The following is a 72,089-nucleotide window of genomic DNA, read 5'->3' on the forward strand; positions in this document are numbered from 1 at the left end:
GCACGAGTATTCTGGGAGAACTTTTCATCCCAAGTTGATGCTACTTCCAGACCTTCCTGTCCGACAACATCTCCTTCTCTTAGAACTTCATGACCGACACATGGCCTTGCTACCAACGCATGCGTTCTTCATCAACGTGTAATCTCCTCCTAATTAGCCTTCATACCCTATTCTTTATGTCCTTTGAAGAGAATTTGAGTTCTCATCTGAAGTCCTTGGCCCTATTTATAGGCGTCCAAGATTTATCTAAGGCTGACACCTCCTATTGGCTGTATGTCCAAGTGTCCTTTCCTTACACTATTAATGCAACCTTGCATCATCGTAATTCAAGGTGTCTTGCTCTCTTTTTACCAATGCATAGCCCTCAAATTTGCATGTCTTCTTGTGCATCCACCTCATTTGCTTAAGGCTTAAGATTTCTTCCTAACAAGTCACATGTCCAGATGACGACCTTGAATGCGTCCATCCAATCTCCTATACACCCATCCCTCATATGCGTCCTTCTAACTTCATATGCATTCATCTAACCTTACCTTGTGCATCCCATTGATGCAACTTGGTCACATATGCTTAGATGCTCGCAAGGCTCATCTTTGGCCGCATGCCTTCTACCGCATGGCTTACCTTTGCCCTATGCGCTTAACTAGGATTATAACCAACCATCTTCCACCGTATACTATTTGCTCAAGCCTTGTCCTATACGCCCATATGCCTCGAATGTCCTTGGCACATAGAACATCACCAATGCATAACAGCCTTTGGGTCAACCTAGTTCTCAACTCAACACCTTATGGTATAGCTCACCATCGTCTAGGCTCTTGCTAATGCATTCCTTATAACCAACGCAACCAACCTCATGAACCTTATTACCGCAAGCCTTAGCAACGCAAGGACAATTCACCATGTGTCCACCATAGCTTGTTTCATTGCCTAGCTCATCCTTTAGCAAGGCTGCTGCATAGCATCACTACATAGTATCGCCGCATAACACCAACGCATAGTATCGCCACATGAAACCAACGTATAGTATCGCCACATATCATCAATGCGTAGTGCTGCTGCATACCATCGACCGCATACCTTCGGCTGCATACAATCGACCGCATACCTTCGGCTGCATACCATCGACTGTATACCATCGATTGCATACCTTCAGCCGCATACCATCGACCTCTTTCAATACCCAAATAACCTCTCAAAGGTTCATGGCCAACGCATGGCACCACACCAACACTTAGCACAAGGCCAACACATTGTTTAGTACTTAGGCCATTTCTGTCTTGACTTNAACCTCTCAAAGGTTCATGGCCAACGCATGGCACCACACCAACACTTAGCTCAAGGCCAACGCATGGTCTAGTACTTAACCCATTTCTGCCTTGGCTTCCAACGCATAATTCCTTTTTGGCATTATACTTAAACAAATTTTTACTAGTTAAGGCTTATCTCAAAGCTACTAAACAATCTTTATTTAAACACTTAGAAATTTCCTTCACCTCAACATAGGATTTAACTTTCACTTGTTAATTCTCTTAATCACCTGCTTAAGTAGAAAAAATGGAAATCTGGGTTTCACATTTACTTCCCCCTTAAGAAAATTTCGTCCTCGAAATTTACTCGAACTAACTCCGATTTAAGGTTTCACAACAACCACTGTTGTAACTTCTTATAACCTTGTCTATTACCACGCTTCCATTGCGCTACTCTGATACTAACTCCTTAGTTTATCCAATGATACCTCACCTAGCAATATCTAAGCTAGATGTTGAACAAAACTATCTACAATATAATCATTTTTATCTCAAATACTACATGAGAATAACATAAATTCATACTTACCTTCTTCAGTAGATCTTCAAGTAGAGTTGTGAGTTTCAGCTCCGGTTGCCTGGTAGGTCATGCCTCTTCCGCTATTCCTCTTACTCTCACTTTGACTAATTTCTTAGGTTTCTCTTTAAACCTTTTCTCTACCACACTTCCCTCTAGTTTTACTGCACTCATACCTCAGGTTTTTCTAACTTAACCCTCTGGTTTCTAGGAACATATACTTTGATACCAAACTAGTATCAACTAACCCTTCAACTTTCCCAGAAACTTATGCTCTGATACCAAGTTGTCATATCCCGCCCCGAGCCCGCACTTCTGGGCTCGAGGAGAGGCGTGATGGACCACAGATACCACTCTTTTGTGATACCTACTGTCCAACTGAACCTCTTTACTTCACTCAGTAAACTTAAAGTCAAGGAGATAACCTCAAATGATTAAGTAGGCCCATTTTATTACAACAATGAAACATTTATACAACTTCAAGACTTAACTACTAAGTTTACAACAACAACTGTAAAACCCTCAAGAAGTGTAACTGTGGCATGTGGCAGACCTTGACCTTAGCAGCACCCTGGAAGTCCTCATCTTTCGCTACCTGGGAAGAAAATAGAAAAGAAAAGAATGAGCTTCACAGAGCTCAGTGAGTGATAAGCAACTTTTAGAGTCTATTTCAACTCATACATGACAAGCATATCATAGGTATACGAGGTTAGTACTCAAACCTCCACTTTGAATGAGTCTGGTCTCAACTTCATCTACACGCACGGTAGATAGCTAAACTGATGACTATTTAGAATGAGTCTATTCTCTACCTACACATACGGTAGATAGTTAACTGTTACTAAACTTACAACGCTTACTCTTTTCGTTTCCTTTGTCTCCTATGTGCACATAGCTCCCCACTCATGAGCTCAGAAGCTAGGCCCCTCGGCCCTCTGACCATCTCATACGAGGATCCTCCCATAGGCTCAGGAACTAGATCTCTCGTTCCCCTGACCATCCCGTAAGGTTTTGCTCTCGGGCTCAAGAATTAGGTCTATTGACCCCCTGACCATCCCGATCACATAGTCTTATTCTCATGCTAGATACTCATTCATAACATAAGCATATACAATTTACTCTAAAAGATATGCTTTAAGACTTAAAGGATAGTACCACCACCTTGGTAAGGTAGGAATATTTCTCTTAAAAGTTCCTTGATCTTCTCGGGCTTCTCTTTTGAACCCTAAGATCCAGATTCAACTTAAAGCTCAGATTACTCATAGTTCTAGGCTTTATCTCGAGTTACTTCCTTCTACAAATATGCTCTAACTTTCTCAAGAAGCTTACCTCAAAATATTAGCTTAGAACTCCTCGTGGTTTGGCCGTAATCTTCAAAACATCAAGACTGGCCCAAGTTTACCCGACAGCTTGACCTTTCTATCTTTTCTCATTCTCTAGCTTGATTCCTTGGAGCTTCTTCTCCAGAAGCCCTACCCTGAAAACTGGACTCTCATAGCTTTCAGATGGCTTTGAAATCACTCCGAACGCACGAGTATTCTGGGAGAACTCTTCGTCCCAATTTGATGCTACCTCCAGACCTTCCTGTCCGACAGCATCTCCTTCTCTTGGAACTTCATGACCGACGCATGGTCTTGCTACCAATGCATGCATTCTTCATAAACGCGTAATCTCCTCCCATTAGCCTTCATACCCTATTCTTTATGTCCTTTGAAGAGAATTTGAGTTCTCATCTGAAGTCCTTGGCCCTATTTATAGGCGTCCAAGATTTCTCTAATGCCGACACCTCCTACTTGGCTGCATGTCCAAGTGTCCTTTCCTTACACTATTAACGCAACCTTGCATCATTGCAATCCAAGGTGTCTTGCTCCCCTTTTACCAACGCATAGCCCTCAAATTTGCATGTTTTCTTATGCATCCACCTCATTTGCTTAAGGCTTAAGATTTCATCCTAACAAGCTATATGTCCGGATGACGACCTTGAATGCATCCATCCAATCTCCTATGCGCCATCCCTCATATGCGTCCTTCTAACTTCATATGCGTTCATCCAACCTTACCTTGTGCATCCCATTGACGTAACTCGGTCGCATATTCTTAGATGCTCGCAACGCTCATCTTTGGCCGCATGCCTTCTACCGCATGGCTTACCTTTGCCCTATGCGCTCAACTAGGATTATAACCTGCCTTCTTCCACCGCATACTATTTGCTCAAGCCTTGTCCTATGCGCCCACATGCCTCGGATGTCCTTGGCACATAGCACATCACCAACGCATAACAACCTTTGGGTCAACTTAGTTCTCAACTCAACATCTCATGGTATAGCTTACCATCGCCTAGGCTCTTGCTAATGCATTCCTTATAACCAACGCAACCAACCTCATGAACCTTATTACCGCAAGCCTTAGCAACGCAAGGAAAATTCACCATGCGTCCACCATAGCTTGTTTCATCGCCTAGCTCATCCTTTAGCAAGGCCGCCACATAGCATCACCACATAGTATCGCCGCATAACACCAACGCATAGTATCACCTAATGACACCAACGCATAGTATCACCGCATACCATCAACGCGTAGTGTTGCCGCATACCATCGACCGCATACCTTCGGCCGCATACCATCTACCGCATACCATCGACCGCATACCTTCGGCCGCATACCATCTACCGCATACCATNCGCATACCATCTACCGCATACCATCGACCGCATACCTTCGGCCGCATACCATCTACCGCATACCATCGACCGCATACCTTCGGCCGCATACCATCGACCGTATAACTTCGGCCACATACCATTGACCGCATACCTTCGGCCGCATACCATCGGCCGCATACTATCGGTCGCATACCATCGACTTCTTTCAATACCCAAATAACCTCTCAAAGGTTCATGGCCAACACATGGCACCACACCAACACTTAGCTCAAGGCCAACACATTGTCTAGTACTTAAGCCATTTCTGCCTTGGCTTCCAATGCATAGTTCCTTTTTGGCATTATACTTAACCAAATTTTTACTAGTTAAGGCTTATCTCAAAGCTACTAAACAATCTTTATTTAAACACTTAGAAATTTCCTTCACCTCAACCTAGAATTTAACTTTCACTTAGTTAATTCCCTTAATCACCTGCTTAAGTAGGAAAAATTGAAATCCGGGTTTCACACCAGCACGACCTTCCGGCATCTTCTCTCTTCTCTCGCTTCTGCCTTCTAAGTATAAGGAAACTATGAACAAAGGCTAACTATCTTCTATATGGCTCAGCTGGAATGAAAAACCGAACTTGTTGAACTCCTTTAACGAAGGTGGCCTTCGGTATTTATAGAGCTTCAGGGTGAAAAGCTTTTCTCTCAAATGATTGCACTGATAGGATGTCATTAATTCTCTGTCTGATGCGCCGATTAATTGTCATCGAAAAGTTTAGTGTACTTGCTACAGTGTGTCGTTAATGGCTTGTCAACTTAATTCGGAATCGACCGTCATCAGTTTTCTGTCCCATCCCATCGTGATTTATTAAGCTTTCATCTTGATGCGCCGGCTCTATGCAGTCACCTTCTTGAGCAGATTTTCGCGAACGCAAACGATCGCATAGCCTTGCAGTTGCAATCTCTTAATGCGCTCGGACGTTAATTTCTTAGGATCATAATTCCACTTGCACCAACGCATTTTCTGCACAAAATAGATAAGTTAGCTGTTTTTAATGCGATGGACGCATGCGATCGCAATGTTATAAACTTAATGCTTTTGGATGCAATTTTATATATTTTTACCATTGCAATCCTTCGTTGTTTTTTATCTTTGCGTTGTAATAACGTGCATTTCTGCCCGTTATCAATGGGTGCGAGTGGCCAGGTCGCCGACTAAAACCTACTACTGTAGAGATTTGTCTGATTTGGGAGCTGGAAACTCAGCTGCACAAGATGGAATTCACTTCTTCTCCGAAGCAGGGGCAAGTAGATAGATAACTCCCTTAAGGGCTGATTCTAGGGTTTGAACGATGTGGCACTACACACCTTCTCTTGGCCCGAGAGGTGTTCACATATAGTTGGACTATGTTGTATTGTTCATTAGAGGGATCAGTGGTACTTAAGGAGTGAGATGTAACTATAGAGGCAAAACGGTAAATTGGCTTAGCTGTACTTACGAGCATCCGTGAAGGGTCATTGTACTCATGATTGGTTATATCCAATGGACACAGAAATATATCTGTGGCAAGAAGAGTTCAGTTGTAGTGGAATGCCTGGAGTTAACGAATGGTGGATCTCTTGGCTAAAGAGTTTATTAAGCTATTCACATACCATTGGAGCTTTGAGCCACGGGTCTATAAGGTCCCCTTGGTAGCTTGGATAAAGTTGAAAATCCATTTTTGGGTCAGTTTGAAATGTTCAAATTGACAAGAGGGAGTTCGATTATATATGATATAATTGACTAAATGTATGAGATACATTATTTTGGAGAAAATTAGATATAAATATGATTTATATCAAGTAGACGAGAAATTACTATAGTATATATATGATATCAAACTATAGGTTAAGAATATAATATGATTATATTCATTATTTAATTAAATAAGCGGTTATGAGATTGCGAAAATGGGAAGATTGATTTCAGTTCTTGTAACTGAAGAATAAAATGATATATTTTTTTTCATTTTGTGAGATACGAAGAAAATCTCTCACGATGTGAAAACTTTATGATCTCTTAGCATTGAGAGCCTATACGATAGCACCCATCGTCCTAAACGATCGCACACCCGTACACTAGACGACCGCACGCGATTTTTAAAGGATCACTTAGCGTGCCGAGCACACCTAAACGATCACTTAACATTTACTAGACGATTGCTTAGTAAAACCTACATGATCGTGTATATTTCTCTAAACGACAAGCACCCAACCACACGATATTCATCTAGTATCTCCCAAATATAATATGATTATATTTATTATTTATTTTTGGACAATTATAGGATAATTGTGTCGGCATTTTCTCCGTAACTGTGTTATAGTAGGAGGTTACATTCAGTGTTCGTAACTGAAGAATAAAATGAAAATCGTTTTCATTTTGCAAAGAGATCAGACATTCGTTCACATTTGGTGTATATTGCCTATCGCATAGCAAACCGAGAGCCTACACAATAGCTCAACGTTTCTAAACGATCGTATACACGTGTGCAGTTTACTAAACAATCACATAGGATTTGCTAAATGATCGTCTAGCTTTTTCCTAAATGATCGTGCGTTCGAGCGTTTACTAAACGATCGTTTATATGATCGTGACTCTTTTACTAAACAATCGTGTACCTCTTCCTAAACGATCAAGCATCATCTATACGATAGATATTCTCCCACTTGTTTTGTCGTGGTATACGATCTTCTCTTTCTCCTTCCCTCTGCCAAATCCAACAGAGCCCACACCTCCTGGATTCTTACACCGAGAATACCAAAGGTTCTAAGTGGTGGTGTCCTCCCTACTGCTGTGTTCGTGTGGAGTCCGTTCATGGATAGACGATCGTGATTTGGTGGAAGATTTGCTTGGACGTTCTCAATGAGAGCGAGAGAAGCAGCCCGTTGGACGAGAGCGAGATTTTGGTGAAGAAGAGTTCTTCAACTAGTACGTTTCTTGTTCTCTTGTTATTTAAGTTTCAAAGCATGCCTGTAATTAGTTATTAAATGCATATCTATTCTCTTTGAATGTGAATGTGGTAATTCTGTCACAATGAGTTTGAAACGATCTCGCTGCCACTCAGAGGTACTCTTTGAAAGTTCCTTCAGTGAGAAGTTTGAGTTTATTTTCTCGATTGACAATCCCTACATATAATTTTAATTGATATAGGCAAAAAAGGGAGACCAGTTACAACATTCTTGCTAAAAGCGTTTTGTATAGTTTTCATGTTGCCATGCCCAAGGCGTTCATGTCATAGGCTAGCTTCATCTTGCCTAGAGAGATGGCAAACTTACGAAGTATTATCAGAACTCCACAGATAACAATTATCAGACGAGCATATACCTGTAATGATAAAAGCTTTAACATCGTCTGTAACAACATATTTGTCTTTGGTAAGACTCACGTTCAGACCTTGGTCACCTTGTTGACTAATGCTAATGATTTGGCAGTAAGCCCCTCAACCAACATTACACCATTCAATTTTGGAAAACCTAGATAATTTAGAGTTCCTTTTCCAATGATCTTACCACTTACACCATCACCAAAAGTAACTTTTCCTGAGCTGACAGATTTGAGATTAGATAAATAGCTCTTTTTAGCAGTTATATGATGCGAGTGTTGGGTTGTATGTCTTAAAACTCGTAATTTGTAATTTTTAAACTTATTCTCTTTACAATAAAGTTGTTATTAAAGTTTATCCAATAAAGTTGTCATTGAACATGTAAATTACACTAGTAATAGCCTAAAACCAATCAACTAATGAACCCCTGGCTATAGCATGAATATTTGAACTTTTTGTAGAGATATAAAAGTGGATCAAGTTTGAGTATATAACTAAAATAGTCTATAAGTATAGGGAGGGTTGTTCAACAGCCTGAACGTTACATGTTTTCGACAGAAACTCAGGTCTTCATACCCAATGATGGCTTGAAGGATTCATTAACCTTTAAATAGGCAATGAAAGATGTGGATCGAGACCAATGGATAAAAGCAATGGACCTCGAAATGGAGTCTATGTACTTCAATTCAGTCTAGGAACTTGTAGATCAACCAGATGGGGTAAAACCTATTGGTTGCAAATGGATCTACAAGAGAAAATAAGACCAAACTGGTACCGTACAGACCTATAAAGCTAGACTTGTGGCAAAAGGGTTTACCTAAAAAGAGAGGGTAGACTATGAAGAAACCTTCTCTCTAGTTGTCATGATCTACAAGAATACTCTTATCCATTTATGCCCTTTATGATTATGAGATATGGCAAATGGATATCAAGAAAGCCTTTCTGGATGGCTATTTTGAAGAGAGTATCTATATGTCTCAATCAGAGGGGTTCATTGAACAGGGTCAAGAGCAAAAGGTTTGCAAGCTTAAAAGATCCATTTATGGGTTGAAACAAGCATCTTGATCCTGGAATATAAAATTTGATCTTAAATCTTATGGCTTTGAATAGAACATTGACGAACCTTGTATATATAAGAAAATAGTCAACAAGACTATAACTTTTTTGATATTATATGTTGATGATATCCTACTCATTGGGAATGAGGTAGGAATTCTTGCTGACATTAAAGGATGGCTAGCATCACAATTTCAAATGAAAGATTTGGAAGATGCACTGTATGTTCTTGGAATTCAAATAGTTTGGAATCGCAAGAACAGAACGCTAACATTATCTTAAACATCTTATATTGACAAGATGTTGTCTAGATATAAGATGCAAAATTCCAAAAGGAGTCTGTTACCTTTCAGACATGGAATTTATCTGTCTAAGGAATAATGTCCTAAGACACCTCAAGATGTTGAGGCTATAAAACAAATTCCTTATGCATCAGAAGTTGGGAGTTTGATGTATGTCATGCTATGTACACACCCAGACATATGCTATGCAATTGAAATAGTCAACAGATTTCAGTGTAATTCTGGATATGATCATTGAACTACCCTTAAAAACATCATCAATTATCTTCAGAGAACGAGGGATTATAGGGTTGTGTATAGTGCTAAGGATCTGATCTGTACAAGATATATTAATTCTGATTTTCAGGCTGATGTGGATTCTAGGAAATCTACTTTGGGATTAGTATTCACTCTAAACAGAAGAGCTACAGTATGGAGGAGTATAAAGAAAAGTTGTATTGCTGACTCCACCATGGAAGCGGAGTATGTAGTTGCATGTGAAGCAGCGAAAGAAGCAGTACGGCTAAGGAAGTTCTTGATCGATTTGGAAGTGGTTCCAAATATGCATTTGCTTATCACCCTCTATTGTAATAATATTGGAGAAGTTGCAAATTCAAAAGAACCGATGATCCATAAGCGCGGAAAGCACATCGAGCACAAGTACTATCTCATCAGGGAGATAGTATTCCGAGGAGACGTGAACGTCACGTAAATAGCCTCCGAAGACAATCTAGCTAATCCATTTACAAAGGCCCTCACGGCTAAAGTGTTTGAGGGTCACCTAGTTGGACTAGGACTACAAGATTCATAAATCTAAGACAAGTGGGAGAATTCATGGGTATCTGATACCCTAATTTATTGTATTTATAATTACTCTCTCATACTCAACATTGTATATATTGGTATATGTGTAAATCCACTAGAGTTTTAGTCAAAGTGGGAGTTGGGTTGTACGTCCTAAAACTCGCAGTTTGTAATCTTTAAACTTATTTTCTTCACAATAAAGCTGTTATGGAGGTTTATTCAATAAAGTTGTTATTAAACATGTAATTTGCACTTGTAATAGCCTAAATTCAGTAAACTAACGAATGCCTAGCTATAGCATGAATACTTGAACTTTGTGTAGAGACATAAAAGTTGATCAAGTTTGAGTATATAGTCAAAATGGTCTATAAGTATAAGGATAGGGTTGGGTACCTTATCCTGGGGACACTATGGATGTGGCCCGCTTTATATTTGATACAAACAATGTGATCCTGAAATCGTTCATGTGGAGACATACGAGTGGGGGCATCCAATGCAAAAGATGTTTGTATAAGACTGGACCACAAAATAGTCACTTTTCTTTATAACGTTGTTTACTGTTAAAACTGACTATTTCATTTTGATGACCCAAGGTAACACGATCTTAATCCTGAACTAACTACGAACTCCTATTTATTTGAGATTATCCTTTAATCTATGTCGGTGAGAGCGGCTCAACATAACCGCTTAATAAGCCTCCCATTTTAGGTGTAAGACCGGGTAGATAGTTGGGGACATAGTTCTGCAAGATGGAATTCACTCTTACCCAATTTCAGGGTTAGCCGGTAGCTTGTTCCCTTAAGTACCGACTCCGTCGTTCGGAAGAGATTCTTTCTCGATCAGAATAGTAGAAAGCATTACAAGAGATATGTCCTAGCTACTGATACTGACTGACGAAACTTGAATCAGAATCTCGTTCATTCCCGGCAGACGAAAGAGAACTTATTTAGACGAAAAGTATTAGTACAAAAATGGATCTATGCCCGAGTGCATTACCAAGCCAAGAGTTGGGTCTTGAATAAAGAGCTCCACGCTCTCTATGACTGAGAGGGACTCGGTTTATTGGTAGGACCATAAACCAATTGTTCATTAGTGAATCAATAAAGACTTAAGAAACAAGATGTATTACAGGGATAAAACGGTAATTTTGACCTAGCTGTAAATACGAACGACTTGTGAATGATCGACTTACGGATCATGGTTAAATTAAGTGGACAGAAATATATCTACAGTGAAGAGAGTGCAGCTATTGAGCTTTAATGAGTGACCCGGTAGTTAACGAATGTTGGTTAATTCAGTTAAAAGAGTTTAGCTAATTAATCTCGGATCGTTGGAGCTCATGATTTGTAGGTTCATTAGGTCCCTCTACTATAACTGGACTAAACCTTAAAACAGTGTGATGAGAAGATTTGAAACGTTCAAATTCGATTTAAGAGAATTGTTAATTATATGCGATATAATTAAACATTTAATTATCGAATTAAACGAAATTGGAGAGTTAGAAAATATCGAAATATTAAATATATGAATAGGGATTCATGATTATGAAACTGGTGGTTTAATAATTTAATATTTGATATTAAATTATTTCAGTTAATTATTTAAAATGAATTATTTGAATTAATTTATTTAAAATTATTTTAAAAGTATTTGATTTTGTTTAAAATTAATTAAGTGAATTAATTTTTTAAATGATTTTTTTGATTTTATGAAAATCAATTTTTTAAATTGGAAAATTTGAGATAGTGGATAATCCCACTTCTTCCACCTTGTTCCCGCTTAATACATGAAAGTTTGGTGTCAAATCCTTATGTAATTTTGATTTCATGTAGAAGAGAATTAAAAACAAACTTAATCTACTGAGAATGGGTGAATGGAATTTCTGAAAACTTGATGAGAAATGGTTATCTTTAAGTCTAGACACCAAAAACTGAAGTTCTCTCCAAATTCCATCAAATTGATGCTTATTTTGGATTCCACCATCCAATCTAAGGCCAGATAGTAGGGAAGACACTTGTGGTAGTTTACAAGCCATTGGAGGAGATTTCAGCTGGAGATTGAGTAATTTAAAGAGTTCTTCAAATGTAAATTTCTGAAACCCTATGTTTTTACTTTGAAAGCATGCTAGATCTCTAAAATTAATGTATTTAGAGTGCTTAGAATCCTAATTGCTTCTGCATGTTGAATATCAACATCAGTGAGCTACCACTATCAAAGTACCAATCACTTTGGTAGACGACCTGAGGGAGGTCAAGACAACATTGCATCTGTTCCAAGTGTTCTTCTCTCTACATACCTGTATTATCATACTTTGTCTTGGTCTGTAATTCTGACAAAGTGAGCAACCTTTTTGAAAAAAGAGAGCCTGTGAAGATCTTTCAATAACTGATAGCAAAAATGATATTTATGACTCAGTTTGCCAAAATAGTGACAAATCCATCTCCGCCTAAATACATAATTACCTTTCTCAACTGGATTGAGGGAGAGAGGTTCTGTAACACTATAGGACTCTGGATCTTGAGCTCTAACAAATTCAGTCTTTTGCTTCCCTTTAAACTGTTTATTATGTTGACTACTGCTTGCTGAAAAACCAAGCCCAGAGTTATTGCTTGTTGCCTTTCCTTTTATTAGGATGTTCTCAAGAGTCTTGGTACGATTGTTCAACATTTTTACATTCTTGCTGTTGGGAATATCCTAGAACTCGCAGTTCGTGTTAAACATTCTATTTTATCAATAATAATGACTTGTTGATTTTGCATCTTATTATGAAAATCCAATAAACGCATCATTAGTTATAGTCTGAATGTTGTAACTTTATGTAATAACATAAACAGGATCAAGTTGACAGTATATAGCCTAAATGGTCTAATAAGTATATGGATGAAATTGGGTATCTCATCTTGGTAACACTATTGGATGCAACCTACTCTGTAGTTGTTACAAGAGGTTGTAAAGTCCTACAAATGATGTGATCCAAAAATCGTACATGTTGAGACATGTGAGTAAGAGCATCCTATGCAATGAGTTTGCATATAGATTGGACCACGAAAATAGTCACTTTTCTTTATAACAATCATTTACTGTTAAAACTGACTACTTCATTAAGCATATAACCTAAGTTAACTCGATCTTAATCCTGAGCTAGCTTTGAACTCCTGTATGTTTGGGATTATCCTTTGATCTGCAAACGGTGAGAGTAGTCCAACAACACTACTCAATAAGCTTACCATTTTGGGGATAAGACCGAATGAATAGTTGAGGACATAGCCTTGCAAGATGGAATTCACTCCTACCCTATTTAGGGTTAGCAGATAGGTCGTTCTCTTAAGTACTGATTTCAGGTCTTGAATAATCGGGGCCCTGCCTTCTCATGATAGAGAAAGGATTTGATTCATAAAGATTATGAATCAAAATTGTTCATTAGAGGATCAGTAGGAACTTAAGGAACAAGATGTATTCACATGGGTAAAACGATATTTTTGACCTAGTTGTGATTACGAACAACCTGTGAAGGATTGACTTACTGATTATGGTTATTAAGTGGACATAATATATCTACAGTGAGGAGAGTTCAACTATGGGCTATAGTGGAGTGTCCCATTAGTTAACGAATGGGGGTTAGATCGAACTAATGAGTTTAGCCGATTAATCTCGAATCGTTGGAGCCCATGATCTGTAGGTCCGCGAGGTCCCCTACTAGCTCATAAATGGATAAGCTTTAGAGTAGCTTGAGAAATTAATTTGAAACATTCAAATTAAATGGAACAGGAAAATATATATTTAAATATGATTTAAATATATGAAGATGATTATTGTGCAACAATTAATTTAATATTTGATATTAAATTAATTATTATTTTAAATTAATTTATGAAATTAATTTTAGAAAATAATTTTTCAGTTTTATTAATCAAAATAGTTTTGAAATCATTTTTTGATTTTAAAAGAAAAATGAAAATTGGTTTTTGCATGCCATATAAAAATGAAAAATGTTGTATTTCTATTATCATCTTCATTATGCTCACACAAACACCATCTCCTTCTCTCCATTACTCCAAGCATAAGCTGCAAGCCATGCAATTCACTTCTTTGCATGTTCATCTACAATAAATAAAGAAGTTTGGAGTGATTTGAAAAGAGCTAATGCAGAAATTTTGAGAGAAAATCTCTATGAGAAGAAAGAGTTCTTACATTTGGACTACTGTGTGTTTTTCATTGTTCTTCATCGATTCACACTGTTCTTGAGTCCCACAACTCTGTCTAAAGCTCCAAGAGGATAGTGGGGAAGACATTGAGGTGGTTCACGGTGATCTCTAGTGAAAACTGCTGCTGTATAATCAAGATCTTGGAGAGTTCTTCAAAGGTATGATCTTAAAACCCTCTTTTTAGAAAAAAAAAAAAAAAAAACATGCTTTATTTTCTGCCAAAATTAGTGAATTTGAATGCTTATGGATCCTTAATACTTTCGCTGCATGTTATTTAACTCTTTCAATTACTCAAAGTATCTTTTTCAAATTTAACCTGTGAAAATTCCTGCTTCAATTCTGCAATAGTAGACATCAGCCTGTGATTATCAACAATTAAAGTCTCGATTATTTCTTTTTATATAACAAGGGCTTTCTGATCTTCTCGCCATTTAAGAAACATAGCATGATACGAAGGATTTAATGCTTTAGGGCTCGTAGCATCAAAGACTTTGCATAAACGTCATATTCAGAAACCTCATAGGATGAGGTGTTTGACGAAATGTTACTAGCAAGAGCTTTAACATCTTTCTCTGAGTCATACTATCTTCCGTTTCAGTGTCAAATAGAGTTAAGACACATCCTTTACTCTATTTCTTAAGGAAGTTAGGGCATTCAACCTAAATGTGACCAATCGGACTTTTCAACTTCCTTCTTGCTATTTTGATGTCTGGTCTGATTGGAGGGGAAAGAGCCACCAGGCTTGTAGGTGTTGTACGCAACAGACATCTTGCCAAACCGTTTAAGAACACAGTTATTTTTCAGACTCTCTATCATGATCAACAAGTTCTTACTTAACAAAGAATTTAAGAGCAATACCCTTATTTTTCTTCTCGATCTTTCCATCCAGGGACATCTCAAAAGTAAGTAAAGAACCAAACAATTCATCTACGCTCAACCTGGTTATGTCATAAGCTTCCTCAATTGCAAGAACTTTCATATCAAATATCTTAAGCAGAGACCTAGGCATCTTTTGGACAAGTTTTTCTTCTAGGATTTTCTCTTCAAGAGCAAAGGACTCATTTGTAATATCTAGTAGTCTAACAATAAATCAGTAATGGACTCATCATCATGCATTCTAAGGTTCTCAAATTTTGATGTCAACAACTACAACCTTGACATCTTGACTTTGGAAGTTCCCTCATATGCAACGGACAAAATGTCCATGCTTCTTTAGCAGAGACACAAGTGTTAATTAGTATGAATATGTTGCGATCTACACCATTAAATATGGCGTTAAAGGCACGAGAATTCCCCAACGAAGCTTCATCCTCTTCTCCATATCATTGTGACTCTGGCTTCAAGATTTCTTTCTCATGATCAATTTTGATGGTAGGATGAGTCCACCCAGAAACCACTGCTTTCCATGTCTTTCTATCGATTGACTTAAAGAAGGCAGTCATTCATGCTTTCCAATATGAATAGTTAGTTCCATCTAGAATTGGTGGACGAGTGGTAGAGCCATCTTCTTTGATTCCATCCATGATCGAAACACCTGAGATAAAGATAACCCACTCTGATACCAATTGAATAAGCATTAGGATGACTTGCCACTCGAAATCCGGATGTTAAACAGAAAGCATTAACAAAAATTGTAACAATAAACAAAAACAAGTAAATGAACACTAGGGTTGGTAACCTAGTTCAATGATAAACCACCTACGTCTTGGAGGCAGTGTGTCCAGAAAAGATAATCCACTAATATTGATGAGTTAAGTAATTTACGACGTAGTACTTATCTGTAATACACCAACTACTGCAGTGGCTCACGTAGAGCTCAACTTCCAAGTCACCTAGGCTCCCCCTAGATGTGAGACTCCATCTCAAATGTACTTAGGCTCCCTCTAAGCTTTATGATATTAGTAATGAGACTCCTCTCATATTGATATCTTCCTTCAAATTAATGAACTCCCTTCATTAATGAATCTTAGGATCCCCCTAATATGGAAAACTCCCTCTTTGAAGCTGAGTCTTAGGCTCCCCCTAAGATTGAGAATCCCTTCTCTGGCAGCTAAGGCTTAGGCTTCCCCTAAGCCATGATAATCTTTGATGTGTTGTAATCAACGGATGAATAATTTTTACAATGGAATAATGAATAATAAGAAAGTACACAATGTAGAATAGTTCGGTCGAGGTACAAAAATCGTTTTGCTCTAAAAAATACAATTCGGCTTCTTCGAAATAGCTCTCAATAAATCACACCTTTTATAAACGAATTCAGAAAAGGAAATAACTCTCAAATAGGAGAAGATAATCCACGGCTCATTAAATAAAAATATCAGACAAAACCAATCTACCAGATTTTTCCAGATAAGGATATTATATAGGAAAATATTATGATGTCAACAGTCAATGTTAAGGTACTTTATGAGACAGAAATCAAGGCCTTAGAAAAATATAAAGCCAATCAAATGAAATCTCCGACGCTTCTTTAAAAATATAACATATTTTCACCACACAATTTGAACAATCAATTGTATGACAATTTTATTTACATCTCCAAAGACATGTCATATTTCAATAAAATAAACATTTTTCTCTACTCCCTAACGTTCAATTTTTAACCGTCAAATAATTTTAACTCAACCATTAATGTTAATTAAAAAAAAAAACCCAATTCTTATCTTGTTTTTTGGAGGAAATATGCAATTAATTTGGGTCTTACAAGAAATATAACAAACTATCGTTAGATTAGAATGAAACTAAATGCAAATAAAACTAAAATTAAACATACTACAACATACCTTCCAAGGTTCGGAATAAATTAGATCAAAACACCAAGACTTAAAGGAGGCAAAGTCGATATGTGATCTAAAAGAAGATGTATGAAACCACATCAATGCAACATCGAATTTATTATAAAAGAAAGAAAAGACAAGTACCTTTTTTTAGCATAGTCTTTCTTTAGTAACCACTCTTAAATGAATTTAAAAAAATGAAAGTCAGAAGTGGAAAAATGATTGCCACTGGAGTTGATCATCCAAGGTTGTCTTCGTTGGAGTTGTCGTTGGAGGCGGCTCTCGGAGTCTAGAGTTGGTCATTGGAGTTTGCCACACGAAGGGGGTAGTCGGAGTTGCTTGTGTAAAGGTAGTCGTTGAAATTATCGTCGGAGGTGGTTAATGGAGCACGTTATTTGTCTCGGAGTTGATCGTGCAAATGTGGAAGTCAGAGTATGTCGATGGAGTTGCTCTGTATGAAAATAGTTGTCAGAGTTGGTCGTCGAAGGTGGTTGTCGAAACTAGGAGTTGATCGTTGGAGTTGGCTACCCAAAGATGGTCATCAGAGAATGTCACCAAAGTGTGGTAGTAGTAGTCATTAATAGTGGTTGAAGAATGAAACCATTAAAAACATTAGAGGGATAGAAAATTGAGGAGATTTGGGGTAGGTATGGGTGAATTGGTAAAATAAGCAACTCAAGCCTACCAACATTTAAAGTTGATGGACCAAATATTGAGCTGGTAAAAAATAGCAACTCAACTTGGGTTGCCAAACACCCCATTAGGGGTGGAAGTTGATCAAAACTCTCTTATTGCAATTAATGCTCTCAAAGGTTACAACTTTTATTGAAAAGAAATCAATAATTAGATCTACGATGTGCAACTCTCTGTGCCTCGTTTGATTCCTATCTCTTTTCTCATATCTCTAATAGCTTGTAGTTTATCAGCCCACTGTTTCAATTCTCTTGCCTTTGATTCTGGCTCCTCTTTGTTTTGGGGAGATTCCTTTTTGTTTTTGCATCTGTCTCTTGCCCAAAACGATTTATGTACTCCTAATTTTGTTGCTCATCATTAATGAAGTTTCTCTTTCTTAAAAAAAAATCATTCGAACTCTCGAGGAGAATGACATCCTTGCCAAAAATCTGTGTAATTCTCTCTTCTTTTCATTGCATTCTTAAATGGAATAGAGTTCTAGAGATTTGAAACTGGAAGAAGAAAATGCAATTACTGTATCTACATCCTTCGAAGGGCTTGTCATATTTCTTATTTTTTTTCAAATATAGTGTATCAAAATGATTGGGTTCAGTCTCAGTTGTAATCTGATTTCTTCTTCTTTTTTTTTTTTTTTTCCTTTTTTTGCACGTTTCTACAAGGCTTATAGGTTAATTAGAGGTATATTGTATTTCTATTTACTAAATTTAATTTTAAGTTTTTTAATGCTTTTAAATTAAAATAACGAAGATTTTTACTTTACTGAATTATTCTTAATTTTTTTTTATATCTAATTTTAAAAAATACAAGTAAATCTTGCTTTGTTATGATTTAGTGTCTTTTTTTCTTTTTCAATTTATTTATAATTTTTGCCTGATAAGAAATTTTGGTCATTTTTTACAATTATTTTGGTCATTTAATATATTTAAATAATAACCTTGAAAATCAACTTACCGTTTTGTAATTTCAAAACTTTTTTTTTTTTTTTTGTCATTTTTTGAAATGAGACCTATTTTGCTATTTCTTTTGTTAGCCTATTATATTCAGAGTTTCAAACATGAATTAGGTTACAATAGTCCAACCCCACCAACTTCAAGTTGGGGCCTAACAACCCTAAAATGTTTTTTTTTTTTTTTAATCTTCTTATCTTTAATCTACACTATATATAAAAAGGGCTATAAGGGAAGATACTTTTCATCCCTATTTTGCCCTTACAATTTTTCTTAATTCCTATTTGCCCTATGTCACAAGTATTCAAATTAATGTGATTTCATTTAAAATAGCATATCCTTTTACGTACAAGTGTGATCTAGACAATGAACATGAACATCAAGATCAATAGTAGACATATTTGAACAAACAATCATGTCTTTACTCTATTACAACTATTTGAATTGAAGTGGTATATTTTTTCATATATAAGTATGATGTAGATCATAGATAGAAAAAATCACGACCTAACGACAAATATTTTTGAATGGACAATCACGTCCTTCATCATATTACAACTATTCAAGCTAAAATAACATATCTCATATCTGGATATGATTTAGACCATAGATATGAAATATCAATATCAAACAAGAATGTGAGTTTGAACGACAATTACCTTTTTTGCCTTTGAAAAATTCATATTTTGTCTTCTTTTTTTTTTCTCAAGTAGTTGAAACTATACTGGTAAAACAATGTAATAAACTATTCGATATATTAATTACAATTTTTTTTTTCAATTTTTTTTTTTACTTACTAAAATAAAATTTAAATTTCCTAGTACTAATGGTCTAGTTATCTAAAAAAAGAAAGAAAAAAGTAATAATGGTTTCTCTCTCAACATCCTTTCCTCTCTAAACCTTCTCATAGAATAAATTCATTCCTACCAAATACATAATATAATTTTAAAGAAATTAATGAGGATAAAATCAAGTTTTTTTTAGTACGAATAAAGTCATGGATAAGGGCATTTCTACTTTTTCTAAAAGGTCCAAAGTTTCCCAACCAACCTGAACACAAGTAGACTAGTTTAGACATTTGTCATCGACCGAAAGGTCAAAATTCCACAACCTATGTTGGAGTTGTAAAAAAAAAGATCACTTCATGTTGTGTAAGATTAAACATATAGATATTTAACATTAAAACCATATAACTTTATTTTGTTTAATATTCTCTATCATGCCGTGCTAAATCAACCGACTTGTTTGGATATATTATGCCATCATTAACAATGTCAATGGCAAGAACTAAATAAAATCGAAGTTCAACAAGGTAACTAACACTATTTAAAGTTTTAAAATTGTTTTTCTACATGCAACCAACCTACTTTTTAAAGAAATGCTATTTGTGACTGTACTTCAGGTACATATAATTATCATCATAATTCTTTCAAGAATCCCCCAAGCACAAAATAGAACTTCATGGAATAATTTGCATAAAAAAATACTGCCATCAAATGAAGAGTTACGAAATTTAGGGAATTATGAACTCGTGGGACCCACAATAAGGAGATGATAAGATATAAAATTGATGATTTTTAGTAGTAGGACCCACCAACTTTTTGGGCCAAACATGGCGTGGATTTCATCAACTCCTTGGGTCAAAACACACTCTACGGATATGTTTGGCCCAAAGAGTTGAGGAGCAAGAGTTAGAGAGTAGAACTTGTAAACTCCGCTCCTTGTTTGATACAAGGAGTTTGTGGGTTTTACTACTAAAAAAACATCAATTTTATACCTTATCAACTTCTTACACTCCTTGACCAAATATGGAGTGGAGTACACAACTCGTACTTCCCAACTCCTACTGCACAACTCCTGGGGCAAAACACACCCTAAAGCTCCAAAGTATCCTGTTTTAATAGAGTTGCCAATCTTTCTGTTAATGGCCTAGATACCTAGCTTCCTTCTAAGTTCTCTATAACAAAGTGAGATTAATTTTAAAGTGAAGCATCTGTATACCTAGAATAGAATTTCAAAGAAGTTATGGAGTAAACACAAAACATCAAACAGTTGCTACAACTTTCTGTGGAAAGAGGCATCCCATTACAGAACATCACAACTCAAAAAAAAAAAAAAAAAAAACCAAGCACAGATATAATAAACTCATCTTTTCACTGCTTGACATAATCTGAGACAATGCTATTATATAGGAAACATAATCAATAAATCGAATACTGACCTACTACTGAAGGAAAAAGGTTTGATACTGCCAGTCAAACCCTTTTCTATACAAGAGGATGAGCAAAAAAGAATTCATCCCATCCCACGACCACAATGCCAACGTTCTTCGTTATTACTGCACTCCATGCATCCAGACAAGGCCAGAATCCAGCCTAACTGATAATCCGATCTCAAGGTGTTCCGTAGGCTTCAATTGATTTCTCCAAGCTACCCAGTATTCTCAATCTGCATCCAGTTGCAAAGATACAATCCTTTAAATGATATTTCATAGACAATACAAAATTACAGAAGGGAGCCGGAATTACAAAAATCATTTCCATTGGCTATAGGAGATGCAAGACTAAACCTTGAAAGTATAGAGAGAATTTACACAAAGAAAGAGCAAGATAAGATAAGACAAGTGTTCAAAGAAACAGATAAGTTCTGCGGCTTGTCGAAGGTGCGTCGGTTCCTTCCCATCCATATGGACCAGAAAAAAAAGGCTCGGATGAAATTTTCCCATAAGACCTCTTTCTCTTTGAAATAGAGCTCAACTAAAATCTTTAGTTCAAAATTAGGAGCTCAGTTTAAATAAGGATCAAGTATCAGTCACGAACTTCTTGCCCAACTGGCCACTCTACCATCAACCATGACAGAAAAGGGGGCCAACCGTGGACTATACTGTCAGAAATGTCCACACTGCCGGGGAAAAGAAAACCATGCTTAAAAAGATAAATCCGATGCTAATCATATGAAGACTCCAATTAATCCTAGACAGAAAAGGGGGCCAACCGTGGACTATACTGTCAGATATGTCCACACTGCCGGGGAAAAGAAAACCATGCTCCTATGCTAATCATATGAAGACTCCAATTAATCCAATTGTTAAATTAATTGATGATTGTAGTAATATTGTTTGTGGTAAAAGGGAGTGCAAATAAGGGGAAGAAACTTTCATGAAGTTAGAAAGAAGGAAATGCTTAGAAAATGTTCTAACTGAAAACAAGCAAGAATTCCATTATCTTATGTCAAAGTAATATGAGAAATGATCGTCTGATAAACTTTTTTCAGACTAAAACAAATGAATACATGCTTAGAAATTAACAAAAAGAAAAGGAAAAAAGAAAAAAACCAATGAAATAAGTTCTAGAAATATGTTTCTCGTTCTAGGCAGAAAAGTCAACTGAGAATCGACTCTCTTTCTCATTAGGGCATAATTCCTGTGTCAAATGTAGCCAAGGAAATAATAAAAGGGAAGATAAATCCTCCTTATGAAAAGCTTAAACTACAACATTCTTAATAGATGAACCAGACAGATACTATGGTCATGACATACAGATCACTGAAACATTTGCAAAAGATCTGACTTCTTTATAGGTAAAATTATTAGGATTTCAAATGGAATACTTTCACCAAGACACTCACAATGACTCACTGGACAGTAATGATTTTTTGCATTTGTATTTGCGTTCATGATTCATGTTAGTGGTTGAACTGCTGAATCACAAAGTTAGAGGATAGTAAGCATATAATAGGTGATCTTAGAAGAGGAGCCCCATCAGAACCATTATATTTTAATGAAACTTCTGTAAACCTATCCTGTCATGAATTAATTAACCATGATATATGAAAGTGGCCCAATAATTGAACAAGGAATATTCATGTACATACCTTATTTGAGTTAATCTATTGGGTGTTTGTCAGCTTGCTTTGATGTATAATGTGCAGAAAGCAAAAGTAGAGAAAGAAAGGCACTGGCCACAAAGATCGCATCGAACCATCGGTGATAAAAGTCAAACTGAATATCTCCTCCTAATACATCTGTTATGATCAACCTGAGGGAATACGGACATTAATAATGAAGAAGGCCTATCAATGATAGATCAATATATTGCCTGCTATTCATTAAAACTATGCAGCAAGAAAGATTTACAGATGGCGATATTGTTTTGTGTATTGAATAAGAAACATGCTTACAAAAAATGGGGGGAAATTAAAATTTTGTTCACTACCAAGGCAAATAGGTTACACAAAAAATTCTCCGATTAGTATTAATAAATAAACCAAGGTGATTAATTACAATTTTTAGATGTCAAGAGGTGCTATGAAGCCTACAAATTCCAGAAAAGTCGTAAATATTTCTAGCTCAACTTCGGGAGTTCAAAAAATCTTCCACTTTTATCTGTGAATGCCAAATGCACTGAGAATTAGAATTGGATTCCATGTCCCATTTTCTTTGTAATGCCGTTTCTAGTACAAGCATACTTTATCCACATAAACACTCCACACAGGAAGCCAAAACCAACTCGAATGTAAAATATATTTTCATACCTGTACTCTGTTGCCAGGCTTTTTCTTATCAAAAGGATAGAGGAGACAAAGTACATTCCCATGATTTCAGAGAGAACTAGAACACAAGAAGTACCAACTCACTGAAGAATAAACAAATTTGGATAATCGAACTCCAAAAACAGAATGAAAAAAAAAAAAAAAAAAAAAGGAAAGTAAAATGAATATTGAAGTAAAATGAATATTGTATATATTTAGACTTCAAGGTATTGGTACAAACTATTATTCAAACAATAAGAGGAAAAGATAGTAGAAAATATAATTGCCAAGTAATTGCATTACTTTCAGCCCAATAAAAAAGAAAAAAAAGCTAATTGTTGCACTTAGTCACACTCACACAGACGCACCTCGCAAGGAATAAGAATGTACACTAGGATCAAACTTAAATGTATCATGAATGCCGCAATCATACAGGAAAACTTACAAGAAAAAATGGAAGCTTCAAAACTAATCTTAATTACTTTTACAATATATGTTCCTTTTGCAAAATGGTGATACTTGGTCACTTAGAACATCCCTTCAATTAGTTTGCATTGGCGGCATAAGATAAAAAAATAAAAAGAATAAAAAAGGAAAGCGGGCATCCTAAATATCACTAAAAACAAGCAATTAAAATGAAAACCCAAAGATTATACCTTCATTAGATTGGTCAAGAAACCTCGTACAGATATTACAATCAACATGCCAATGAATAGTAGGGATATATACTACAGAAGAAATAGAAAGAAATGTCAGAAAAAGCAAGGTTAATAGAAACCACCAAAAAAAGAAAAAAAGGAGAGAGAGAAAAACCCCCGCACAAACAAAAAGCTAAATGGAAAGTTCCTTTTCTTTCCCCTCCATAATTTATATGCCTAAAAACTTCCATCTGGTCTGTCCCCCTGATGTCACTATAAACTCCAAGAAATGCAGGGTGGTCCGAAAAGGAAGCCACAAACAAAACGTTTATGAATATGAAACAAAGTTGATCATATATTTATAGCAAATTCCATCTTCACATAATAAGTCTATTTGATCAATTATTAAATCTCATTCATTTTTCAAAAGAGTGAAAATTTCAATCACGATGAAATAAAAGGAGGAAGTTAGTAGACTCCCACCACCAAAAGGTGTATTACAAAAATGATCTCCAATTTGAAATCGGTGGATGAATAAAGGAACTGGATAGCCTAGGATTTCTTCATTGAGATTGTCAGTGGTAGATAGCTTGGGTTCTGGCAATGATAATATTTGAAACTGTGACAAACATTTTGAACGACTGAATGTTGACATCTTGATAAAAGGTTTATCATTTCCAACATGGCTAGAACCGTACATTAAGTAAATCAGGTGAGTGAAGCTAACAGTCAATCCACAATGGTGAAGTAAAATTAGCACCATAAAAGACTACCTGAGATAATAATGCAGCGTTGATCCCGATGTCAAAGAATTGGAAGAATATGCTAATTGTCATTGTCACAGGATCAACTGAACCAGCCTACATATTTGAATATTGATGAAAAGTGGAAGACATCAAGTAGGTAGAATACGAATTGAAAAACATGGTTCCAAGAACGTAAGAATCCCTTAGTTACATCTACCATATGAATTGAAATAATAAAATAAACAGTAGAGAATTATAAAAATACCTCCTTGAAAACAACACTTTGCAAAGACTGCAAAAACAGGGGAAAAATCAAATGAATCAGATACCAAGACGTAAATACATTATTTATACTAGAATTTGAAAATGAAACAACTTGGAGTCATTAAAGATTACTTCTAAGCAAAAAACAGACTCCAAAGATTACTTCTAATCTAAGCAACAACAGAGAAGGTAAGGAGTGGGGGAATTCGAACCGCAAATCTCTTGGTCGCTAACACATATGGTATTATGGTTGCTTTGGCAATAACCGATAGGGTTTGACATAATTAAAAGATCAAGAATAGAATGATAAAAATTTAAATGATAAGGAACTTTATAGTATAATTTAAATAGTGCATGTAAAGTTATTCCTATTTCTTAAAACGAGTATTAGAGTACTGGGATTCAGGGAATGAACGGTACTTCTTATTCTTTTTTTATTACTGTTGGCTTGAAGAATAATTAGTAAGAGCTGTAATCTCCTGGTTAATAGTTTTCTGTTGCGAGCTAGAAGCACTATTTTGCAGGAAATCTAAAATTATAAGATAAATCATAGAAACTGCAAAAGAAAGAAAAACAGAAATAACTAACCAGAAGTCATTAACTAATAACAGGTAATTATTTATTTGGAACATAGCCACTCTTGCATTAGTACATATGACAAGCTCCATAAGAGGTCCCGTGGCTATCCATCTCTCCCAATAGCTACCACTTTTGCATGAAGTACCAAGAGAAACATATCCATTTATTCAGCAATTGTCACTTTGCCCCATCATTCTTGTTAGGAATTGTGGAGTACAAAACTCCAAGCCCATTTTTTTCTTAACCTATATGCAATAATTTTATTGGCTAAATGTGGAGGTGGTTTTATGAAACAAAATTAAGGCCCATTTCGTTTTTTCCAATTAACTCAATAAGCAACATCTCTTATTGGCTAATTTGGAGGTGAAGAATGATTAAAGAAGCAATTGAGGGCGGTGGAAATCTCTTTAAAAGAAACTGTATTAGAAGAATGTTATGAAATGTGCTGAGAAAAAAGTGAGAGCTTCACTGGTGGTTTTCTTTCAACATTTTTTTAGAGTGACGGTAAGCATATTGAAAAAAATACCGTGGGTATTTTTCTTGGAATTGAGGGTCTCTCTTCTTATTTATTCCAAGTTACCGGGTTGTGGTACTAGAAATTAGTTCGTGTTGGGCTATTTAGGAGAGATTTGTAGCACGAGTTTGAGGATTTCTTTGTAATCTCCATCACAGTAGAACCTGCAGTTGCAAAAGACTAGACCGTAGTCTCAAGTTTGAGGCAAACCAGTATATTCTTGGTGTCATTCTCTTTTTCCCTTATCCACTTTATTTACAATTTTATGATCGATTACTTATTTGGCTCTAACTTATGAAGTAGGAGTTTGAAATATAATTTAGTTTATTTCGCATTTATTTATATCTCGTAAAAATTCCCGACAATTCCGCACTTTTATACAAGATTCTTTTGGATGGTGCATAACAAGACTAGGGGATATCATCACTCATCTCTCCCTCTCCCTACGGGTCACCCATCTAAGGAGGAGAAGAAGATTCTCTGGCAAAACAAACAAATGAATATACATATATTTTTTTGTTGGGAACTTATGGTTGGAATGAAACACACAAATATTCTCGGATAAACACCAACCCATCTATAAGTTTATTGAATTTTGTTAAATTGACCCAAAAGTTTAAGCTGATGAGTGAAGACAAATTTAATATCGTATCATCTAACACTCCCCATCACTTGTGGGCTTGAAATATGAAGAAGACCCAATAAGTGGAAATGAATATTAATTGGGGAGAAAATAACATTGCAGGGATTTGAACACAGGAACTTCCTAAACCACCTGCTCTGCTACCATGTTAAGTCACCAATTGACTTAAGAGCTGATGGGTGAAGGAAAATTTCATATCATATCAACTAGCAAGTCTACTTCATTATGAGCTTTTTCATTAAGTAAATTATCTTTTCCATTTTGTAATTACAGTTTAAATACCCTCATGTTTCATTGGATGTTTCTCTTGTAATTATCTACAATAGGACTTTCTTTTATATTCATTTCATGATATCAAATGAAATGGTTTCTACCCTAACAACTAATTAGCAATTTTAAGGAAAGAATTAACAAAAAATGTTGTCACATTTACTTCTTCATCACAACAATTTAATATAAAACCCACTGGCTTTAAATATCTATTGTTGAACATTAGCATACCAAAGTTCACAATGAATTATTGAACGCAAGGACCAATTATTTTTACTGACAAAAGACATAGAAAAAGGAGCAGATTAACAAACCTTAATCATTTTATACACACAATAGATAGAACATGCATAGCCGAGTAGATTTTGCATGTGACCTCTCCAGGTACGTGAATAAGTTGCAGCCTCCTGCCAAGTCAGAAGAACTGTGAAGTAGTTTCCCATGTAGGAAATGCTGTATTGAGAATATATGAACCAGTAAATGGCTAGAACAACAATTGCTAATGCTTCATACTAGACTGACCAACAATGCACTACTAATTTACTAATCAACCTGGCAAATACAGCATTAATTGGTATGGCTGCGTGTATAGACAATTAGGAGATGGCCTATTACACGCATGACTAGAGCTTATCAAAGACAAAGACTTAGTTTTTTAAAAGAAAACTTATCTGACTATTTTAATGTGTTTTTTTTTTTTTCCAGATTCGCAGATCATCCATTCAATCTTGATTGAGTGATTTAGCAATTAGCTACCTTTCTTTTGTAGTTGAGGGATGCCCATGTCTATCAGGTGAAGAGGAATTTTCAATTTTCGACCTCTAGCCCTTCCCAAGGTTTTTCCTACGGCACTCTTTACTATCTTTTTTGTGCTCCCTCTATTCCCGCCAATGTCCCTATGTCTTTTCTTCACTCAAGAGGTTAAAATCTAAGATCAAGTTCTTGTTTGACAGATCTTCACAAGAAAGTGAATACCTTAGACCATGTGCAGAGGTATTCTTCTCTCTGTTTGGGGCCTCAGTGGTGTACCCTCTGAAGAGGCACGTTGGAGGACTCTGACCATTTTCTCTGGAGCTCTCAATTTCTTCAGTTGATTTGGGTTTATTGTCTGGAGTTCTGTCCTGCAATGTTTCCATGGCATGGCAGAGATCTTAGGGTTACTTAGAGGAAGTTCTGGTACACCCTCCCTGCAGAGGCAGGTTTCTTTAAGTTTTGCTTCTTTACTCATTTCTGGGATATTCGGTTAGAGAGCCATAATAGAATTTCAAGGGGTCAGAGAAGTCTTGGGATGAGGTTTGGGATTAGTAGAATTCATACCTCACCCTAGGCTTTTTTTAAAAAAAGAAAATAGCCACTTTCATTGAGAAAAAACGAAAGACCTCATCCTAGGCTTATGTTTCGCATATGTTTTATAATTATCAGCTAGACTTGATCCATTTGGATCGGAGTTCCTACTTGTAGCTTGAGGCATTTCTTTTGTTGGGTTTCTATTTTCTTTATTCCTTATTTATTTCTTTTACGCCTTGTATATTCTTTTATTTTCCTCTATGGATGCTCTATTTTTTATTAGAAAATTTAAAAAAAAAAAAAAAAAAAAAAAAAAAAAAAAAAAAAAAGAGAGAGAGAGAGAGAAAGAGAAAGAAAGAAAGAAGCGAGATTAGAAATAAATAAATTTGGGAATCGTCACTCCTAGACCTAATGCTTCCCCTTCGTGGAATTCAGTTTCCAAAGGTTTCTATTTTCTACTTGTTCTCCAACACTGATATCTTCCAAATGAAATGGCATTCTGTAATTTCCTAGGATGTTTTGTAAATTTGATAATGTCCGATAAAAGTATCAGACTCTTATCTATATACAGTACATACATACCACACACACATTATTATTATTATTATTTTGGGATAAGAAACATAACTAAATTCATCCTCTGGGAAATTAGTCACAATGCCATCAATACAAATGACAAAAGGACAGAGACGTTTCCACAATGCTGCCACCATACTTCGCTTATGAGACCCCGAGCCACCTTTTCATTCACTGCCCTTTTGCCAAGCGTTTTTGGAAAGATATTATACTTTGGATGGTCTACTCTGATAGGTCTCCAATTATACTGCAATATCAAAGAAGGAAGAATAGAGGTAATATAGGAAAATTGGAGGTTGAGTCGGTTAAGGAGGTTGGAGACCACAACAAACTACTCTCAATTATGTTGGGAGAAGTTTGGGTTTAAAAGAAGAAAGAAATGGAAAGAGAAGGCATTGAAGACTGAATATCTTGAGTGAGGGAAGTGAGCTCTCGAGGGTGGGAGTTCGGAATAGTCTGTTGTGTAGGAACAACCGAGGAGTGCCATTCGTCACCTACTTCATCTACTAAGCAATCGTGTAGTTGCGGTAAGCGATCGCATAATGTTAGTAAGCGATCGTGTAGAGTTTGTAAGCGATCGCGTAGTGAATGTAAACGATCGTTAAATGTTTGTAAGCGATCACGTAGCAAGAGTAAGCGATCGTGTAGTCGTTGATTGACATTCACCGTTTAATAAAGAACAAGTCCATCGTTTAGCTATTATGTTATACGATTGTGTCATCACACTTAATCAATAAATACACTTTAAAATATCAGTTTCCTATCAAATTGGTATTAGAGAAAAACCTGGCCAGGCATGGCTTAGAAACGATTTGAGGAAAAGCTGGAGTTACTAGACCAGGAGATTTCTAGACTCAGAGTCGAAATGCAAAAATTACCAACCATAGAGGAGAACTTGGCATCGTTAGCAAAGAGTATTGAGCGATTGGGTTTGCAAGCAGAGAAACATCAACAAATGCTCATTTCCTATATTACGGAAATGGCAAAGGGAAAAATGAAAGTGATGGAAGAGGCAGAAGGATCGAATAACAATAATGTGTGCAGAACGAATAGTTCAATTAAAGCAGCCGGTGAAGAAGCGACTTGCGATCGAAGTAAATTCAAAAAAGTAGAGATGCCGGTGTTTAACGGAAGTGATCTAGATGCGTGGCTATTCAGAGCAAATTGCTATTTTCAGATTCATAAACTGACTGAATCCGAGAAGATAACGGTGGCGGTTGTGAGTTTCGACGGCGCCGCATTAGACTGGTACCGGTCTAAGGAAAATAGAGAGCCGTTCAAAGATTGGGAAGATCTAAAGCGAAGGATGTTAGAGCCATTCCGATCTTTAAGAAAGGGATCGATTTATGGTAGATTCTTGGCTATCAAACAAGAAACTACTGTAGAAGCATATCGAAATCTGTTTGATAAATTGGTAGCGCATTACCACACCTACCAAATGAAGTGTTAGAAGAGACATTCATGAATGGTTTAGTGCCGTGGATAAAAGTTGAGGTCAAATGTTGGGACCCGTCCGGGTTAGCGCAAATGATGTCGTTACCACAGCGTGTTGAAGATAGAGAGAATGCGGGGGTCGAAGCGGGTCGGGCGCGAACATTCGAAGGTAAGATCCAAAACTCGAATTCTTCGAAATTTAATATTGAAAATATGAGTAAAATGGGAGGTAGTAGTGAACTAAAAGAATGAGGGAACTCTGGAGAGACATTTCCGATGAGGACAATCACATTACAAGGTGTGTCGACCAACGATAACCGGAGAGAAATTCTGGCAAGGAGGTTAACAGACGTAGAATTCCAGTCGAAGAGAGAGAAAGGACTTTGTTTCCGATGCAATGAAAAGTATACTGTTGGGATAGGTGCAAAGGGCGCGAACTGAGAGAACTGAGGTTACTTGTTGTGCATGTGTCCGGTGAAGAATTGGAGTTGCACGAAGAAGATGAAATAAGAGAAGAACGCTGGAATTGAATGTGTTGACGGTGAATGAAGAAATCTCGCCAATTGCGGAACTTTCTGTGAATTCGGTTGTGGGTTTGATGAACCCTCGAACAATGAAGATTAAAGGGAAGATCAAAGGGGAACCGGTGGTGATATTGGTTGACTGTGGAGCTACCCATAATTTCATATCAGAAGGATTAGCGAATCGTTTGCAGTTGGAAATCACAGAAACGACAAATTACGGAGTGGTTTTGGGATCGAGAACCGTGGTGCGTGGTAAGGGGGTATGCAAGAATGAGGAAATGAGAATAGGAGAATGGAAGGTGAATGATAGCTTCCTGCCATTAGAGCTAGGAAGTGTAGACGTGATTTTGGGATGCAATGGTTACATTCTTTCGGAAAAACAGAAGTCGATTGGTGGAATCTAACAATGACAATTGCTCATGAGGGCCGAAAAGTTACTTTGCAGGGGGATCCAAGTCTGACAAAAGCAAGAATCAGTCTGAAATGTATGGTGAAGACGTGGGAAGTTGAAGATCAAGGATTTTTGGTTGAATGTCGAATGATAAGCGGAGGTGAATCTGTGGCAGAGCAATGTGTAAGTGAGGAACCCGACTCAATACCAGAATCTCTATCAACCCTGTTAAATAAGTTTCAGGATATATTTGAATGACCAGAGGAACTGCCCCCTCGTCGAAGTATAGAGCATCATATCCACTTGAAGGAAGGAACCAGTCCGATAAATGTCTTCCATACAAATATGTGTATCATCAGAATGCTAAGATGGAGAAATTGGTCAAAGAAATGTTGGATTCGGGCATCATTAGACCAAGCACCAGCCCTTACTCGAGCCCTGTTCTACTGGTTAGAAAGAAGGATGGAGGGTGGAGATTTTGTGTGGATTACCATGCTCTCAACACTGCCACCATTCCAGACAAATTTCCGATTCCTGTGGTGGAAGAACTTTTCAATGAATTAAATGGAGCTGCTCTATTCTCTAAGCTGGACTTGAAGTCAGGCTATCATCAAATAAGGATGAACCCACAGGATGTTGAGAAGGCTGCCTTCCGAACACATGAAGGGTGTTATGAATTCCTGGTAATGCCTTTCGGTTTAACTAATGCACCTTCCACATTTCAAGCACTGATGAATACTATATTTAGGCCTCACGCCATTTTGTGTCGGTATTCTTTGATGATATACTAGTGTATAGTAGAAACCTAAAGGAGCATTTGCAGCATCTAGAGGTGGTACTATCAGTGTTAAGGGAGTTTATGCTAATAAGGAGAAATGCCAATTTGCAAAAGACAGAGTGGAAAATTTGGGGCATATCATTTCAAAGCAAGGGGTGGAGGTCGATCCGGAGAAGGTGTGGGCAGTGTTGTAGTGGCCGGTACCTAAGACAATGAAGGAGGTGCGAGGGTTCTTGTGATTATCTGACTATTATCGGAGATTCGTACAAAACTATGGCAGTATAGTGGTTTCATTGACACGGATTTTAAAAGGAGGGACTTTTCAGTGGACAGAGGAAGCTCAATACGCTTTTGAGAAGCTCAAAACTGCTATGATGACACTGCCTGTGTTGGCGTTACCTGATTTCAGCATACCCTTTGAGGTGGAGACCGATGCTTCGGGGTATGGCATAGGCACGGTGCTAATGCAGCAAAGAAGGCCGATAGCTTTTTACAGCCATACCCTGTCAATGAGAGACTGTGCGAAACCGGTATACGAGAGGGAGTTGTTAGCTGTTGTCATGGTCGTACAGAGATGGCGATCTTACTTGTTAGGAAGACGATTTGTCATCAAAACTTATCATAAAGCATTGAAGTTTTTACTTGAGCAGAGGATGATACAACCGCAACATTAGAAATGGGTTGCTAAATTGCTTGGTTATGATTTTGTAGTCTATCGTCCGAGATTGGAGAATGGGGCTATGGATGCGCTGTCCAGAGTGGATATGGAAACTAATTTGGCTCAGTTATCAGCTCCTACTTTGATCGATATGGCTGTAATTCAGAAGGAAGTAGAGCAAGATGATCGGTTACAAAGAAGTAAAGGCCGAGTACTTCGGAAGGAGGACACAGTACAAGATTTTTCTCTCCATCAGGGCGTGCTGAAGTACAAGAGGAGGTTAGTACTTTCAAGTACCTCGTCTTTGATACCTACTATCATGCATACATATCACGACTCTGTTTTTGGCGGTTATTCGGGGTTCTTAAGGACATACAAAAGAATATCCGGAGAACTGTATTGGGAAGGAATGAAGAGAGCTGTTAAGAAATATGTGGAAGAGTGTGTGGTCTGCCAGAAGAATAAGTCGTTGGTCTTGTCCCCAGTAAGGTTATTAATGTCGCTCCCTATTCCTGATGTCGTATGGGCTGACATATCGATGGATTTCATTGAAGGCTTACTCAAAGCCAAGGGGTATGATGTGATTTTAGTGGTAGTGGATAGATTGGGCAAGTATGCTCATTTCTTGCCTTTAAAACATCCTCGGAATGCTGGAGTTGTAGCAGATGTATTTTGTAGAGAAATAGTAAAGTTGCACAGGGTGCAGAAGTCTATTGTCTCGGACCGAGACAAAGTGTTTGTGAGTCACTTCTGGCAGGAGTTGTTCCAGCTGCCGGGTACCAAGCTCCATCACAGCACAGCATATCATCCTTAGTCGGATGGTCAAACAGAAGTGGTAAACTGCAGCGTAGAAATGTATTTGAGGTGTTTCTGTGGGGAATGTCCTAAAGAATGGATTAACTGGTTGCATTGGGTGGAATACTAGTATAATATTACGTATAATGCCTCCACTGGCTTTTCTCCTTTTCAGATTGTGTATGGACGCCCGCCTCCAGTGTTGATCTATTATGGGAATGATTCCACTGCGAATGCAACATTGGACCAACAGATGCGAGATAGGGATGCTGCACTACGAGTACTTAAGGTGCATTTGAGGGTGGCTCAGGAGAAAATGAAGAAATTTGCGGATGGGAAGCGAAGGGATATAGAATTTCAAGTCGGGGAATGGGTATGGCCAAAGTTGCGTCCCTATCGCCAAATCTTAGTTCGGCAAAAGCGGCATGTGAAATTGTCTCCAAAGTATTATGGGCCATATCAAGTTATTGTCAGGGTGGGATTAGTAGCTTACAAGTTGGAGCTTCCATCAACGGTGTCGATCCATCTAGTTTTTCATGTGTCGTAACTCAAAAAGGTGATTGGACAGCCAGAAGGAAAATCATCTGTAGATCCTTTAGTCAATGAAAATCATACTTGGCTACCTGAACCAGAGGCTGTATTGAGCTCTCGACCTCGGTTGTCTCAGCGGGGATGTGAAGTTTTGGTGAAATGGAAAGGGCTGCCAGAGCATGAGGTGACTTGGGAGGTGTTGGATGATTTTCAGAATCAGTTCCCAGAATTTTACCTTGAGGACAAGGTAAGGGTGGAGAAGGGAGGTAATGATAGGTCTCCAATTATACTGCAATATCAAAAAAGGAAGAATAGAGGTAATATAGAAAAATAGGCGGTTGAGTCGGTTAAGGAGATTGGGGACCACAGCTAAACTACTTTCAATTCTGTTGGGAGAAGTTCGGGTTTAAAAGAAGAAAGAAACGGAAAGAGATGGCATTGAAGACCGAATATCTTGAGTGAGGGAAGTGAGCTCTCGAGGGTGGAGTTCAGGATAGTCTGTCGTGTAGGAATAGCCGAGGAGTGCCATTCATCGCCTACTTCCTCTACTAAGCGATCGTGTAGTTGCGGTAAGCGATCGCGTAGTGTGTCTAAGCGATCATGTAGTGTTAGTAAGTGATCGTGTAGAGTTTGTAAGCGATCGCGTAGTGAATGTAAACGATCGCTTAGTGTTTGTAAGCGATCGCGTAGTAAGAGTAAGCGATCATGTAGTTGTTGATTGACATTCATCGTTTAGTAAAGAACAAGTCCATCGTTTAGCTGTTATGTTATACGATCGTGTCATCACACTTAATCAATAAATACACTTTAAAAGATCAGTTTCCTATCATACTCCTCTTCCTAATGATTTATTTGCCAAGCCTCCTTACGTATACTCTCACTAGCAATCCTTTTGGCTCACACAAGAAGATTTTTTATGGTTATTATGGAAGGAGAGGAACAATCGCTTGTTTAATGATAAAGGAAGCTCTTTTGGCACCTTTTCTGAACATATTATCTACCTTACTATGACTTGGTGCAAAAGTACATCTATCTTTACATCTCATAATCATACATCTCTTTTGACCAATTAGAGAAGTCTTATGTAACTCCGGTTCAGGTAACATGCCCATCTTTTGTAAATTTCATACATTAATGAAATTTATTTTTTATCCAAAAAAAAAAAAAAAAACACAACTTTCATTACTGCAAAGAGCGATACAAAAGGAAGGGGAGATGAGGCATCCCCCCACAACACAAAAATTTACAAAAAAGAAGTTCAACTAGTATAAATTTGGGTTAGGCCATAATTACAAAAGAATTTAGAGGTGGAGTGCCACGTAGAAGCAAAAAGAGTAACCATACTCCAAAAAATAGTCACTATTAGTCCCCAGACATACATACATACCACACACACATATGTGCAAACCGAGTCACCAGTACATCCAAGTACTAAAACTGTCAATCCTCCCTGCATTTCCAGCAATATTTATAATACCTCAACTACCATAGCAACTTCTACCATAACTATATAGACATTTTACCTTCCCCTCTGGACAGAAAAACATAGCAAATTACGATCATAAAGCATAACTTCCCAGGGGACTTGAAAGCCAAACTTGCAAAATTGAAGGAAAGAAAATTTTTTTCTAGTCTATAAACCCATACACCAATTCAAAACTCTTAGGCCGTTATAAATGATGGTAGAGAAAGTAATGTAAGCAATTGTGCTACAAATTTCTACACTCGTACAAACAGTACAGCACAAACCTTACCTTAGCTTGACGAAGTTCATAGATTTCCAGGAATAACTGCTTTGATAGCTCCTCCAATGCTTGTACTTCTGCTTCCATGTTTTTAATATCTTCATAGATCCCAGACAATTGGCAAAAATAAGATGAAGAACAAAGGCCAAACAAAAAAAGTGAGAACAAAACTACAAGGATAATCATACAATATCATGGGAGAATGAAAATTTTCTGAAAATCATTACACTTCGTTCACATCTTTTTTCGTGTTCAATTCATAAATGTTTTTTATTGAGTAATACCAGAAGTCATACTTATCAAGGAAAAAGGAAAGAACGTAAGAAAATAAATTTCAAAGAGATGCTGCAAGAAATTGAAAAAGGTGATAAATAATTTAATAGAAAGCAAAACAGAAAAGAAAAAGAAGGAAAAGAGTAACTTCAAAGGGATAAAAGACAACAACTAACCTTGCTCTTTTTGGTCCTCTTGTACTGATCGAACAACAGTACCAACTAGCCTCTTAAAGAAAGATCTAGACTTGGAATTCTGTAACATTCATCTGTTAGCATTTGGTGATGCTAATAAATATCAAGATCTTGTATGTGTCAAGTTTTTTCGAACAAGTTCTTACTCTCACAATAAGCATTCAAATTCATTACTGTTTCAATATGACAAGAAGTTACATTTTATAAAACTGAGTTAGAAATATCTTGGGCTTTATTTTAGTGATTTCCACACATCCAAGAAAACAATCATCTACCCAATTCACATACTTTAACGTGTAATAATTTACCCAACTGAAAATAGACTAAACCAATTAAAAATGCAACGATATTTTATGGAAATGGAGCTTCCATAAGAAACATGGAAGAAAAAGAAAGAAAATCCAACCCAAAGATCCAAGCCAAACTAACTATTTAAAAAAGGGCTTCCATCCAAAAGTAAAGTCCTCGCAAATACTTACAAAATTGCTATTATATTGACAACCCACCTACTACAGTTAATGAGAAAGAAAAAAGAAGAATTTCACATCATTATTATTTAAATTTATAAGAATTAGGCTGAAAAACTTAGAACTTAAAATCTAGAACTTATAGGCAAAATTAAACTTTTAAAAGATCATAGATAAAATAAAAAAAGGTCATTATATTGGGGACAAAATTATAGAATCAGCATGAAAAATAAAGTCGGTAATACCATCAAATCATAAAATTTCAGATTTAACCAGCTAATAAAACTAATATTAAGATACCTCCTCTGAGCCAAGAACCCGCTCCATCTCCATTTGGGAAAGAATAATTTTCTTTTTCTTTGAAATACAAGTCTCGATGGATTGCATTAGTTGTCTTTCCAAAGCCTTAATTTCAGTTTCCTCAATCTCTCTACAAGTTATAAAATAACCATATGCACTATGAGAAATGGAAAACTCTAGCCATGAAGATAGTGCTAAATTGAATTAAAAAACCAAAATGACATCAAGGTAGAAATGGGTATTTAAAACATTTCCATAGTGGATAATAGTTGCACTAACGTCATCTTCTGCTGCTACTAATTGAACAAGGTAATGAAGGACTTCCCTTCATTCCTGTCAAACTTAAAACCTCTCATCTCAAAATGAATTACATATTGCCACAAAGATCTCACGTTTTAACTTGGAATATTTGAAGTGATAAGATATGAAAATGAGAGTATCCAAAACACAACTGGAGAAAAAAAAAATTGAACTGAAACTTCAGCTCAAATGTTTTTTTTTTTTTTTCCTGTTTGGGAGGGCAGGTGGGGGTAGCAGATAAGAAACAACATCATTAATGTACGAAATTTTCAAAAAAAAAGGGGGGGGAAGAGTGCTCCAATCCAAAGGAGTTGCAAATAACAGGTACCTGATGAAAAGAGACAAATAACTGTAAGGCAAATTTACAGCTCCAAAACCAGACAGCACAGCCATCACAGTGACCCCAATCACCCCTATTCTGCTGACCAATTGAGGCATGGTAAAGAAGCCTGAAAAGAAGACATTCTTTTAGAAATCGAGGACACAATAGTACACCCTATAGAACAGATCTTGTTCAAGTGAGGTCGTAAAAGAAGATATTCTTTTAAAATTAAAAAAAAATGGGAAACAAGTTTTTCATTTATATGTAAAAAGTTACAAACGAACGTACATGTCAAGTTAAAGTATTACGTAAAACAAACAGGTACTAACATTGAATTCCGGGAGATAGGGTGGTGGGGGGTTGGAGTTATTCAATAACAGGTACTAATAATGCATACAGCAAAACTTTAAAATATCTGAAAGGATGGCAATATGAAACAGTAAATTCAAAACAAAATTTCCAACCTTTATCAGGAGAAGGCATTGGAAAATGAACGCCCATTCGCCAAAAAGCATAAAGAAAGGCCAGTAAGAATAACATGGCTCCAAGAGCAGCCCGCTCCTTCCTTACACCTAGAATAAATGTTTTGGCATCACATAAGAAGGTTAGGAACAACAAAAGTTATCACCATACCTGAAAACCTTATTCTACCATGAAAACAGTGTTTTTTTTTTCCCTTTTTTCTTTTTTTTTTTTTTAATTTAGTTATAAGAGAATTCTGTGAGGCTTCCAATTATGAAGGTTTATGAGAGGAAGAAGGGTAAAAGAGGAAGTGTGGACACTGAAACAAAGAGTGAGAACCAGCAAGGGGGGACCATGGTGGAAATGGTACAAACAAACCGTTAGAGGGCGGCTGCACGTCGTGGAGCTTCGTACGGAAGGAGGGGACCAGTGTTTTGGGGTATTTGTAGGTTTTGGGAAGGGAGAGCAGCAGGAATGTTTTTGGAGTGAACTCTTGGGAGAGACGGCCTCTCGAATCGCCGATTATTCTTTTCTTTATGCTTTCTATTGCCTTTGCTATTTGTCTTGTATTTCTGTATTAGAAACTCTTGTGAATCATTACTGCTGGTTGTTGGTTAATATCATAACTCAGGGGGAGACTGAATACCGTGATTCTTGGAGTTGGGTGTCTGGTTGGAGTGTGTTTGTGTTATTTCTTGTGCAGGTGAACTGGATTCCTAACAAATTCTGCTCAGACAATCTAAAACTGTGCGCTTGAACAAAGGCAAAATTGGCTTGCTTGACTGAGGTAATGTTGCGCCATATATTGAGGCCTATACACAAATGCAACAATAATGGTACCCAATATTCAATTGGTGATCTCAGTTTGTCCATGAGCTTGCAATCGGCATGTATTGTTGAATATTAAGTTTTAAGGACGTCAAATTTTTGCCTCAACGGTTTTGAGGACAGAATTTGCTGTCACAATAAATGAACGGCGGCCCCGCACAGTCAAACTGCCTCATGAAACAACAAATTTCCTATATTAATAGCATCTTGTCTTCCCGTCAAGGAAAAAGTGGCTCATTTAGGTTTTATAATGAAAATTTTCATTGATTAATGAAATAGGGGAACCCCCAAAAGCCAAAAGGCAATCACAAAAGGCAAAGTGGCTCATCTTGTTGAGAGGATCAACTGTTTATCATAAAACAAATTTGAGGATAACTTGGAAGGGGCGCAACAAACACCTCTCTCGATAAGGAACACACCTTTGATAGATTCTTTGATCATGTTATTTTCCTTACTATGTCATGGTGTGTATGTATTACATTTTACAGATCATATTCTCTCTTCTCCTTTTCGACCAATTAGAGAAATCTTTTCTGTAACTCCTTTAGTTTGGGCTTCAACCTTCATTTATAAATTTCACACATCAATGAAATTTGTTTCTTATCCCCCCCACACACACCAAAAAAAAAAAGAAAAATTTGAAATTTTGGTGGGTTTATTATTTTTTATATACCCTTGTATATTCTTTCATTTCACTCAATAAAGCTCAATTTCTTACCCAAAAAGAAAAAAAGAAGTTGAAATTTTGGTGAGTTTCATTCTAAAGAATATTGTAATTTTTTTAATTTATTATTTTTTATAAGAAAGAAAATTGTAATTTCACTAGTGATTGAAATAAAACACAATTCTTTGACAAATGAAAACTTCAGGTTCAACCTCAAATCCCTTCAAACAGGACTATTGAGTTTTAAGTGTATTTGATATTGTTTCATTCTGTTGAAATATTGAGTAGAGTCAGAGTTTTAAATAACAAAAAGTAACTCTTATCTCAGATGTGCAACTTTTATATTATAAGAACTAACTCACGTAACATTCATTTAATTTAATATTTACGGAAAAACATAAGAGGATAAAATAATTTTAATGAAAGGAAGAAAATAGTGAAATTCAGTTATTAGACTAGCAAGGAAGAAGCATACCACCATTGCAAAGCATCAAGTAACAATGATAATAAGGCAACATGAAAACTAGTAGGAGTATCAGACAGAACAAATCCACCTTCCAGTTCAGCCATCTTGCCCTGTAGCAATTAAAATAAACCAAGATTAATGCACCTAAATTATGAACAACCTGCAACAAATTCAACCATGAAAAATGAGTGTTAACATACTTTTCAGGATGCTTCTAAATAAGGAAGATCTGTCCTTTGATTGTTTGAATGGGGACCATTCATGGAAGTATGTTACAGAAAGAAACTTAATTACATTTAACCTTTAATCTCTACGATCAAACTTTTATATTTGTTGTTAAAATCAGTTTAACCTATCAAACAGAGTCTATACAGCATTCCATTAGTAAGTAGATGGGAACGTTTACACCATTTGAAAAGGAGAGTAGAAAAACTAGAATGGTGGAATAAGAGAGAATGTTTACACCATGTCAAAACTGAATTAACTATAGCAACAAAAAATCTATAATAAGGGAGTTCTTTTTCTCGGAAAATTCTTCTATTCCTTTCTTGACGCATGTTCTAGTAGGATGCTCTAATAAAATTCTACCAAGAAGCTTCTTTTCCTTTTGGAAAAGGTACTCTCCAAGTACATGGGAAGGAAGAGTCTCTCAGAAGAGTGGTATGCTAACTAAAAGATGAAAGGAGATAGTTCCAAAAGGTCCTATGCACGTGACACCATAAGGTGACTCCATTGTGGAGACAAAGGCATGAAGGGCATTCTCCTTTGAAGCTTGTCACATGTATTGATGGCTTTTTTTTTAGAAAGCTCCCGTCAGGGACACGTGATGCCAACTCTTCATAGCCTTTGAAAAGCTAATTTGCAAAGAATTTCCCAAAGAAGGATACATATCTCCTCATCTTTGGAGATGCAGAAAGTAGAATATAACTAGGCCGTCATGCTCATCATGCTAATCAATGCTAAGTTAATGGCATGGCCATCTCTTTTTGGCATGATTCTTGGATGAGTTGTGGAGTTATCACTACTGTTTTCCCTTGTCTTTTTCGACTTACTCAATTGGCTTGTACATTTGCTGAAGTTTGCAATTTTGCTCATGCTGCTTGGGATTTGAGTTTTTGTCGGAACCTTAATGATTTGGAAATCATTGAATTGGCTAATCTTTCTCATCTTCTTTCCTTTGATTGGTCTAAGGAAATTTGATGATTGTTGGTCTTGACCGCTAGATCCTTCCAATAATTTCACAGCTAAATCTCTTCTGGAGACTCTTGTTGGTAATCCTATACCAATTATTAAAAATATTTACTCGGTGATTTAGAATGATACTTATCCAAGGAAGATTAAGATTTTCCTGTAGAAGCTTAGTCTTTCTGCAGTTAACAAAGATGATCATCTACAGAGAAGAATGCCTTATTTTCACCTTCCTTCTTGGTTTTTTTAAAGGAAATGGAACTTTTCATTGACATAATGAGAAGAGGCTAATACTCCAAAATACAATGAAACAAGGTAAAAGAAGGAGAAAGGGAAAAATAATAATAAAAACCAGAAGCACCAGAGCAAAAAAATATCAACGTCCATCAAGTCTTCTATTTGTCAAATTCGAAGTCTTGTGGATATTTATTTGCTCATTGCTCCTTTGCTCCAGATTAATGGATGACCGTTTTGGAGGCTTTTGGTTGGTCTTTGGCCTTGCCGAATATCATTTATGATCTTCTAGCTTCTATTTTTGGGGGGGCATCCTTTCCATGGTACAAAGAAATTATTATGGCTTGCTCTCAATTGTGTCCTTCTCTGGTTTCTTTGGGGAGAAAGAAATGGTCACATCTTTAGGGTATTTCTTCCATTGATTATTTTATGAATTTGATTCTTTTTCATGCATTGTATTCGTGTAAGTGTAAAGACCCTTCTACTGATCATAGCCTCTCTACTACAATTGCTAATTAGAAAACTTTCGTGTGATCTACCTTTAGGTGTTTGGGTTTTTACTCCTTTATTTCATTTTAGAACTTTGCTTCTCCTCTTAAAAAGAAAAAAAGAATGTATCTAGTTTAACGAAGTTGCATCTCTTGACTTGCTCCCTTCTTCCTATTTTTAGAGGACAAATAATGAAGCAACTTCTTCTAAGACTTTTAGAGCCTTGCAAAATAAAGAATACAAAAACAATAGTTCTAAGTTAACATAATTAATTATACTAAAACAACCTACCATCCTAACTAAATTGCAAATTATTTTGCTTTTATTCACCCCTCTAAGAATATAAACTCGTTCTCAAGTTCAATTGAGGAACAAGAAAAATGGGCATCTTATGGCAAGTGAACCAAGGATTGAAGGAAGCTTCAAAATCCAAAAAAGAGAAATGAAAGACTCCAACCATAAAATTGCTTCAAATCTCTTCCAACACAAAATAATAGTCCAAGAAAAACAAAAATTCCAAGCAATTCACAATTGATGTAACCTTGTCCTTCGAAATATTAAACCTTCAAAGCAATGTCTAACATACCAAACAATATCAACCAAAATGTGTGGCTTCGCTATTACAAAGCAAGATTTGTTTGCTCAATTGGTGGCTTAAAATAATGATTATATCAAACAATCCACAAGAATCCTTGAGTATTACTCTTACTATTCACAATCCCATCTTCTAAAACATCACAATTCACAATAAACATTTTGCAGTTTCCTGAAAACTGAACCAGGTGGCTACAAAATTCTTGTTATCAGTGAGAGTTGATGAACTTGATGGAGAATACAACCATTTTGGAAGTGTGGGTTGTGTGCCTTGTGAAAATATTGAAGTGGTTGAATTTTGGTGTCATTTCCTCTTAAGGCTTGTGGTATTCCTCCATTCAGGTCAGAAGATATGTCTATGTGCAATCTAAAGGTTGTAGTAAGCTGCATTGTTTTCTTCTTTAGTAGTGGACTAACCATTTTCTCTAAACCCCATCTATCTTCTTCCTTTTTCCCATTATCCAGCAACAAAGACGAACTCCGAGATCACCTCTTAATCACTTCTCCAAATAAAACAAAACACCAAACCAAGGTATTAAAATCCTATTTTACTTGCTCGATTACATTCCAACAGAAAGCAAAAACAAAGCCACACAATTTCTAACATAATCAAACAACCAACCACTCGAGCCCAAGTATTCCACAACAACAAGGGAATACCAAAAACAAGAAATAGGTCCAAATTGCCCAAAATTTCAGACAGACAACCCACAATACAATTTGAAGTGAGTTCGTTAGAGAGCAAAGTTGCAGAAATTGAACACAGAGGACTCACTCTTTGGAAAGAACAGGAATGATCTCGAAGAGAACGAGCTGAAGTAGATTACATGAGAAAGCGAAGACGACGCTGAAGATAATTTGAACGAGAACTTGCTTTTCTTCGTACTCTTTGTAGAGCCTTCTATTCAAGAACCATAACCCAGCCCATCCAAGAAGGCAAACTGAACCCACAGCCACCACTCCCTCGCAGATCGACCACCCCCAGCCCATAGCTCCGTCGCTCTCTGGATACAACTCCTCTGTCGGCATTTAACGCCGGGATCTCTTCTTTTTCCTTCCCTTTTTTCTTTAAACAAACTTAAATCCCTCCCTGTGTAGTAGATTTCACGCTTCCCCAGTGGCGTACTCCCATTTTACATTTTTTACAGTGTCTTCTGTCCCCAACCGTTTTAATCTTTGACTGGATTCGTATTTTTTTTTTTTTTTTTCCTTTTCCTCATTTGTTGTTACATGAATATAAAATTTATTCATATATGCTTTTTTTTGTTCAACATTATATAGGTGGTATTATGAATATTATAATAGCAAATAGATGTTTCATTGATATCCCAAAAGCCATGTATCATCCTTCATATTGTCTACGTGCTTTGTAATTATTCATGTTTAGTGTTCATGTAAGTCCATATCATACTTGTCACTTTACTTATTAAATAGTGGCATTTGATGGATCTTAAAATCACATATACATCGGTGAGAACTCCACTTCAAAATTCCACTAATTTTCATATTATCTAATTTTATAATTTTAGTTATTTTATTGTTTTTAGTTATTTTATTTTATATTATATTTTATATATTTAATATTATCATATAAAGTATATTATTATATTATATTTCTCTATATCCGTGTTCTCGCCGTGCCTTCAAATTCACAACACGTTATCAGCACGAGCTCCTGTCATTTTCTCCTATAGCTCATGTTCATACACAAAATGGTTTAGCAGAATTATTTATAAAACGTTTGCAATTAATTGGTTTAGCAGAAACTCCACTTCAAAATTCTATTAATTTTCATATTATCCAATTTTATAATTTTAGTTTTTTTTATATTATATTATATATATTTAATATCATTATATAAATAAATTATTATATTATATTTTTTCTATATTCGTGTTCCGGTCATACTCCTCAAATTCACAATAGGTGGAAATTTTTTAGTACAATAAATAGATTTGAACCATGTATCTTTTAGTTAAGGAGTGTTTAGTCCAAAAATTTAGGTCTTGGTAACTATTTTATTTTCTATTTTTGTTTTTTTAAAATTAGGCCTATGGGCACTACTTTTACCTTCAATTTTTTCTTTTGTGATTTACTTTTCATCAATGGTTTAAAAACCAAGCTAAATTTTGAGAATTAAAAAAAAATAGCTTTCAAAAGGTTGTTTTTGTTTTTAGAATTTAGCTAAGAATTCAACTATTGTAATTAAGAAATATGCAAATCATTGTAAGAAATGTGCATGAAATAGATTTGATTCTAAAAAACAAAAACAAAAAACTAAGTGGTTGTCAAACGGGCCTTAGAGAATAGGTGTTAGAGAAGAGTAAAGTTGTATGGAAAAATTTTCAAAAACAACCTTCAAATATTTCCTTCAAAACTACTGCTCTTTTATAAAATTCGTTGAAATAGTTTTTCTCGATCCATCTCGACTAAGGTTAACCACCGTAATTTAAATTTAAAAAAAAAATAAAGTAATTGTAATAGATCTCATTTTTAGTGTTAACGACTTAGTTTATAATGACATTTTAAAAAAAATTGCAAATATAGCAGATTCTACCAATTATATGGTTTATCACCGATAAACTTCTACTAACGATATGGTCTATCATTAATAAACTCCTATCAATATTATGATATATCACTAATAGACTATCTAAATTTTACAATATCTGCAATTTTTTTTTATATTGTGTTATATCTGCTAATATTTTGGGCTTGATTGTTATATTTTTCAACTACCCTAAAAAAATTAGGTTTTCATCTATCGGTTGTTGTGGGCTTTCCCAACAAAATCTTGGGCATGATTAACACTGAGATTCTATATATTTGGATTTTTCTAGTGAAATTTTTGTCGAGATTGGTGCCCTAAATCTCGTAGGGTTCTATAGTTTGTAATTGTATTGTACAAACATCTTATTTATCTAATAAAATATGTGATGTTTTAATTTAACTTTTAGTTGCATTAAACCCACAAACCAACAAACTAACATCCAAGGTTATCTCATAGCTTAAAAATGTATATAGAGACATACGGGTGGATCATGTAACTCGTTAACCCTTTGCCACAAGTCAAGCCTTAAAGGTTTGCACCTTTCCATCTACACCTCTCTTTCGCTTATAGATCCACTTACACCCAATAGGTCTTACCCCATCAGGTGGATCAACAAGCTCCCATGCGTTATTGAAGTACGTGGTCTTCATTTCCTGGTTCATGGCCTTAACCCATTCATCTTTGTCAACATCCTCCATTGCTTTCTTAAAAGACAACGGATCCTCAACCCCATCATTTGAAATGACGTTTTGGGCTTCAGTCAAACCCATGTAGCGATCCGATGGGTTCATAACCCTCCCACTATGTCGAGGCAATCTCAAATCTTGAGTTGGTTGACTAGATGTTCTGACCTCAACAACTCTTGTTGATCTGACGGCTTGTTCAACAACTCTTGTTGAGAACCCTCAGCAGTCTCGGTCTCACTAGAAATTTTACGCAAAACGAGCTTACTCCTTGGCTTATGATCCCGGATGTGGTCTTCTTCCAAGAAGGTAACATTTGTAGAAACAAACACTTTGTTCTCACTCAGATCATAGTATCCACCTCTCGTTTCCTTGGGGTAGCCTATAAAGAGGCAAACCTTCGAATGCGGTTCCAACTTCTTTGGGTTAGTCACTAACACATATGCCGGATAGCCCCAAATCCTAAAGTGGCGTAAACTACTTTTACAGCCTCTCCACAACTCAAAAGGTGTTTCAGAAACACTTTTCGAGGGAACATTGTTCAGGATATAGCATGCAGTCTCCACTGCAAAATCCCAAAACGAGTCTAGAAGATGAGCATAACTCATCATAGACCGAACCATGTCCAACAAGGTTATGTTTCTCCTTTCTGATACACCATTCTGTTGAAGTGTACCAGGGGCCGAGAGTTGGGATACAATCCCATGTTCTATCATATAGTTCTAGAATTAGACGTCCATATACTCTCCACCACGATCAGATCGTAGTGTTTTTATCTTCTTACCTAACAAGTTTTCAACTTCAGCCTTATACTCCTTGAACTTTTCGAGGGCTTTAGACTTACATTGCATTAGGTAGAGATACTCAAACCTTGAATAATCAACTATGAAAGAGATGAAATATTCATACCCACCCCAAGCTCTAACATTCATCGGACCACAGAGATCTGAATGTACAAGCTCTAAGGCTTCCTTGGCTCTGTAACCTTTTCCAGTAAAAGGTCGTTTGGTCATCTTGCCTTCGAGGCGTGATTCACATACCGGCAATGAATTTTCTTCTAAACTCTTTAGAAATCCACTTTTCACCAACATCTCAATCCTATTGAGGTTGATGTGACCTAACGTTAGATTCCAAAGATAGGTGTTTTCCTTAGGAGAAACCTTTGGTCTTTTAGCTGTTGTTGTCATACTGAACATTTCAGTGTTAAATAAGGCTTTTATGACTAACAAACTTAGTACATATAAGTTACTTTCCATTGAACCAAAACCAATCTCCATTCCATTCTTGAAAATAAACATTTTATTCTCAGAAAAGAGACGGTATACCCTTGTTCAATGAGACAAGAAACCGAGATTAAGTTCCTCTTAATATAAGAAACTACGAAAACATTATCCAGTAGTAGATAGCGTTTCTTGTCAACAAATAACTTCAGCCTACCTATAGCAATAGCTGAAATAACCTCACCAGTACCGACTTGTAGAGTCATCTCTCCCTGTGGCAACGTTTGTCAGGAACTGAATCCTTGGTAAGAGGAACTGACATGATTGGTAGCATCCGAATCTAAGATCCAGGCAGAATCATCATTCTCAATCAAACACGTCTCCAAGACCAATAAATCAAATTTACTGTCTTTCTTCCTTTTTTGGAGAGTAGTGGGAACAGTGTCAAAACAACTGACACTACTGGTTTTGTCATCTATCCCTTTATGCTCAAAAAGTAAGAACTGACGTTCAAAAAAATCTTGCAACGAGTTCATGATCTCGTATGCAATGACCATGCTCAACCCTTTTGGCCAAAACATCAAGTATGTTAAACAAAATGTGAAGTTAGGCCAATGAATTAGCCTTCATCCACATCTCATATGTATTGTGAACACTTTGCGGTGCATCAAGGGTTGGGACTTGAGGACACTCCTCAACCATGACAAATTCGAGGTCGTTTGCCACGAAATACGTTTCACACGATTCTTTCCACTGTATGTAATCGGTCATATTAAAAGCACTAAGCAGAAATACTAACGAGTTGCTGAAAAGAAAAACACATTGACCTATGTTAGGTTTTAGGCAAATACCAGTTGTAAAATAAACAACATCTAATAAGGTTTTAGCAAAACTAATATGAACCCCATGTGACATCTAGTTTCGCAATGATGCTTTAAAGATTTAGGACAAAAGCCGCCGAAGGGAGGTCATTTATCCCTCCTCTAAATTGAAAAGTTCTCAACTAGTCATTAATTCCAGAACAACTCTTGTTCCTATAACAACTAGTCATCATTGATTTGGCCAAGAGATCATTAACTTACTTAACAATCTCCCGTAAGTATGACCCGCCATTTTAGGCCTTAGAGATCTGCCCCAAAAAACCAATTCGAAGGAAAAAATTCTATTAGGGCAACACCTAGAACGACCCTATCCATTTCTATAGTTCACCGATGACATGCAGAAATGCATGTCATCTTAGGCTTTTTATTTAGAATTATAAGGGCTGTTAAGTAGAATATGCGGCAATTATGTTAGGAATTCATGAGAATATGCGGCAATTATGTTAGGAACCTACCTGAACAACGCAAGCTCATTTTCATCAATGAATTCTAACATATTGCTGCTATTCTACTTAAATCCCCCAAACCTACATAATTCTAAATAAAAGGCCTAAGATGACATCGCAAATTCTGCATGTCCATCATTTCACCTGATCTTGACCAACTGTACAAACCAGTGCCTAAAGGGTGCTCCGGCGAGCGTACCCATAGAGGAAGTACAGAGATGATCTCACAGATTGTGAACTAATGACAAAGACCATAGGACATGTTGACACACACCTTCACCCACTTACTATAAACACTCTCTGTAGTTCCACCTTGATATTGATCTCATGAAAACGACCATCGAAGGGGGAATACTCCCAGGGAACCACGAGGCCAAGCATGAATCTCACGGTGTGAACATAACAGGAGAAACATGAGTGGAATCATAGACATATCAGATACATCTCTTTCCTCCATTTAAGTATTTTATAACCTAGGGTTATAGTTTATTAGAAAAAAACAGGCTAAGAATTTTAACTAAGATAGATTATTAGGTTTTCCAAGAGTAACTTTTACCTTTGGAATAATTCAAACTTTTGATCATCATCTATTAAACACTTTAACGGAAGTCTTTGACCACAATATGTCGCATACTTGTAAAAAAATCTATCTAATTCACCTTTCCAGGTAGATTCCCAGGTAGGGGGTGTTATATTTTTCATTAAGCTTAAGAACCCCAGCCTACGACAGAACCCGCTTTAGATAAAAGGTCCCCTTATAGATAGATTTTAAACAAATTTAATCTTTTATGCCAATCAATTTAATCCTATATAAACTGATTTTAAAAGATTAATCTATGTTTACTAAACTCTTTAATCATTTGAACTTAGGTCTAATTTCAATCCAATTTTAAATCCTTTTTAAAAACTGAGTTCACCCTAAGTCCGCATGCAACTTTTTCTTATTGATTTTGGTTCTAATTTCCTTATAACACTTATAAACGGAAATAACCAAAACCACAATGCAAAGCTAAGACATGCAAGCATTCATAACGATTATAAACAGCCTAAGTGTCATATCTCAATGCATTGTTCATTCATTGCTATTCTTTATTATAACACTTATACAAAACACAATGAAACAAGCAAAACATGCTTCCATTCACCCTTAGACTATAACACTTATAATAAAAGGATGATGCATGTAATGCTCACTGCATGCAAAATATAACTCTTATATTTCATGATGCATGTGCATACTTTCATGTAATTTCTTCATGCTAGATTATAACATTTATAATACATGATGCATGAATAATTACATAACCTAAGGTGGGTTTTTAAAACTATATGTCAAACACTTTGCCATATAATCACCATACATCACATATATAATAAACAAATGTTGATGAACCGGGTAAAATTGCCTCAAATCCACAAAATTAAAGCTAACTATTACAAAAACAAGGAGTCTCCGGTTTAAACAGGTGAATCGAGTCTTGAACTGTCAGGGCGAAGCAACGTGTCTCCAACCATCGTGTACCAAACTCCCAGCGATCGTCTATACGAAAGAACAAACGCTTCATTTTATAATTTACCAATGCTCCCGGAGCTAAACAATCGTTTAGCAACGATCATGTACCTTTTATTAAGCGATGAAGCCTAAGGTACACGATCGCCTAGCGCACTCCGCAGAACGCACGCCTTTCACGATTGTCTAAATGATTATGATGCGACAAAGCACCATCGCCTAAACGATCGCTTAGCGAGCGCCTTCGTATCGTATACCGCGCGATCGTGTAGGTAGTAACTAAGCGATGAAGCTTGCTAACTACACAATCGTTTAACACACGCCTTTTACTAAATGATGAGCATCACATGCTCCCACTACGATCATCTACCTCCAGTGCCTACGCGATTGGGCAACCAACGCTACGCGATAGAGTAAATGATTTACCCCATCACTTAGCATTAGCTAAACAATCGTTTAGTAAATACTATACGATCATATAGAAAAATCTACACTATCGCTTAAATAAATCCTAACGATCGTTTACCTTAGGCTACACAATACGATCAACTCTTGGTCTTCTCCCTAAGTTGAGAACCGCATCTCCATGCTTCAAACTTCATCACGAACGACTCAACTAACTAAAACTCTTTGAATTATAGACTCGATAGCAAGTTAATTACACCAAAAAAACACAGGGGTCCTTACAAATTAACACTTTGTAATTCAAGAAAACTTTAACCAAAGGCAATTAAACCCGAAAACATTCATCAACTCTATCCACAAATGCACTTAACAATTAAACACGAATGCAGAAAACCCACCATGATTGTAAAAGAAGTTCAAAACCGAATTGAATTTTAGAATATTAGAACAACCTGTCTCTGATACCAATTGAAGGAAATCGAACACGAAGATTTTCATGAGCAGTGGAAAGATCATTCCAAATTATAATCGTATATGAACTTTACAATTATAATCACAAATAGAAACATACGGTTATGCATTAAATAGAGAAATTATAGCATGCTATAAAAAAAATGAAGGACAAAAATCTACACACTTTTGCAGACTCATCTTCGAGCTCCTTGATCACGAATGCTCGAACACAGTAACACAGCAACACAAGAATGCTCGTCCAACACGACCGCTACACAGCACAAACACTGCGAACTCGAACTAAGCGATCGCCAAGGTCACAAACACCCCGAACACCACGAACGGCCTCCACAGAATCTCGACAGTGTCGAGTTGAGTATGATACCACCAAGAAGGCTACCTTGATATTCTCGATGTGAGAATCCAGAGGGTGGGCTCTGTGTGGACTTGGTTTGAGGCAGAAAATCGGAGGAAACACAATCGTGTAAACAATTAAGCAAGTGGGAGATGGAAGAACCTATCGTATAGGTCGATGCCCAATCGTTTAGGAAAAGCTAAGCAATCTCTACTAAAAGTTATGTGATCATTTAGTTCATCGCTTAGCTGAGTGTCTATCGCCTAAGAGTACTCCACAATCGTTTAGCTCACTCCAAACTGTCGCTTAGTAAATTTTATTTACTTGACAACTCTCTATGAGTATTTTTCGAGATTGGAAATCTCAAAACAACAAATTTCTTGAATACTAAAATTAGGAAAACATTTTTCCTTTTAACTCACGGTTACCATGAAAACCACCAATAACCTCCCACTCAATTGGTTATTAGAGAAAAAAAGATAATTATCCAATAATTAATATTATTATAAAGATAAATGATAACTAACTTACCATAATATATTTATAACTTATAGTTTTAATATTACATCTCATGAAACATATAAACCATAACTCTTTTTCTATTCCATGGCACTTAATGTAAATCTCATCTACATTAATCCTCTACTTGATGTATCTCATACACCATACCAATGATATCTTATATAATCGAATTACCTCTTGTCAATTTGAACATTTCAAATCAACACCAAGAATTGATCTTCAACTTAAATCCATTGAGCTACCAAGGGGACCTTATGGACCTGTAGCTCGAAGTTCCAATGGTATATGAATAACTGGCTAAACTCTTTAGTCACAGGATCCACCATCTGTTAACTGTCAGGCACTCCACTAAAGACCAACAGTTGAACTCTCCTTACCATAGATATATTATGTGTCCATCTTAACCAATCAATAATGCGACAACCCTTTACAGATCGCTCGTAAATACAGCTTGGCCAATAATTGTTATGCCCCTGTAGTTACATCTAATTCCTTAAGTACCACTGAATCCTTTAATGAACATAAGTCATAGTCCTACTATGACTAAATCTTCTCTTCTAAAGAGAAGCTGTGGCCACTATGTTCAAGCCCCGAAATCAGCCCTTAAAGGGAGCAATCTCTCTATTTACCCTTACTTCAGGGAAGAAGTGAATTCCATCTTGTGTATTGAGTTCCTAACTCCCAAATCAGACAAATCCCCATAGGCATGTTGAGTTGAAAATCTGGCCACTCTCACCCATACTGATCAAAGGACTACCCTCAAAGGCAGGAGTTCCCAAAATACTCAGGATTGAGGTCGTGTCACCTATGGTCGTTTAGGTGAGATGTAAGTCTCTAGTGTCAATAGTGTTATATACATAGTCTAGTCATCTCGTGGTTCGGTCTTATACAAACTCTTTGTATAGGATACCTCCGCTCGCCTGTCTTCATATGAATGGTCAGAATCTACCATCTGTAGTAGTTTACAACACTTGCAAACCTCTACAAAGCGAATCGTATCCGTAGTGTCATCAGGATCAAGTATCTCATCTTAATCCTTATAGTACAGACCTATTTAGGTTATTACTTAAGGCATGATTCACTTGTATATTTAGAATGAAATAACAGTTATTTTATTCATAAAACAATGTGTATAATTACAAACAACGAGACTCCGGAAGAATTAGAACACCAATCCCAACAGTTTAAGTGATTATCTAAATGGTCTATAGTAGATGGATAGAGTTGGATACCTTATCCTAGTGACACTACGAGTATGACCCGTTTTGTAGATGTTACAATTGTTGTAAAGTGCTACAAATGATCGGATCCTGATCATCCATGTTGAGGCATGTGAGCAGGGGTATTTTATACAAAGGAGTTTGTATAAGACTGGACCACGAAATGCTTAGTCTTATTATATAAAGCCTTTCACAATAGAGACTTACATTTTACCAGAATGACCATAGGTAACATGACCTAAATCTCGAGTGAGTTGTGAACTCCTGCCTATGAAGACAGTCCTTTGATTTGCGGGTGAGAGTCGCTAGATCGCCGACTTAACAAGCCTACCATTTTAGGAATTCGTCTGACTGGGGAGCTAGGAACATAGCTACACAAGAAGGAATTCACTCCTTCCCCAATGTCGGGGTAAGTAGATAAATTTACTCCCTCAAGGGTTCTAGGGCTTAAACAATGTGGCGCCACATCCTCTCCTGGCCTGAGAGGGGTTTGATCATAGTTGAACTATGATTTATTGTTCATGTAAGACCTTAACCCTTAACCTAGACTGTATTGGGTTAGGATAGGGAAACGAGTCTTGGTCAAAGGGGTTTGTCTAGAGAGAAGGATTTGGGCAAGTAGCCGTTTGAGGTTAAATTAAGATAAATTGACGCAGGAATGTGCCAATGGGTGGTGTTCGGTCATGGACATGGTGCGCCAAATAGGGTGCCATTGGAAATTAGAGTTAACACAATTGAGGTTAGTTCGATGCAAGGGCTATATATAAAGGCACTCAACCAAGATGACTTGCGATTATCTTGTGATGATGACCAAACATGCGGCAACAAAGGACGTGAGAGGTGCAGAACATGTGGTAGCTTCAAGTTGTGCAGACATAGGTGCTAGGTGCTTGAGATGCGTGCATGGGTTGATTGTGTAGTAAATAAGCAATTCTTCACGATGGATGCAGCGATGCTACGCGATGGTATGTGGCAACACTATGCGATGGTGCTATGCGGCAGCCTTGCTAGAGGATGAGCTAGGCGATGAAACAAGCTATGGTGGACGCATGGTGAATTGTCCTTGCGTTGCTAAGGCTTGCGGTAATAAGGTTTATGAGGATTGCTTGCGTTGGTCTTGAGCAAGAGACTATGGACGTTGACAAGCAACAAGGACATACATGCGTTGGTCATAAGGGAGGCATTAGCAAGAGCCTAGGCAATAGTGAGCTATACCATGAGGTGTTGAGTTGGGAACCAAGTCGACTCCAAGGTTGTTATGCATTAGTAATGTGCTATGTGCCGAGGACATTCGAGGCATGTGGACGCATAGGAAAAGGCTTGAGCAAATAGTATGTGGTGGAAGAGGGATGGTCATAATCCTAGTCAAGCGCATAGGCCAAAGGTAAGCCATGCGGGAGAAGAAGGTATGCGACCAAGGATGTAATGCCTTGAGTTTTGACTCAAGTGATGCATTGATGATGGCTAACCAAGAAAAGGACATACACGGCCAAGCCATAAGGTTAGGATGAGCCTTTCTAGCATCTAGCATATGCGACCAAGTTGCACAAGGAAAGGTTGCACAATCGAGGTTAGTAGGTCACATATGGGGAAAAGTGCTAGGCTGCAATGGTTAGAAGGGTGAGATTAAAAAGACACCTCAAAGGCGCAAAGATTGGATGGACGCATGCGCTAAGGGGGGTGCCCGGACATACGTATGTTGCATCAATTGGATGGACGCATATGTGGTTGGAGGGCCGCATTGGTGGTTGGATGGACGCAATTTGGCTTGCGATCATGAAAGTGTGGAATGCGCCTATGGTGATGCTAAATCATCTGGACATATGACTTGTTAGGGGGAAATCTTAGACCTTAAGCAGATGAGGTGGCTTAAGGACATTACATGCCAAGTAATCCTTATCTACTTAAGTAGAAGGTGTAAGACTAATATTACATGCAAAGTGAACCCTTTGCGTTGGCAAACCAAGGTTAAAACAACTCAAGGCCTTGGTGGCAAGGGATTATCGTTGGCAGCATGAGGGAAAGACATTTGGATTTGAGGTGTCACGTGGAGAGGAGCCCGGGATACCTATAAATAGGGGGGCTTAGTAGCATTTTACTCGTGCCATTTCCAAGTTTCAAGTTCTAAAGTCCTAAATAGTGAGTTGAGAGTAAGGTCTCGGGCTGCCGTCGCATTTGGAGTATGGAGGAGAAAGGAATTGCGTTAGCAAGGTGGAAGGCCAAACTGCCACCCAGGCTACGGACGCCACGATCACAACGCGACGCATAGCGGGTGCCTTCTACGTGAGGTTTGACGTCGCGGACGCCTTGCCCAACCCTTGTGCACGAGCATCAACACCCATATTTGGTCAGAATAACCTCCAAACGGGCTGTTTGAGGGGTTTGGCCGAAATTTTGTCATTTTAAGTAGGGTAAGCTGGTAATTTTGGTATAAAAGGATATTTTGGATATTTTAAAGTTATTTTGTGAAATTATGGTATTAATTTGTAATTTCATTGGAAATGGGAGGAATTCATAAAACACTTCAAAGGAAACTTGCAGTGGAGAGCCCCTGCAAAAACTGTGAGTGGTTATTGTGTTATTGTATTATTGATGTATTTCTATATATATATAGGTAAATAAATATATAAGGGATAATATTAAACTAGCATGAACAGGGATATATGTTTATCTGGTTACTATGCTTGTTAAGATATTGCTTGTATGTTTGTGTTGGAAATTGAAATTGTACCCGGGATATATAGTTAGCATGCTTGAAAAGGTATTTGGCGGGAAAATATAGTCAATTTTGATCGGCGGAAAATCATAGTCGGTGACCACCCGCGGGGAAATATAGCCAAGTTGCCTAAGCATAACTAGCGGAAAAATAGTCGATGTGCATATTGGCGGGATAATAGGGTATAGGGAAAGTTTCCACAAGAATTGTTGTTATATTGCTTTAAGGTACGATCATGCCAGGAATAACAGGTGGTATAGCTGGGAATGTTTGACCAGTGGATGAGCTAGGGATAATTCAGCGGTTTGGCTGGAGAAATAATTGGTGAACTTGTGGTAATGTTCTTGTTGATTAAGTATTGATTTTCAAAAAGTATAATCCTGTAGTCAAAGTTATTGTTTATTTAAAGACACCACTCACTAGGCTTTATAGCCTCATGTTTCAAATGTTTTTCTTCTCTCTCTCTCCCCACCCCCCCCCCCCTCCAACACCCCAGGTAGAGCAGCGGAGCTTTCGAGAAAAAGTCACCAAGCCACCAACACTAGGAATTGGTAATCTCTCACAGATGCGATGACTCGGATTGGGTAGCTGAAAATCAGTAGGATAGCTAAAACCTTTGTATAAAAATTATATGAATATTGTAGACATTCTAAATTCATAGTCCTTCAAAAGAAATATTGGTATATTAGTTGTCCTAGTTGTAAATTGGTTATCTTCACGCTCTCTTCTTGGTCTTGGGCTAAGGCTCGTGATGAGGTGTGGCAGTTCATTAGAGGGATCAGTGGTACTTAAGGAGTTAGATGTAACTACAGAGGTAAAATGGTAATTTTGGCCCAGCTGTACTTACGAGCAATTTGTGAAGGGTCATCGTACTGTTGATTGGTTATATCCAATGGACACAGAAATATATCTGTTGTGCGAAGAGTGCAACTATCAGTCTTTAGTGGAGTGCCCTATAGTTAATGAATGGTAAATATTTTAATTAAAGAGTTTAATTAATTATTCACGTACCGTTGGAGCTTCAAGCTATAGGTCCATGAGGTCCCCTCTGTAACATAACGTGAATTAGTGAGAATCAATTTTTGGATTACTTTGAATTCTTCAAATTAATTGAGGAAATTAATTATATGTGATATAATTAATTTAATATAATTGTATATGATATAATCACTATAATGTATTTGATACATTATAATATAAAGTATATAGGAGAGGAACTTAATATTTGAATATGATTCAAATATTAATTATGTGAATTGGGTTCATTAATTAAACTTAATATAAATGGGATTTATATTAAATGTCGTTGGTGAGAAAATAGAAACTATAGCTATATTATATTTGATACAATATTAAATTATAGGTTATATGTTATATTTGATATAACATATAGTTTAATATACATTATATGATAAAGTGGTTATCATATAATTATATATTAATTTTTTTTATTAAAATTAATTTTATTTTAAATTTAATTTTGAAAAACATTTGTAGGGAGTTACTAACTCCCTCCCATTTTTTCTCCCTACATCGTGCATGAGTGGGAAATGAGGTTATTCCTTCTTCTTCTTTCTAAAGAAAATTTACAAAAGTGTTCTGTAGGTTCCAACTTCATCACTATCATTCTCCTCCTCTCTTCTCTCTAAAATTCCCTCTTCCAAAATAGTCAGAGCACACACAAACTCCTGGATTCTCACCTAGAGAATATATAGGTAACATTCGTGGTGGCATCCTCTTTGACGGTCAGAGGGTTTAAGATTGTACGTGACAAGATTTGGAGAAAGAATTTCGTGAAAAAGGATTCTTCAAGAGTAAGATTTTCTTAAACCCATTTTCTATTTTGTAATCTTTGTTTTAAGCATGTTGCAATTATCTCTTAAGTACATAATCTATATATTTTTTCTGTAAAATTTATGTTCTATAAATTTTGGGTTTGGGTCTGATCCCATGTTCCGCTCAAGGACCTTTAATGGTTCCATCAATTTTGTGCATGATTAATACCGAGATTTCATATATTTCCCTAATCTTACTTAATTTTGAGCAAGGTTTGATTGTTTTTAAAAGCGTATTATTTATGAATGATGAAAATATTTGAGGGTTACTTTTGATTATTTTCCTTCTTCTTTAGTCCAAGGAGATTGTGGTTCCCACTACTAAAATACATCAATATTATATCTTACTATCTTTCTACATTGTGGGCGAGTTCACAACTCCACTTCTTACCTTGAACACCCCTGACACATCTATATGACAATTGAGTTATATTTCCTTTGCCAAGATGAGAGATTTGAACCAGTAAATCAAATCATTCACCTTTGGGCTTTGATAGGATATTTGTCCATGTGAGTTTAACTTAATGATAACGTTATTCACTCATTCTCCTGAGGTCAAAGTTAGATTCATCATCCATTCAATTGGTGTACTAAAAAAATATGTTAGAGATACATTTTGTCCATACTTAAAAATTGCATTCTAATTTAGTCTATGTATTTTCAAATGCCAAAATTTAGTCCCTATGCTTTTAACAAAGGGGATTTTTAAAATAGAAAACTAAGAAAAACTGTTTACACAAAATAACAAAGTTTAATATTTTTTTATAGAGGTTGATAGAAGTCTATTAGTGATAGAAACTAATGGAAGTCTATCATTGATCCTATGTGATAGACGCTGATAGAAGTCTATCAGTATCTATCAATATTTTTTTTCTTTTGCTATTAAAGTAAATAGTTTGACACTTTTCTATTTCTGAAAATTTTCCATAATAAATCTTAAATTTAGTCATTCAAACTTTTTTTTTAAGATTGTTCGAAATTAGTTTTTATTAAAATTGATTAAAGGATAGTAATAATTTTCTGCATGATGTGTGGATATATTTTTCCGGGGAAGAGTAAAACGAATTTAAAAGTATATATATTGTAATCAATCTACCTACTTTCAGATTAACTCATGTGATAGGGCCAAGATACTTTGATTTTTTTACGTAATATTAGCATTGATGGTACGTAAATGTAACTCGTTGTCCAAACAACTATTAAGAGTTCCGAGAGCTCCTTGTAAGGCTTGTTGGAAAACCTGTTGTCGTACTTGATTAATCGCTTTTTGTTGTTCAAAACGAATAGTTTCATTTTTATAATTTTCTAATTGTTCCAAACTTTTAGAAGTTGAATTAATCAAATTCAATTTTTCTCGTTCTATCTCAGAGTATCCATTAACTCGAAACTGGTCCGCTTCCATTTCGAATTTTCGTAAGCGGGCCTGGGCTTTTTCTAGCTGTTAAATGGCCCCCTCCACGAAGTTCTTCTAAATTTTGAATTGTTTTCAAGATCCTCTGTTTTCGATTATCTAATAAATCACTTAATGAAAGTAGATTGTCTTTCCATTCATTTCAAAACTTCGACGATCCCTTCCCGAACCAAACATGAATCTTTCGATTCATTTGGCTCTCACGCTCAATTATTGCAATTATTTCTGGGAAGTTCTATCCATTTTGTATCATATCTAAGGGATTTCTGGGTTCGGGCCAAAGAAGCAATGTCACTCGATCATTATCAAATCGACTGCAATCTTTTTCTGTCCTTGAGGATCCCAACAGAGTGCCTTCTACTTCTAATAGGTCATGAACTAGATCAGAATCATTCTCAACGAGTCCATAAGAATCCTAGAATTCCGTCTGTTTTCTGGGTTTGGAAAAGTGCGGATTTTCCCGAAAGGGAATCTTATGATATGTTGGGAATTTATTAGGATAATCATCCATGTCTAAAGCATATTTTAATGCCTGAAAGTTGGGTAGGATGGCCCTTACGTAAGGATTATATTGCCCCCAATTTTTATGAAATACAAGATGCTCATTAAATAATACAAAACTAATCTTCACTTCAACAACTCAAGATATTCAAATACATTTGTACGTTCTATTCTAGATATAGCATAGTAATTGAAGTCTCATTCATCTTATTATTATTGATTTGAAATATATATATATACAAAAAGACAATTAGAGATTTGGTGAGATTATCAAATTTTTAACATACTTATTTTGGATGAGCCGAGCTAATAGGATGAACTAAATGCGTTCTACATTATGAACTATGTATCACGCATATGACTAGACTTTTGAAAAAAGATGTGTTTTAAAAAGTCACATAGGGGGAAATGAAGAAATATAATATGAAAAGAGAATGGATTCTATTTGTATTGTATCTGAGATGAATCTTGGCCATTCCCACCTTTCAACTCCCCGAGACTAGACTTTTGGGTCTTATAAGGAACTAATTGAACCTTTCAAATATGTATAAAGTATTAATTGAACACGAGGAGACTAGAACACCAGCATACCGAACTATGAACGAAAAAAGGCATGAGAGAAAAGAATATTGGCTAGTGATTGTGAGGCCCCAATTCTTGACTGGAGGGATACCAAAGGCCTCTGCCCTTCCATCGTTTGGATAAATAGAGAGGGAGTATCTAACATCAAAAGACCGCATAGCGCAGTGGATTAGCGCGTTTGACTTCGGATCAAAAGGTCGTGGGTTCGACTCCCACTGTGGTCGATGATCCCTTTACCTAATTTTTATTTTATTTTACAGTTTTTATATTTATTAAGTCCAAAAAACTAAATTTATACTTAACCGGTAAATTTCTTGGTTTTATCTTTAATATTATAACAAACTACACAATTTATAGTCATTTTATTTTTTAAAAAGACCTTATAATTTCGATAACATTATTTTTTTTCAGTACAACAAGTGGAGTATGTGAACTTGAACCTTCAACTTTGAAGAATAGAGTATATGTCAATTACATTTAAGATATGCTTACTTTGACAAGGAGTGAATATTAAAAAAAATATGTTATATTCAATTTCAAGTTTGAATAAGTAGGAGACAATTAAGTTATTTTATATTTTAAATAACCTTGTAATTTTGATAATATACTTTTTTGGTTAAAAAAACTTTTGGTCCCTAAACTTTCAGGAAGGTAACAATTTAGTCCTTAAACTTTAGTTTTTAAGAATTTATTCCTTGTACATTCATTGTAATAGTTTAGTCCTTGAACTTTAATATGTAATATTTTAATCCTTATACTTTTAAATTCATAACAATTTGGTTCCTAATGTAAACAAATTTATCAAAATTAGATATCAATTTTTATTATTTTATGTTAGACTTTGGAGTTTATAAAAATATTGAGTCTCTACTTAGTTTATCAGTTTATTTATACAAGAAATCTCATTAAATCTTAACACTAATTTCTACAATAGAGAATAAATTAACAAATTTTAAAGTACAGGAACTAAATTATTACATAGTAAAGCTCGGAGACTAAATTATTACACAATTGAAAGTTTAGGGACTAAATCTTTATAAACCAAAGTTCAGGGACTAAATTGTTACTTTTATGAAAGTTTAATGACTAAAAGTGTTTTTTAAACTAACTGTTAAAACAAGTGAAGTATATGTGGATTTGAACCTCATACTTCAAAGAACGGAGTACAAGCCAATTACTGCTAAGATATGCACATTTTGAGAATTGGTGTATTATTAAAGAAAACGTTTTATTAAATTTTAAGTTTGACCGGATAGGTATTTCATTAGACAATTAACTCATTTTATTTAAAAAAAACCTTGTAATTATAATAACATACTATTTTTTAGTATAACAAGTGAAGTATGTAGATTTGAATCTATGATTTCAAAGAACGGAGTACATGTCAATTATCGTCAGGATATGCTCATTTTGACAATTAATGTATTGTTTAAAAATTTGTTTTATTAAATTTTAAGTTTGAACACATAGGCATGTCATTAAAGAATTAAGTAATTTTATTTTTTTCTAATAGCCTTGTAATTCTTGAAAATAGAAAAGGTAGATTACAATATAGTTATAATCTTGCTAACAATCGTTAAGACAATAATAGACACAATGAAAGAGAGGGAAAGAAAGAGACACAAAGAGTTGTTAATCCAGTTTGGTGTATCCACACTTACGTCTCAGAGGCTTTACGTCTAGGTGAAAAAAGATTCACTAGAATGTAAAGTGTTTACAAAGTACAAATCAACTATGTTATACACTATCAGTTTTAAACATAACTGAACATAAAGTGATTAGGTTAGGCTCCTCCTAATTTTGATGCTGCTATAGAGGAATCTGCAGATTCAGGTTCCCCTCAATCTGATGCTGCCAATAACTTCACCTCCCTTTTCACCAATTAGTTGATAACTCTCTCAACCACCTTTTCACCATTATAAAAACAAACTTGGACAGACCAAGTTCTACAAAATTCAAATCCTCTTTTCTTATTTTCTTGATCACTACCACAATCCACAATTCATAGTCTTTTTTTTCAAGGTACACTCGGTCATAAAACAAGAAAAATGGCATACCCTAAAACAAGAGTAAGCCTCCAACTAAATATAGAACAAAAAATGAAATAATTTCACAGGTATGACAAAAGGCACACAAGGAAATAATAACCAATGAAAATCTACAACAAAAAAAAAAAGGCAAGAGAAACAAAGCCAAATATCCACACCTAAAGCCAAAGACAAAATATTCAACCAGAGAGAGAAAAGAAAATATTACTTGCCAACCCTAACATAATAAGCTCCCCCTTTGGCAAAAGATTTTCTTTTATCGGTAAACCAACCACACATAACCGGGCTAAGAAGAGCAACGCAGAAACATCACATCACTATTATCAGAAACTATCCATACAAGTCGAGCAAAGCCATAACCAAATACCAGAATAGAAATAACTAGAATGAAACACTGTCAACCCAAATACCAACAATAGAAAAAAAAACGACATGGTAACCAAACAACCAACCAACCATTCTCCCATTTTTTCCATAAAGAAAATCATTTAGTAGGAGCAAGAGGCTAAGAAGAAGATGCACCATTAGAGTGAGGAAGCGATAAGCTCAAGAGATGAACAAGAGCATCAATCTTGAATCGAAAATCAGTTAATTCTCGAATGACATTACTCAGAGTACATGATTCTAAAGATAAATGCAAAAAATGTGCATGTAAAGCTCAGTAGGAACCAATAATCTACCTAAAAAAATTTGAAGATCCTCAAGAAGAGGAATGTCAGTAGCTTTGGAAAGACGGATGTTATGAACAATGTCTGGAACATGCGAACCCTGAAAGATCTTGTAGCTAAGATTGAAAACCTTGAGATCAAGGCCAGAAGCATCATTTAGACCAGGAATAGAAGGGCATCGAGACATCAAAATGACAATAAATAATCGCGATAAACAAATAAGAAGCTTGATTTAAAAGAAATCAACATGATGAATCAACTAATTATACACAAATACACCAAAATTAAATGTAAAAAGTGTCCCGTTCTGATAGAGAAGACTAGCAAGAATAGGGGAAAGACCGGAGCCATGTTTCAAAGGAACCAATTACCAATGCCAATCCAAAAGAGGATAGCATATTTCACACTAAGAAAAGAAGCAAACAACTGACTAGGTTGTGGCCAAACAAACCGAGTGCCTCCAGTAAGTTCAGAACAAGATCTTCAGTGGAGGGATGAGGTGCCTCAAGGGGAGAGGACTCATCAGGACCAAGGTAAGCATTGATAACAGCAGAAAAAATGGAAAACAAACTCCATGAATATGAACTTTCTGATAATCAAAACTGCTGGGATCATTGAACTTTGCAGGAAGATTGACAATGAGCTCCCTCATCAACCGAGGATAAAAGGCACAAGCTCCACAACAGCCTTGGGTAAACCAACACGCTAAATAAAATCCATAACCTTTAAGTAGGACATAGTGTTCTTAAATAAAACCTTATCATCAGCAATACAATGTTGAACCACATACTTCAACTTCTGAACATTGTCCTCACAATGAAAGGACATGCCATCAAGAGGAACAGTAAGGAAATTGCAAGGGACCTTTCATTGACGACACTTGACAGAGACAACAATAATATCATCTTTTGAACTTGACATGGAGAGATTCTCAAAGGAGCTATTGGACTCTTTTTTTAGTAGATGGATTGTTGTGAGATCGCGAATAGGAGGAAGGACTACTCTTAATAGGGTTCGTATGGTTGGACTTCTTCTTCAGCTTCCTCAATTCAACAAGGGGAACATAGTCATCGAGTGAGTTGGAAGAAGTGCCAGACACAGGCACAGACTAACACTCATTAGGACCACTAGAAGGGTGAAAGGAAGTTACATGAACATAGGAGGAAATTGGAGGAGTTGGATTATAATTGGGAGGATTATTAACAACCTGATCACCCTCGAAGGAAACAACATCAGAACGGGTGATAGGAACATATTGCTCGCCCATGGTAGGCATAATGTCAAAGAAAATAATAGGCACATTAGAGCCTTTATCAGTACCAATAGAGATAGTCCCGGTATCAACATCACAAGTTACAACAGTATTAGGTTTACTAATATCAGAGACAACAAGAGGAACATAATGGTCAAGAGAGGTAGAACCACCAACAATAGTATAAGACTCACCATGCAACCCATCAGAACTAGGTTTTGATTCAGTATGATCGACATCCTTTTTAACCACAACCTTAGAAGCATAAACATCAAAGACCAAGTGAGCACCAATATTAGAGTCAACAACATGCACAGGCAAGGACGTACGGACTTCATACTCAAACGAGGGGTAAATATTATCAATAGATAGATTAGGAACAACATTCTGAACACTAGAGCCATCCTAGAGAATCATAGTAAAGGGACTAGCCTCGAGGGGCTTAGAGAGAGAAAGATCATACCTCACATTCTTAGGAGGCAGAGCCATGTGATTAGATGTGAAACGAGGTCGTTTGGCAAAAAAGGAAGAAGTTCCTTCCAGAGGATCATTAGGAATGTTAGCCCTAGACGGGGAAACATCTGAACTGAGCATGAAATTTCTGATTGGCTTTCTGCTTGGTGAAAACCATCTTTTTACCGTATGTACCTCTACTCCTTCAAATAGCTATACACAGAGTTACAGTTGATGGGAAAAAGCATGATAAAATAGGGCACAAGCAGAGAAAGACCCAATAACTAAAGAATCACCTCAATCGTTTGAGAATTTGAACTGCATGGAGAGAGAGAAGAAATCAAATTAAAAAAAAATAACAACACTAACTACCAGACGAAACAAATTAATCATGGGTTGGCAAATATTAATTTTGGCCCAATCCCTACACTTGCCAAATCTTCCATTAATTGCTACAAATCAAATTTTCAAAATACAAGAACATCTCATAAGGATTCAAGTTGGATTGCATTCAAATGTTTGGTAAAGATATCAACAACTTGTTTATCTATGTTAACATGTTCAGAAGACATGACCTTAGATTCAACTAGCTCTCTAACAAAATGATATTGGATGACAATGTATTTAGTCATGCTATGCTGAATAAAATCTTTGGATATTTTTATAGTGCTCATGTTGTCACGGTATAAGGGCATGACATTTTGACGGACATCATACTTCTGAAGCCTCTATTTCATCCATAATAGCTGAGTATAACTATTACTAGCAACTATATACTCAGCTTCAGCAGTTGACAGTAACTACTACTAGCAGCTATATACTCAGCTTCAGCAGTTGACAGTGACACACAGTTCTGCTTTTTACTGAACCACGATATTAAATTATTCCCTAAGAACAAATAACCTCCAGAAGTGCTTTTTGTATATTCTAAATTACTATTCCAGTTACAATCACAATACCCCGCTAGAATACCATTTGTATTAAATGAATAAAGAAGACCATAATCTACTGTACCATTGATATATCTAAGAATGCGTTTTAACACTGGCAAAGTGACTTGCCCTTGGATTGGATTGATATCTTACACAGACATCCAAATCATAGGATATATTAGGTCAGCTAACCGTCAGATAAAGTAAACTTCCTATCATGCTTCTGTATAGGCTCTCATCTAAAGGGATTTGAATTCTCCAAATTGAAAGCCATTGAGTGCCAAGTGTCTTTAATTTTCTTTTGATAGAACTTGAAGATATAGAGTAACAGAAACATGGATAAACAAAGAGAACTAAGCATACTTTTCTACTATGAAATTAGAGAGGAAAAAGGGCAACGCGAAACTAACCCTTGAAGAGCAATCTTCTAGCTTCCTCTCTCGTTCACAGCATGAACTCGATCTTCATCTCACGAATCGATCAACCACATACACAGCAACAAGGTTGAAATCTGAATACCACCACAATGTCTTCCTCATTATTCTCAAACGAGAATCAACTAAGAGGTGTGGGCTTCTATTGGTTAATTTTAAAGAAGGGAGAGTTTTCTTGCTTGAGAGATTTACACAGAGAGATAAGGAAGAAGATAATAATAATGAAAAATTTAACCTCCTTGCTCTCCTATGTTTCACGTATATGAGAGAAAAATGAGGTTGAGGGAGTTATAAAAAAATAACTCCCTCCCCCTTTTTTAATTTTCAAAACTCAAAAAATGATTTTTTTAAAACATATATTAACTAATTTAATATATATCATATTAAACCATATGTTATATCACATATAACATATAACCTATATTTTATATTATATCACATATAGTATAACCTATAGTTTATTATTCTCTCATATAACCTATAGTATTAATATGAATCATATTTATATTAATGTTAAACTATAGTTTTTTATATGAACCATATTCATATAATTAATATTTGAATCATATACAAATATTTATTTCTCTAATTAAAACTTTATATTATAACGTATCTCATACATTATATTAATTGTATCATATACAATTAATTTCTTTTATTAATTTGAACAATTCAAATTAATCCAAAATTAATTTAGTTCTCATTAATTCTTATTGAGCTAATAAGGGGACCTTATGGACTTATAGATTAAAGCTCCAATGATACTTGATTAATTAATTAAATTAATCAACCCTCATTAACTGTCAGTCACTCCACTAAAGACAGACGGCTACACTCTTCGCACTATAGATATATTTCTGTGTCCATTGGATATAACCAATCAACAATTTGTTGACCCTTCACAAATTGCTCGTAAGTATAGATGCATCGGAATTATCGTTTTACCTTTGTAGTTACATCTAACTTCTTAAGTACCAATGATCCTTCTAATGAACAATTAGTCATAGTCCAACTATAACATAACCCTTCTCGAGCCAGGAGAAGAGGTGACGCCACATTATTCAAGACCCGGAATCAACTTTTAAGGGAGCAATTTAACTACTTTCCCTAACAACCGGGAAGGAGTGAATTTCTTGTTGTGCAGCTATGTTCCCAGGTCTCAAATCAGACGAATCCCCAAAATGGTAGACATATTGAGTTGGCGAATTTGGCTGCTTTTATCCGTGTAAATCAAAAGACCACCCTCATAAGCAGAAGCTCACAACTCACCCAGGATTAAGGTCAAGTCACTTATGGTCATCCTAGTGAAATGTAAGTCTATTCTAATAATGGTGTTATAGAGAGGGATTATTCATCTTATGGTTCAATCTTATACAAACTATTTGTATAGGATACTCCCGCTCACATGTCTCCACATGAATGATCAGAATCAGATCATTTGTAACACTTTAAAACGATTATAACAACTACAACGTAGGTCATTTTCGTAATGTTACCAAGATAAGGTACCTAGCCTTATCATCTACTATAGATCGTTCAGGTTACTACTTAATCATGATCCACCTGTATGTCTTCACATACCTGTTGAAGTCACATCCAACAACTTTGGATCGTAGTTTACCGATTTTGGGTTAATGCAACTGAATGTCAAATAAAATAACGCTTATTTTATTAAATAATAAAATATGTTTGTGCAAATACAATTTTATAAACTGCAAAATCACGAGATTTAAGGCATCAACCCTAATAATCTCTCATATGTCCTAAAGCTAGTGGGGTGGACAAATATGAAGTATAAATCAGTACAGTACACAAAAACAATAAATTAGCGCATACACTACACACTTAGTAAAATCTCCAACTTTCCTTAGACTAGATGCAATATGTCTCGTAGACTTAGAGTCTCCAGGTGAATATAACGCTTTAGCCATGAGAGCTTTTGTAAATGGATCAGCAACAATGTGCTCTGAAGTGATCTTCATGACGATCACGTCCCCTCGATACACAATCTCCCAGATGAGATGATACTTGCACTCCAGTTGATTTCCATGTTTGTGGCTTTTAAGCTCCCAAGAATTTGCCACATCACCATTATTAGCACAATAAAGTGTGATGGGCTTTGACATGTCTATAACAACTTCCAGATCAATCAAAAATTTCTTAAGCCATATAACCTCCTTTGCAGAATCATAAGCCGCTACATACTCTGCCTCCATGGTAGAGTCAACAATATAACCCTGATTCGTGCTTCTCCAAACTATAGCTCCTCCGTTGAGAGTGAACATTGGTCCTGAAGTAGATTTTGTAGAATTTCTATAGTTACTGAAAGTCAAAGTTAGTGTATCCTAGGATCAAATCCTTATACCCATACACAAACATGCAGTCCCTCATTCTCCAAAGATACTTGAGGATGATTTTAATTGCTATCTAGTGATCTAATCCTGGATTAGATTGATATCTACTGATTATCCCTACTGCAAAGCAAATAAGGGTGTGTACCATTCAGTTTGGTCCAGTTTTGGATTGATCCATGAATCCAACCGAAGTGCTCAGTTCTCAGTTAAGCAGAATCCTCAAAAATCGGTTTTCATCGATTTTAGTTATTAAACCGAACCAACCTAAATTAGTTCAGATCAGTTCGATTCGGTTTTTAATCGATGGTTCAGTTTTTTTAATAAAATATCCTTTTCCATTACTGCCTTGTGCCTTCTGTTCTAGCTAGTTTTTACTATTCCTTGTTACCAAGATCTCAATTAAAGTTCATCTAAATCTAAATTAGAGGCCATCCAAAATCTCAATCAAAGTTCATCCAAATCTAAATTAAAGTTCATCCAAAATCTCAATAATCCAAGTTCAAACATAAAATACAATCCATCCATCTAGTCTAAGTCCCAGTCAAAGTTCAAACACAACCTAAAATGAAATTAAAGTACACAAATTATAAATATTTGAAGCCCAAACACAATAAAATTGAATTCTAGACAAAGCAAGCACAAGGTACCTCCAACTCCATTCTTCAATCACCTTGATTAACTAGCAGCTACCGTGGATGCTTCGTCTCCTCCACTAATGGTTTCTACAAAAAGAAAAAAAATAGTTTATGAAATATAAATAAAAGGATAGTAAAAAGTATATTTAAATTGAAAAAATTACCTGACTCAACTTTTCAATACGGTCAGTTGTTACCTCAATTATCTCATCTCTATGTATAATTGGTGTAGAACACATCCAATTTTGTGTACAAACAAGGGCTTCAACCATTTTTCAAGACAATATACTCCGATATAAGTCCAAAACCCGACCTCCTATGTTGAAAGAGGCTTTGAAGCTACAATTGAGATAGGAATGGAAAATACATCCTTAGCCATTTTTGTTAGAATCGTGTAGTTTTCATAATTTATTTTTTACCATGTTAATATGTCAATTTTACTATCTACGAGGGGATAAACTGATACTTTTAGAGTCTTGGATTTGTCACATGGCTCAGTGATATACTTATCGAACTCGGTCTTACTCCCTTGGCTATCTTTTTTACTCGTGTTCAAAAAATCTATAATAATTGCGATCAACTCAAGATTCATCATCATTGTTCTTCTCCATCAAATCCTCTAATTTCTCAATTTGGTTTGTTGTTTTATCCTCCTCCTTATCAACACTTCTATACTCATCATACATTCTTCTAATCACATTTTCAATTTTTTCCCAAGTTCATTTTCCATCTCTTCATCATATAAAGTCATAAACATAAATATCACAAATTCCAACTTATAACGAGGGTCTAAAACAATAGCAACATACAAGAGAAGATTTATCCTATCATTTTTCTTCCAATATTTGTAAAATTTTGCTTCCATTCTTCTCGCCAGGTAACAAAGGATTATCACATATTGCATAATCTCGAATTTGTTGTTAAATTAAACAAAATTCATGAAAATATAGATTTGATGTTATAGTCAATGAAGCAGAAATTCACATAGTAACATCATGAAATAATTCAAGAACGTGATTAAAGCTCGTGCATTATCGCAATCTTCACTCATAATAGGACCATTTCCTTTTTTTTTTGTCATTTTCGAAAAATTCCAAAGCATATTGTTCATCCTCCACTTCTAATTTTTCAAATGCTTTTTGAAATTTTTTAGCAATGTCTAACATGACATACATGGAATTCCATCTAGTAGGAACATACAAACAAAGTGAAATTTTACTAGCTATTTTCTCATTTCTCACGTAATTTTAAAAAGTAGCTAGTCTAAATGGTGAAGATCTTACGTATCTAATTGCATGCTGAAACTTAACAATTGAATCATTTAGTTCTTTCGGAGCATCCCCCCACAATGAGATTAAGAATACTAACACAACATCTTACATGTAAAAATTCTCCATCTAAAATGGTCTCATTCCAATTTTTTAGTTTTCTTCTCAAATAATTAATGGCCACATCATTAGAGCCAACATTATCTACAATCCAACAAAACATTCTTAATTTTTTCCAATGATTTCTCCTTTATGATTTAGAATCAAGCAAAAGTTTAAAATTCTCATCCATAAAGTGTGTTGCGAGAACCATATAACTAACATTTTGAGTTGAGGTCCATGTGTCCGTTGTCAAAGTAACCTTCAAACCTTTCTTCCCAATAAATTCTTCCAACTTTTTTTTAGTCCATGTAAAGTAAAGATAATCTCTTGTAACCGTCCATCGTGATGACACAATAAATTTAGGTTGCAAAGTAGTAGAATATTCACGAAATCCTTCCGACTCAACAACCCTAAATGACATCTCTTCAATAATAACAAATTTTGCAAGTGCCAGTCTACATTTCTCAGCATTAAAAGTTGTGGCAACCAAACTAGAACTTCCTTCTCCTTCCTTTCATGTTTCTTCAAAACACAGTAGTTTATGTTTTGTGTCATTTATTCTTTCTAGATATTTTTTTAACTTAGTACGAATATGCTTAAACATTTTTGTGTTGGGATTGGTGTCCTAATTCTCCCGGAGTCTCGTTGTTTATAATTATATACATTGTTTTATGAATAAAATAATTGTTACTTCATTCTGACATTTGCTCATATCCAATAAACAAAGCTCCATGGTTATCTTATGTAAACTTAAGCATGTATATGCGATATACAAGTGGATCATGCTTTAAGTGATAACCTAGATAGGTTTGTACTATAAGGATTAAGGTGGGATACCTGATCATGGTGAAACTACGGATACGACCCGTTTTGTAGAGGTTTGCAAGTTTTGTAAACTACTATAGATAGTAGATCTTGACCATTCATATGGAGACATGCGAGCGAGGGTGTCCTATACAAAGAGTTTATATAAGACCAGACCACGAGATGACTAGACTCTGTATATAACGCATTGATATTGGAGACTTACATCTCAACTAATTGACCATAGGTGACACGACCTCAATCCTAAGTGTTTTGGGAACTCCTGCTCTTGAGGGTGGTCCTTTTATTAGTATGGGTAAGAGTGGCCAGATTGCCAACTCAATATGCCTACCTTTTTGGGGACTTGTCTGATATGGGAGCTGGGAACTCACTTATACAAGATGGAATTCACTCATTCCTCAAAGCAGAGGTAAGTAGATAGATTGCTTCCTTAAGGGCTGATTCCGGGGCTTGAACATAATGACCACAGCTTCTTTTTGGAAGAGAGGATTCAGTCATAGTAGGATTATGACTTATGTTCATTAGAGGATTCAGTGGTACTTAAGGAGTTAGATGTAACTACAAGGGCATAACGGTTATTGGTCGTGCTATACTTACGAACAATCTGTGAAGGGTTGTCGCACTATTGATTAGTTAAGATGGACACATAATATATCTGTGGTAAAGAGAGTTCATTTGTCGGTCTTTAGTGGAGTGCCTGGCAGTTAAAGGATGGTAGATCTCGTGACTAAAGAGTTTAGTTAGTTATTCACGTACCGTTGGAGCTTCGAGCTACAAGTCCATAAGGTCCCCTTGGTAGCTCAATGGATTTAAGTTGAGGATCAATTCTTGGTGTTGATTTGAAATGTTCAAATTGACAAGAAGTAAGTCGATTATATATAATATGATCGGTATGATGTATGAGATACATCTACTGGAGGGTTAATGTAAATGAGATTTACATTAAGTGCCATGGTATAGAAAAAGAGCTATGGTTTATATGTTTCATGAGATGAAAAATTAAAACTATAGGTTATAAATATATTATGGTAAGTAATTATCATTTATGTTTATAATAATATTAATTATTGGATAATTATCTCTTTTTCTCTAATAACCAATTGAGTGGGAGGTTATTGGTGGTTTCATGGCAACCGTGAGATAAAAGGAAATTTTTTTTCCTAATTTTAGTAACGTTGATTTGATATTTCCAATCTCGAAAAATTCTCATGGAGAAGTTGTCAAGTAAATCAGATTTACTAAGCGACATCTTAGAGTTAGCTAAACGATCGTGGAATGTTCTACTCGCTAGACGATGAGCTAAACGATCGGATAGGCTTTTGCTAGACGATCACATAGCTTTTCCTAAACGATTGGGCATCGACCTATACGATAGGTTGTTCCATCTCCCACTTGCTCAATCGTTTACACGATTGTGGTTCCTCCAGTTTTCTGCCTTAAACCAAGTCTACCCTCTAGATTCTCGCACCGAGAATACCAAGGTAACCTTCTTGGTGGTGTCATACTCAACTCGACATTGTCGAGGTTCTATGGAGGCC

At 36.1% G+C, this 72,089-nt stretch overlaps 1 protein-coding gene, 1 long non-coding RNA gene and 1 other non-coding gene across 5 annotated transcripts; 1 reads left to right on the plus strand and 2 right to left on the minus strand.

The window, feature by feature from the left end:
* Nucleotides 1–20,722: 20,722 nt before the first annotated feature.
* Nucleotides 20,723–23,223, minus strand: LOC120088183. The gene is made up of 3 exons (XR_005484853.1): nucleotides 23,139–23,223; nucleotides 22,479–22,642; nucleotides 20,723–21,053 (listed from the first exon to the last, which is right to left on the minus strand). It is a non-coding gene; the product is annotated as an uncharacterized LOC120088183 (long non-coding RNA).
* Nucleotides 23,224–23,376: 153 nt separating this feature from the next.
* LOC120088182 (GPCR-type G protein 2-like) lies at nucleotides 23,377–43,364 on the minus strand. 3 transcript variants are annotated; one of them, XM_039045298.1, is made up of 11 exons: nucleotides 43,065–43,318; nucleotides 39,794–39,894; nucleotides 37,829–37,936; nucleotides 37,371–37,491; nucleotides 36,743–36,872; nucleotides 35,958–36,036; nucleotides 35,518–35,606; nucleotides 27,104–27,196; nucleotides 24,785–24,811; nucleotides 24,547–24,633; nucleotides 23,377–23,863 (listed from the first exon to the last, which is right to left on the minus strand). In XM_039045298.1, the coding sequence occupies exons 1-11, from the start codon at nucleotides 43,316–43,318 to the stop codon at nucleotides 23,786–23,788; spliced, it is 1,167 nt and encodes a 388-aa protein (XP_038901226.1). In that variant the 3' UTR covers nucleotides 23,377–23,785. The 3 variants fall into 3 exon arrangements, 2 of the variants coding, with proteins under 2 accessions (XP_038901226.1, XP_038901227.1); XR_005484852.1 differs by having other exon boundaries at nucleotides 23,838–23,863; nucleotides 27,104–27,242; nucleotides 43,065–43,364; XM_039045299.1 differs by lacking the exon at nucleotides 23,377–23,863 and having other exon boundaries at nucleotides 24,524–24,633; nucleotides 27,104–27,242; nucleotides 43,065–43,364.
* Nucleotides 43,365–59,730: 16,366 nt separating this feature from the next.
* Nucleotides 59,731–59,804, plus strand: TRNAR-UCG. Its single transcript has one exon. It is a non-coding gene; the product is annotated as a tRNA-Arg (tRNA).
* The last annotated feature ends 12,285 nt before the right edge of the window (nucleotides 59,805–72,089 follow it).

This window comes from Benincasa hispida, chromosome 10 (assembly GCF_009727055.1).
Source record: "Benincasa hispida cultivar B227 chromosome 10, ASM972705v1, whole genome shotgun sequence".
NCBI classification, from domain to species: Eukaryota; Viridiplantae; Streptophyta; class Magnoliopsida; order Cucurbitales; family Cucurbitaceae; genus Benincasa; species Benincasa hispida.

Coding starts and splice junctions, on each gene's coding strand:
- LOC120088182 (XM_039045298.1), bottom strand. CDS start 43,318: ATGCCGACAGAGGAGTTGTATCCAGAGAGCGACGGAGCTATGGGCTGG. Junction 27,197..35,517: donor ATGAACTTCGTCAAGCTAAG/GTAAGGTTTGTG, acceptor CTGACTTGGCAG/GAGGCTGCAACTTATTCACG. Junction 23,864..24,546: donor ACGCTGCATTATTATCTCAG/GTAGTCTTTTAT, acceptor TTTCTTCTGTAG/TATATATCCCTACTATTCAT.